Source organism: Salvelinus fontinalis, chromosome 10 (genome assembly GCF_029448725.1).
Source record: "Salvelinus fontinalis isolate EN_2023a chromosome 10, ASM2944872v1, whole genome shotgun sequence".
NCBI classification, from domain to species: Eukaryota; Metazoa; Chordata; class Actinopteri; order Salmoniformes; family Salmonidae; genus Salvelinus; species Salvelinus fontinalis.
Window position 1 is genome coordinate 12,526,239 of NC_074674.1, and position 72,089 is coordinate 12,598,327.

General features: G+C 42.1%; 2 long non-coding RNA genes and 1 pseudogene across 4 annotated transcripts; 1 reads left to right on the forward strand and 2 right to left on the reverse strand.

Annotated features, from left to right (window-relative positions):
• Positions 1-1,482: 1,482 nt before the first annotated feature.
• Positions 1,483-6,167, forward strand: LOC129863641 (uncharacterized). Of its 2 annotated transcripts, none has more exons than XR_008760990.1 (3): positions 1,483-1,980; positions 2,213-2,290; positions 4,397-6,167. It is a non-coding gene; the product is annotated as an uncharacterized LOC129863641 (long non-coding RNA). The 2 variants fall into 2 exon arrangements; XR_008760989.1 differs by lacking the exon at positions 4,397-6,167 and adding an exon at positions 2,811-3,014 and having other exon boundaries at positions 1,487-1,980.
• A 6,142-nt stretch (positions 6,168-12,309) lies between these two features.
• LOC129863213 (CCN family member 1-like) lies at positions 12,310-19,121 on the reverse strand (annotated as a pseudogene).
• A 9,683-nt stretch (positions 19,122-28,804) lies between these two features.
• On the reverse strand, positions 28,805-39,064 carry LOC129863642 (uncharacterized). 2 transcript variants are annotated; one of them, XR_008760992.1, is made up of 6 exons: positions 37,782-39,064; positions 36,365-36,464; positions 35,701-35,891; positions 34,592-35,430; positions 34,133-34,473; positions 28,805-34,035 (listed from the first exon to the last, which is right to left on the reverse strand). It is a non-coding gene; the product is annotated as an uncharacterized LOC129863642 (long non-coding RNA). The 2 variants fall into 2 exon arrangements; XR_008760991.1 differs by having other exon boundaries at positions 28,805-34,473.
• Between the last annotated feature and the right edge of the window lie 33,025 nt (positions 39,065-72,089).

Here is a 72,089-nt window from a genome sequence, read left to right on the forward strand (position 1 = left end):
AGGCCTACACTCAGTGGTGTAAAGTATTTAAGTAAAAATACTTGAAAGTACTACTTAAGTCGTTTTTGGGGGTATCTGTGCTTTACTTGACTATTTATATTTTTAGCAACTTTTACTTTTACTTCACTACATTCCTAAAGAAAATGATTTACTTTTTACTTCATACATTTTCCCTGACACCCAAAAGTACTTGTTACATTTTGAATGCTTATCAGGACAGGAAAATTGTCTAATTCACACACTTATCAAAAGAACAACCCTGGTCGTCCCTACAGCCTCTGATCTGGTGGACTCAATAAGCACATGCTTCGTTTGTAAATTATGTTTGAGTGTTGGGGCATGCCACTGGCTATCGTTAAATAAATAAAATGATTTGCTGTCTGGTTTGCTTTATACAGTATAAGGAATAAAACATGTATAGTTTTCCTTTTGATACTTAAGTATATTTCAGCAATTACATGTGCTTTTCATACTTAAGTATATTTAAAACTAAATACTTTTAGACTTTTACTCAAGTAGTATTTTACTGGGTGACTTTCACTCTTACTTGAGTCATTTTGGTGTATTTACCTTTAAGTATGAAAATTGGTTACTTTTTCTACCACTAACTTGGTTACGGGTGAGTACCCTTTACTTTCTTATTCTCGTGTTTAAATAATTTTCCCTCAATTGAACCTTTGTTTTATTGTGCCAATAAAAATAAAGACATTTCATGGATTAAGCTATCCAAACATTTGTGCAGACCAATTACCAGTTCATACATTAACTCAGGTTTAGCTCTATGAAGAGTCAATCATTTGTATTGGGCGACACCTTGTGGATTTATCTCATAAGTGCTCCTCCTAATACAGTAATCCAATGACATGTCAAATACTAAGCCAGCTCAATCACATAATCGAACTAACACTTCAAATAATAACAGTCCATTATCATTTTCATTCATCCAAATAGAAGTTCAATGGTCTGGGAGAATCAAACTACATTTGAAATATTTCTTCTTTCCAAAGCATATAAATAACACACAAACGTTTAAGCATATAGAAACAATAACTCATCGCACATGCATGTTTGTAGCCTCTTATCATCTTCTTGTCATTTTACGGTTGGTATACTTCCCACGCTACTCCATGCATTTGTTGTTGCTTTATCATTCCCAAGTATCTCCCACTGGCTCTGGGCTTCTGCATCTATCCCATCACTCAAATTTACAGGTAACTGTCAAAATACAGGAAATACAAATTAAATGAGGGATACAAGGTACATTGAAAGCAGGTGCTTCCACACAGATGTGGTTCCTGAGATAATAAAGCAATTAACATCCCATCATGGTTAGGGTCATGTTTAAAAATGCCCAGTTGCCCATTATTTTGGCTGCTATGGTTAAAAGAAGAGATTTCGGTGACTTTGAAAGAGGGGTCTGAAAGGAGCATAGGGGCTTTAAATGGTGTGTGTGTGTCTCAGTCACCAGATCTCAACCCGATAGAACGGCGCCTGAGAGAGCGGTTTGCTAGCCTCATACGAGCCATCCTGATCTCGGCAGGTTTACTATCTGTTTCGCTACATGGATATAATCTGGCCACGATCAGACTCAAAACGGTGGGGGAACCTCCCTTCCGTCCACCGTATGGCCAGACCAATCAGCATCCTCTGATAATCTGTGGGGGTGGTTAAATGGTTGAGGACAACGAAAATCAAAAATCATAACAACAATGACTGGAGGTTGCTGTTAACCGCTGCTGTAGCAGTATCATGTCAGAACGGAAGGGCATAACTTAATTGAAAGAACAGCAAATAGCTGCATTGAAGGCTTTTCTCGGCGGAGAAGATGATTTTCGTTCTTCTCCCGAATGGGTTTGCCAAGCACTTGATTTACCAGCTAGGTCCACTGGTAGACAAGAAAATGGGACGGTTCAATAACCCAATTCTCATTGTTGTGTCAACGTGGGTCGTTTTAATGGAGGTTCACATCACATACAAATGGTCAGTATAACTGCATAATTTGATATCAAACTAGTCCACGCTATGTTGAACATTAATGGGACTCCTAGCTAGCAGCATGCATTTGACCTCAAAGACAATATGCCTTGCTCTAACCTAACATTACAATGTTACGGACAGTATGGAAAGGATGATGACTTCTGTTTGCAAGTCCATAACTATTGTTGTACTTTCTAATCTAGACTCTGATGTTGCATCATTTTCTTTCAACCAGGGGAGAGGTCGCAAAAGGGGAGCCAGCCATCAGAGAGAGCTTTGCAGAGTTGGGGAAACTGATTCATAGCCGAAGAGGGTGAGTAAACATTGTCACTGAATAAAACCAGTGTCAATTCATGCCCTGGGCCCATATTCATAAAGTGTCTTAGAGTGTTGATCAAGGATCAAGTCCCACCTCTTTGTCTTTGTAACTTCCTAAATATGAGCCCTTGTAATTTTCACCTCCTTCTCAACCCTACCCTGTAGCGCTCAAATTCAAGAGGAAGCCTAACTAGCTGATTTCCCATCATTTAACAGGACAATATCTCTATGTCATGCTGGGTTGAGAGCTTCTAGGTCTGTGTGAGGGGCATGAAGGAACACAGTCAATGTGCATTTTGACCTGAAACGTGTTAGCTAAGATAATGGATAAAACAATTTTGTATATGCTTTGCACATACACCAGTAAAATATTTTGTTACATCTGGAAACACAGCAGTGTGTAATATTTTCAAAAACATCCAATATGATGCAGGTTTTCCTTTGAGAACTTTCTCAAACTTTAGGCTATAATAATGGCTATTACTAATGCATTGGTGCATGTATTTGTCTTTCAGGTACACCTGCGTTGGCACTGACAACATCCGTGCCTACATTGTCAACAACATCCAGTATTCCGATTGCAACATACAATTTTAGCTGAAGACTTTCTTGGTCTATAGTAATTAGTTAGTTAAATGACAGCTGAGAAATATGACTGTTGTTGTTTGTGTTGTTACTTGTCCAAACGTACCAGATTAAAACTCATAATTTTTGCTCAATACGGTTGGTGGTGTTTCAACTGTTAACATGATGGATTTTTTCAAATGAGGAATTAATCAAGAGGTATAAATTAAAGTTTGCTTTTAACTTTGTTACAGTAGACAACAGAACAATGATGCATGGAAAGTTATACAGATAAAGGCGGATAAAGTTGTACTGATAAATACAAAACTTAAATACAAATACAGATCAATAAGTTCCATTTACAGTGACAACAGTTGATTTGGCTTACCTCTGCTCCTTAACTCCCAATCACTGTCTACCTCAGGGGTCGGCAACCGTTTTTGTGTGGAGTGCCAATTTACCCTAACATTTCTAACGATCTGCCAGTTATGATTTTCATATGTGTCTATTGAATATCTAATTGCCCACAAACGGAAGAATTCCATATCTTGCTAAACAGAGGCGCTGTCCATTAGCACCAAGGGCTTGATCTTGGAACACAGATTCTCTTGGTGAATGATGCAATTAAGTGATAATGCTCGATAAGCCGGTTGTTTGGAGGATATATTGGTACGGATTACCAACATATTCAAATACTGATTGACATATTTTAACTAAATGTTAATTTATTCATACTATTTCATCCTTACAAGATATAGTCCTGACACAAATCTAGGGTTGCTACCCAAGCCGGCTGGTCGTTCGTTCTATCGGTTCGGTTTCTAGAGACGTGACCCAGTCGTTCAGTCTTTTTGTTCTGTATCTACGTTCGTTCTAAATGTTCCATTACCATACTGGCTGGCAGCGTTCTTATCCCTTGCTTGCTAGCTAGACAACAACGACTAACTTAGTCACATCCCCCCCCAAATAATAACAACAGTAGCTGCATTTGTTTTAATCTGTTTTCTAGTGAAATTTATTTGGGTACATCCATAACAATGAGCCGATGGCATAGAACATGTGCTCTCTCTTCAGCACACTGTTGTTCAGAGGAGCTAGCCAACAACACCGCTAACACAAGCACTTCAACCACTGAAGAGGTGAAGACTGCAAACTAGCTGCACTTTGTTTCGTTTGACCTTTTTTCCATTTGCATTTCTTTGTATATCTCCATTTAAAATTATGCCAGGTGATTGACGATTTCGACTGGCTGAGAAACGCTGCCTGCCTGTCTCTCGTCCCGACTCCCAACCTCTACATGTTCATTACTATGTCAACTGCATTTGTTTTCAGCAAACTTAACATGTGTAAATGTTTGTATGACCATAACATGATTCAACAACTGAGACATAAACTGAACAAGTTCCACAGACATGTGAGTAACAGAAATTGAATAATGTGTGTCCCTGAACAAAGGGGGGGTCCAGACGTGCTCAATGGGATTGAGATCCGGGCTCTTCGCTGGCCATGGCAGAACACTGATATTCCTGTCTTGCAGGAAATCACGCATAGAACGAGCAGTATGGATGAGCCTGCAGGAAGGGTACCACATGAGGGAGGAGGATGTCTTCCCTGTAACACACAGCATTGAGATTGCCTGCAATGACAACAAGCGCAGTCCAATGATGCTGTGACACACCGCCGCAGACCATGACGGACCCTCCACCTCCAAATTGATCCCGCTCCAGAGTACAGGCCTCATTCCTTCGACGATAAACGTGAATCCGACCATCACCCCTGGTGAGACAAAACTGCGACTCGTCAGTGAAGAGCACTTTTTGACAGTCCTGTCTGGTCCAGCGACGGTGGGTTTGTTCCCATAGGCGACATTGTTGCCGGTGATGTCTGGTGATGACCTGCCTTACAACAGGCCTACAAGCCCTCGGTCCAGCCTCTCTCAGCCTATTGCGGACAGTCTGAGCACTGATGGAGGGATTGTGCGTTCTTGGTGTAACTCGGGCAGTTATTGTTGCCATCCTGTACCTGTTCCGCAGGTGTAATGTTCGGATGTACCAATCCTGTGCAGGTGTTGTTACACGTGGTCTGCCACTGCGAAGATGATCAGCAGTCCGTCCCGTCTCCCTGTAGCGCTGTCTTAGGCGTCTCACAGTATGGACATTGCAATTTATTGCCCTGGTCACATCTGCAGTCCTCATGCCTCCTTGCAGCATGCCTAAGGCACGTTCACGCAGATGAGCAGGGACCCTGGGCATCTTTATTTGGTGTTTTCAGAGTCAGTAGAAAGACCTCTTTAGTGTCTTATGTTTTCATAACTGTGACCTTATTTGCCTACCGTCTGTAAGCTGTTAGTGTCTTAACGACTGTTCCACAGGTGCATGTTCATGAATTGGTTATGGTTCATTTAAACTGTGTTTAAACCCTTTTACAATGAAGATCTGTGAAGTTATTTGGATTTTTACGAATTATCTTTGAAAGACAGGGTCCTGAAAAAGAGGACGTTTCTTTTTTTGCTGAGTTTATATCCCAAATCATTGCAGGATAAAATAATATATAATTCAACAAACAGAAAAACGGTGGATTTTTCTCCATCCTCCCATTATTCAGAATATATAATTTTCATTGTCATGGGACACTTTGTTTGAGAGCTATTGACGATTGAATGCCAGAGAATTAAAAAAAACTTTAACCAGAAAAAAAGCGGTGGATTTTTCTCCATCCTCCCCTGATTCAGAATATATCATTTTCATAGTCATGGCATTGAGCAATAGCCCTGGTTCCCACAGACACAGTAGTATATGTTTTGTGCCTGGCTGAATCCTATGTCACAGCCACTGACAAAACACTTGTCTCGAATCCTTACATTGTAGCGCAGCAGGAGAGAAAGGTTTCACCACGGTAGCACATTGAGATCAATTTATAACCGTTAATATCAAATAATGTGATTTGAAACAAAAAAATACTTTCTGTTTGTCAAGATTAATATGAGATGAAAGGCGAGTGTGATCTTCATAGCAGTGGGGGCAGATGTTTTGATCAAGAGAGACCTTTAGAAAACATGTACATTTTCTCTAAAACCAGACATACAGATGCATTTTCAGTTACAGTATAAGGAAGGTGAAGTCTTATGGTTTTTGGTTAATGTTTTTTATAATTTGATTATACTATACGTCATTTCAAACCTTATTCATACAGTTTTGTTGAATAGGAAATAAATATTTCATATTTTTATCATATTTGTACTGTGTACTTGAGTTCGTGTCCTCAACAGTGTCTACACCTCAGCATTTTATTAAAAAAATATACCAGAATGGTGAGATTGTAACCTTTTTTGGAGTATGCAGCATTACTTGTTATTGTTTATGATCCTCTCATGATAAATTATTACTTTCGGGGATAACGTAGATTACACTTTAGATTAAATGCAGTTCCATTTTTTAGAAAGCATGTAAATCATTTCAAGTCTTATTCATACAGTTTTTTGTTGAATCGGAAATACGTCAAAACGTTTCATATTTTTAGCATATTTGTACTGTGTACTTAAGCTTGGGTCCTCAAAAGTGACTGCAACTCAGAATATTATATTTTAGATTACATGTAGTTACATTTTTAAAATCTCTACAGGATGTGGGTCCCCTGCGGGACGGTTGAGCTAATGTAGGCTAATGTGATTAGCATGAGGTGGTAAGTAAAAAGAACATTTCCCAAGACATAGACATATCTGATATTGGCAGAAAGCTTAAATTCTTGTTAATCGAACTGCACTGTCCAATTTACAGTAGCTATTACAGTGAAATAATACCATGCTATTGTTTGAGGAGTGTGCACAATTTTGAACTTGAAAAGTTATTAATAAATCAATTAGGCACATTTGATACAACATTTTGAACAGACATGCAATGGTTAATTGGATGAGTCTAAAACTTTGCACATACACTGCTGCCATCTAGTGGCCAAAATCTAAATTGCGCCTGTGCTAGAATAACACATTATTGCCTTTCTCTTGCATTTCAAAGATAATGGTACAAAAAAAGAATTGATGTTTTTTGCTTTGTATTATCTTTTACCAGATCTATTGTGTTATATTCTCGTAAATTAATTTCACATTTCCACAAACTTCAAAGTGTTTCCTTTCAAATGGAATCAAGAATATGCATATCCTTGCTTCAGGTCCGGAGCTACATACCCAAAATGACATGTGGGTATGTCATTTTAGGTGAAAAGAGGCAGATCCTTAAGAGGTTTTAAGCACAGTCTGCAGTCTCATGAGAAATGACGTGGTCTAAGGGGACATTAACATCTGTCTAAACTCCATTGCATGCAGAATTTTCACCAATCATAAGTCATGTTACATTACTAGTAGAACTAGTGTTTTATCTTTAGTCATGTTTTTGGTTGTCATAGATCTAAACCTCTTGGCTACACTATGTCCATGTTAACTCAAATCCCCTATACGTTCTTACCAATACGGTGTGAAGGTGCTTCCAATACCATATTGTTTTCTAATATTTCTTTCTCGGCCACTAGAGAACTTGGATGAGGCTGAACAAATGGAGGGGTGTCTTGAAGATAAGGATTGGAGACTGTTTATTGACCCAAGTGATGAGTCTGATTCCTCCAATGATGTGGGGCGGCAGGGTAGCCTAGTGGTAGAGCATTTTACTTGCTGTATTGTATTTACTTCGCCACCATGGCCTTTTTTTTGCCTTTACCTCCCTTATATCACCTCATTTGCTTACATTGTATATAGACTTATTTTTCTACTGTATTATTGACTGTATGTTTGTTTTACTCCATATGTAACTCTGTGTTGTTGTTTGTGTCTAACTGCTTTGCTTTATCTTGGCCTGGTCGCAATTGTGAATGAGAACTTGTTCTCAACTTGCCTACCTGGTTAAATAAAGGTTAAATAAATAAATAAATAAAACCGAAAGGTTGCAAGTTCGAATCCCCGAGCTGACAAGGTACAAATCTGTCGTTCTGCCCCTGAACAAGGCAGCTAACCCACTGTTCCTAGGCCGTCATTGAAAATAAGAATTTGTTCTTAACTGTCTTGCCTAGTTAAATAATGGTAAAATATAAAAAATGATGGTGCTAAGCCAACACTATTGACATCCAGCATTTATGTTTGCTTTCTGCCATATATTCTATTAATTACTGTTTCGGCAAGAAATGTAACACATGCTTAACAAGGAAGACTGATTACATGGGGAATTTGTCTGAATAAAGTCATTGTCATAGCAAACAACAGTATATTCCAAGTGCCAACTGTATTTCTAGAGTAAACTGAAACAGTTTTGGTATTTCTTTCTTATCGTTTCGGTCCTGCCGTACATACCTACACGTACACTACGGTCACAAGACGCAGGCCTCCTTACTGTCCCTAGAATTTCTAAGCAAACAGCTGGAGGCAGGGCTTTCCCCTATAGAGCTTCATTTTTATGGAATGGTCTGCCTATCCATGTGAGAGATGCAGACTCGGTCTCGACCTAAAGTCTTTATTGAAGACTCATGACTTCAGTAGGTCCGATGATTGAGTGTAGTCTGGCCCAGGGGTGTGAAGGTGAACGGAAAGGCACTGGAGCGACGAACCGCCCTTGCTGTCTCTGCCTGGCCGGTTCCCTTTCTCCACTGGGATTCTATGCCTCTAAACCTATTAAGGGGGCTGAGTCACTGGCTTACTGGTGCTTTTCCATGCGTCACTTGAGTGGGTTCAGTCACTGACGTGATATTCCTGTCTGGTTTGGCTGCTCCAGTTTCAACTGTTCTGCCTGCAGCTATGGAACCCTGACCTGTTCACTGGACGTCCTACCTTGTCCCGGACCTGCTGTTTTGGACTCTCTCTCTACCGCACCTGCTGTTTCTAACTCTGAAAAATTGGCTATGAAAAGGCAACTGACATTTACTCCTGAGGTGCTGTTCTGTTGCACCCTCTACAACCACTGTGATTATTATTATCTGACTCTGCTGGTCATCTATGAACATTTGAACATCTTGGCATGTTCTGTTATCTCCATCCGGCACAGCCAGAAGAGGACTGGCCACCCCTCAGAGCCTGGTTCTTCTCTAGGTTTCTTCCTAGGTTCTGGCCTTTCTATGGAGTTTTTCCTAGCCACCGTGCTTCTACACCTGCATTGCTTGCTGTTTGGGGTTTTAGGCTGGGTTTCTGTACAGCCCTTTGTGACATCGGCTGATGTAAGACGGGCTTTATAAATACATTTGATTGATTGATTATTTCATCAGTCATATCACGATCAAATTTGAACCATCTTTTGTTATTTTTTAATTAGTCTACTCTTGCTAGTCCCAAAATATGTTGCATGTCAGCAATGATGTTTTCAAAATATAGGACTTTCAAGATGCCAAGGGTAGCATGCCACATCATCATGTTGCTCAAAAAACAATTGTGCTATTGTGTGTGTTTTTTCGCATTATTTGTAATTTATTTTGTACATAATGTTTCTGCCACCATCTCTTATGACCGACTAGAGCTTCTGGATATCAGAACAGCGATTACTCACCTCGTACTGGACAAGGTTTAACAGATACATTCACATATGAAGACAAGCCTGACCTCTCCCCTCTCTGGGCCCCAAGTGACTTTTCCCTAGCTGAGAAGGGAAAAGTGCAACTGCCAACAGTATAGTCCAAAAGGAGACATTCTAATGGCAAGTATCTCACATAAGCATAATTTTGGCCCATTCCTCCTGACAGCTGGTGTAACTGAGTCAGGTTTGTAGGCCTCCTTGCTCGCTCACGCTTTTTCAGTTCTGCCAACAAATGTCCTATAGGATTGAGGTCAGTGCATTGTGATGGTCACTCTAATACCATGGCCATTTTGCCACAACTTTGGAAGTATGCTTTTGGGTCATTGTCCATTTGGATGACCCATTTGTGACCAAGCTTTAACTTCCTGACATGTCTTGAGATGCTTCAATATATCCACATCATTTCCTTCCCTCACGATGCCATCTATTTTGGGAAGTACACCAGTCCCTCCTGCAGCAAAGCACCCCCACAACATGATGCTGCCACCCCCGTGCTTCATGGTTGGGATGGTGTTCTTCGGCTTGCAAGCCTCCCCATTTATCCTCCAAACATCACAATGGTCCTTATATCCAAACAGTTCTATTTTTGTTTCATCAGACCAGAGGACATTTCTCTAAAAAGTACAATATTTTTCCCCATGTGCAGTTGCAAACCGTAGTCTTTCTTTTTCATGGCGGTTTTGGAGCAGTGGCTTCTTCCTTGCTGAGCGGCCTTTCAGGTTATGTCGATATAGGACTCGTTTTACTGTGGATATAGACACTTTTGTACCTGTTTCCTCCAGCATCTTCACAAGGTCTTTTCCTGTTGTTATGGGATTGATTTGCACTTTTCGCACCGAGGTACGTCCTTCTCTAGGAGACAGAAAGCGTCTACTTCCTGAGTGGTATGACAGCTGCGTGGTCCCATGGTGTTTATAATTGAGACCTATTGTTTCTACAGATGAATGTGGTACCTTCAGGCATTTGGAAATTGCTCCCAAGGATGAACCAGACTTTTTGAGGCCCACAATTTTCTTTCTGAGGTCTTGACTGATTTATTTTGATTTTCCCATGATGTCAAGCCAAGAGGCACTGAGTTTGAAGGTAGGCTTTGAAATACATCCACAGGTACACCTCCAATTGACTCAAATGATGTCAATTAGCCTATCAGAAGCTTCTAAAGCCATGACATAATTTCCTAGAATTTTCCAAGCTATTTAAAGGCACAGTCAACTTAGTGTATGTAAACTTCTGACCAACTCGAATTGTGATACAGTGAATTATAAGTTAAATAATCTGTCTGTAAACAATTGTTGGAAAATTGACTTGTGTCTTGCACAAAGTAGATGTCCTAACCGACTTGCCAAAACTATAGTTTATTAACAAGAAATATGTGGAGTGGTTGAAAAACGAGTTTTAATGACTCCAACCTAAGTGTATGTAAACTTCCAACTTCAACTGTTTATTGACAGGTGTGTGCCTTTCCAAATCATGTCCAATCAATTGCATTTATCAGAGGTGGACTCAATCATGTTGAAGAAACATCTCAACGATGATCAATTGAAACAGGATGCACCTAAGCTCAATTTCGAGTCTCATTGCAAAGGGTCTGAATAGTTTTTTAAATTAAATTTTTTAATTTAACTAGGCAGGTCAGTTAAGAACAAATTCCTATTAACAATGACGGCCTAGTGGGGAACAGTGGGTTAACTGCCTTGTTCAGGGGCAGAACGACAGATTTTTACCTTGTCAACTCAGGGATTCAATCCAGCCACCTTTTGGTTACTGGCCCTACGCTCTAACCACTAGGCTACCTACCGCCCCAAAGTTGTGTAAATTAGCTATTTCTTTATAAAAACATTTTTTTTTTTTTGCAAACATTTTTAAAAACCTATTTTCGCTTCGTCATGATGGGGTATTGTATGTAGATTGAGAAAAAAATTATTGAATCCTGTAACTTAACAAAATGTTCAGCTAGTTTAACTTAATGACAAATCAACAATGTCTAACTGTACAAAGTATGTAAATACATATTTACAAGTCATCAGTACAATAATAAATCATGAATAACTTACAAAGGCCCATTTTAAAGCATCTGTTATAAACCTACTGTTTCATATTTCCAAGTGTAAACCATGAACACCTGTGCATTTCAATTGTTGCCCATCAAATTTCATAGGTCCGTTGATAGTGTGCATCCTTGCACAAACGATCTCTATTGGCCACAGATATGTCACTTACTGAACAAAGGCATAAAAGACAAGTGAAAATGGTCAAAGGTTATAAAGATAACTTTGTCAGAAGGGAATGTTCATGCTACGTGAACATACAGCATGTCTCTCAGTGAGATTCCATACAGAAACATGCCTGTATAATATTTAGTCTAACTTTTCTCATCTTCCTTCGGTAGTCATGAGTACAAAGTCCCACAGTGTAAAATTCACCATTCCAATATAAAACACCATCACCCCGAACTGTCTTTAAAAGTCAGTCAGTCCATCGCTGAAGTTAGATGGAGGTGCTTTTTTTGGGGTGTGGAATTATTGGGAGGTACCACCCACTCCAGACAGTCAGGGAATGAGAGAGAGAAAGTGTCGGGTACACAAAAAGACAGCTGTAAGAGTAAAACAGTACATCATATCAGTGTCCTTCCCCCAGCTGATGGAGCCTTCAGTATGGGGCGAGGGCAGGAGTGAGGGCTGATGCAAAGGAACACGGACTGGAGGCAAAGCAAGGGTGAGTCCTTGGGTAAAGAGGCTTCCGCAGCGGTAAACCCCGGGGTTAGGGAACAGGAAAAGTTATTGGAATGAGGGAAGGCGCCTGAGATTAGGGCAAAGGTGAACCTTTGAGTCGAGTGCCGGGGTCAGGGAAAGGGCAATTTTTTGGGGAGAGAATGTTGGCAAGTGCTAGGGTTTAGGCGTAGGGCTCAGTGAGTGAATGTATGAATGTCGTTGGGGAGACTGAGGGAGCCTGGGGAGTCAAGCCCTCGACTTTGGCAGCTCTGACTGCAGCGGCAGCACTGGATCCACATGACACTGCTGGTAAAGTCCTGCCGGCCGCCGGGGCAGAGAAAGCGAAGGCACACTGTGCGCGTCAGAGAAGGAGTGCAGCAACGGCTGTCAGCACATGAGCCACAGGAACGAGGACGATACCGGCGCAAACGTGATCCGGACAGGCTTACGAGGGCATATTGTGCGTTGGCACTTCTTCCCTTTCTGTAGGAAGAAGGTCAGGATACATACACCCTACCATGAGGATAGCTGTGAATTACACATGGTACAATTACTACCTGTCTAGTGGTACATGTATTTGTTGTTCTAGGACTATTGTGTTTCTTGTCATTGAGAAAGTGTGTACGTTCATTCACACATTGTCCATGCCCTAACTTGAAAGAAGGGGTGGGGCCAAGATCACACTGCCGGATCTGGCACAGTCGTGTCTCTTTGACCAACCGACACTCGCATTGCTATTAGTTACTCGGTTGAAAATGCCCAACCCACAGGTGGCTGACGAAGGCGACCAGTCAGTGGTTTGCAGGAAGCAGGTTGAGGAAAATAAGGTATGGGAATGTGGGGAGGAGATCCACTCTGTAAGAAGAGAGGGCCAAACTTGGAGCATGAGGAACACCATTCTCATCTTAGTGATACAAAACATTACATATGTATAGTACATCAAAAAGTGGGCATCATTGTGTACCTTGATATGGGGCCTCAGCACTTGAGTCCCATGGAGTGGGAGCCATGAGCAGCTCATTGCTGTCCAGATCAGGGTACTGGGGTGGGAAGGGCGGTGGAGCATAGTCAACCTTTTTGGTTGTCATCGTCAAAGAGCCACTCCTCGCAGCAGCGGTCGGGCAACCTGGCCAGCCGGGGCCGGGAGCAGCGCCAGTCTGGCAAGGGTACCTGGCTGGGGGCACACGGGCATGCAGCCCACCACTCCGTCCATGCAGCTGCACTGGTGCTGGCAGCTGGGCTGGAAGTCCTCCCCGTGCTGGTAGACCCGATCATTCAGCTCACAGGGACGACCCATGGCCTCAGCTGGGACAGGAGCAATACAACAGAGGCACAAGGTTATAACGACGAGGCTAAATCATTGTTGTACAGTCATTGTTGTACAGTCATTGTAGTCTTAGCATTGTCAATAGAATTATCAGTGCCAATCAGACGGTGGATAGGAAATGTCAATTACAGCATAAATGTGTCTAGTCCCACCCTCCTTAACCCGGGGTCATGTCGATGTCGATGTCCATGCACTTACCTCGACACAGGCCTGTCTCTGGGTCACCTCCAAGCCCTAAGTGGCAGTGCAGGCCCTTGATGTGGTCGCATGGTTGGCTGGGGCTACAGTCCTGGTTGTACTGTTTGGTGCACACCTTACAGCAGCCACAGGAGTCGGTCACCCAGTTGACGCCCAGTGGGCATGAAGGCGGTGAGGCGGGGCCCGAGCACTGCTGCGGGCATCCACCCTGCACCTGGGAAACAAAGAGTGAGGATTGAGAGTTGGTGTGCGTGTGGGCACTGCAGGGCACTGAGGATGGGCATCCATTTGGTGTTAGAAGCCCCCGCAGAGGAGGGTTTGTGCAATGCCTGAGGAAATATCCGGAGTAGAACATTTTGGGGAATAAAGTGGATACCTTGAATAAATTAACCCAGATATTTAACCCCCGAAATACTACTAGAGCCCTCTTGGTTATTCACAAGTAAAACGCTTATTTTAAATAGCTGATTTGAGCTGCATATATTAAGCTAACACTGAGCAGGAATTCCTCTCCAAATGATCTGAATGTGTATCCTAGTATCCTAATCGTTTAAACTGAGTGTACAAAAAGAGGTCATATAATTTAGAACAATGCTTTCATCCATTCTGGCAGCCTGTTCTACACAAGCAGTGTCGATGTGTCACGTGGGGGAAATTCTGTTTTTTCATGTCACAATATATCATCAGTAAAAAAAAATTGCTTCAACTAATAAAGCGTACGTGATCGCCTTCCCATTGTATTGTTGTTTTGGTAAATGTTCCAACTTTTCCAAATTTTTTATCTTGAAATATTCGTTGAGTAAGGCAGCTCCAAAATTCAGCTGTTTCATTCTCGTTTGGTGCTTTCTGTGGTAGAGGGGCAGAAAAAGTACAGAGCGTAGGCATCTTTGATCTTCTCTGGTTGCGTGTGATTGGCTCAGGGTGCTGTCACTCATGAGGACACTGTAGCACCTGTTGGGAGAGCTAGCCAGAAAAAGCCCCTCTTCAGTGCTCCATTGATTGAAAGTAGAAGTGCCTGCCCAAGAAGGCTCATTGTCATTGGCCAAAGAAAAATCTATGTCTTATGCCTGGAAACTTTGATTGGACTGATATTTCAGAGTGGTGAGGAGGAACTCTGTGGGCCCTTCATGTCCGGAAGTAATTTAGACATTCATTGTAGCCATTGGCACTCTGTAGAGTTGGTATTTCCTCAAGTTTTCTTGTGTCAATTAACTTGTGGCATTCCTAGATTGCTCATTATACTAATGAAGTCCAATTTAATCACACGATAGTCAGTTTAAAAAAAGGTTAAGGGTACAAGACTGTACATATCTGGCTGTGTTGGCAAAATCACTACATATCCCATCGAGCCAAACGGGTATAGGATGCCCGTTGTCACATTTCCAAGACCAAATGTCCAGCTAACCCTACACCAATGATGCCGGTGGAACTCGAAACTGAACTTGGATCCACGTAAAATTAGCAACAATATCCTTCGCCACCGTTGTCTTATGCCACAACAGACAGCTCAAACCAGTCATGACTTTCAAACAAAACAATATGTGAATTTCTTTCGAGCAAATGACTTAGTTACATGATTGTATAACTAGCAAATGAGTTTTGAAACTGAGGGTGCAGTATTTATGAAGTTTGACAATGAGGATGAAAACTAGCATAGATCAGCTAGTTTAGCCAGGGAAAACCCAGGGATAACAAGCTTAGGACAGGATACAGCCTTCAGAAAGTATTCAGACCTCTTGACTTTTTCCACATTTTGTTAGGTTACAGCCTTATTCTAAAATGGATTACATAGTTTTTTAACTCATCAATCTACTCACAATTCCCCATAATGACAATGTAGATTATATAACTAACTATCTAACTATTCAGACCCTTTGCTATGAGACTCGAAATTGAGCTCAGGTGCATCCTGTTTCCATTGATGGTCCTTGAGATGTTTCTACAACTTGATTGGAGTCCACCTGTGGAAAAATAAATTGATTGGACATGATTTGGAAAGGCCTCACAGTTGATAAGGTATCTTTTTTTTAAATTTTTATTTAAAATGTTTTCGCATGGCCATTATTGGTTATTTTGTTGAGATTGAGGATTTTAAAACAGAAAAGTGGTGCATGCATATGTATTCACCCCCTTTGCTATGAAGCCCCTAAATAAGATCTGGTGCAACCAATTACCTTCAGAAGTCACATAATTAGTTAAATAAAGTCCACCTGTGTGCAATCTAAGTGTCACATGATCTGTCACATGATCTCAGTATATATACAGTGGGGCAAAAAAGTATTTAGTCAGCCACCAATTGTGCAAGTTCTCCCACTTAAAAAGATGAGAGAGGTATGTAATTTTCATCGTCATCATTTTGACCCCACGGGGTGAGATCTTGCGTGGAGCCCCAGATCGAGGGAGATTATCAGTGGTCTTGTATGTCTTCCATTTCCTAATAATTGCTCCCACAGTTGATTTCTTCAAACCAAGCTGCTTACCTATTGCAGATTCAGTCTTCCCAGCCTGGTGCAGGTCTACAATTTTGTTTCTGGTGTCCTTTGACAGCTCTTGGTCTTGGCCATAGTGGAGTTTGGAGTGTGACTGTTTGAGGTTGTGGACAGGTGTCTTTTATACTGATAACAAGTTCAAACAGGTGCCATTAATACAGGAAACGAGAGGAGGACAGAGGAGCCTCTTAAAGAAGAAGTTACAGGTCTGTGAGAGCCAGAAATCTTGCTTGTTTGTAGGTGACCAAATACTTATTTTCCACCATAATTTGCAAATAAATTCATAAAAAAATCCTACAATGTGATTTTCTGGATTTAAAAAAATAATTTTGTCTGTCATAGTTGAAGTGTACCTATGATGAAAATTACAGGCCTCTCTCATCTTTTTCAGTGGGAGAACTTGCACAATTGGTGGCTGACTAAATACTTTTTTGCCCCACTGTACACCTGTTCTAAAAGGCCACAGAGTTTACAACACCACAAAGCAAGGGGCACCACCAAGCAAGCGACCCTGAAGACCAAGGAGCTCTCCAAACAGGTCAGGGACAAAGTTGTGGAGAAGTACAGATCAGCGTTGGGTTATAGAAAAAAATATCAGAAACTTTGAACATCCCACGGAGCACCATTTAAATCCATTATTAAAAAAATTAAAGAATATGGCACCACAACAAACCTGCAAAGAGAGGGCCGCCCACCAAAATTCACAGACTAGGCAAGGAGGGCAACAAAGAGACCAAAGATAACCCTGAAGGAGCTGCAAAGCTCCACAGCGGAGATTTGAGTATCTGTCCATAGGACCACTTTAAGCCATACACTCCACCGAGCTGGGCTTTACAGAAGAGTGGCCAGAAAAAAGCCAAGAAAAAAATAAGCAAACATGTTTGGTGTTCACCAATGGGCATGTGGGAGACTCCCCAAACATATGGAATAAGATACTCTGGTCAGATGAGACTAAAATTGAGCTTTTTGTCCATCAAGGAAAACGCTATATCTGGCACAAACCCAACACCTCTCACCATCCCCATAGTGAAGCATGGTGGTGGCAGCATCATGCTGTAAGGATGTTTTTCCATCGGCAGGGACTGGGAAACTGGTCAGAATGATGGATGGCGCTAAATACACGGAGATTCTTGAGGGAAACCTGTTTCAGTCTTCTAGAGATTTGAGACTGGGATGAAGGTTCACCTTCCACCAGGAGAATGACCATAAGCATACTGCTAAAGCAACACTTTAATGGCCTAGTCAAAGCCCAGACCTCTACAAAGTATTGACTTTGGGGATGTGAATAGTTATGCACGTTTTTTTTGTCTTATTTCTTGTTTGTTTCACAATTAAAAATATGTTGCATCTTAAGTAGTAGGCATGCTCTTTAAATGAAATGAATCAAACCCCCAAAAAATTTATTTTAATTCCAGGTTGTAATGCAACAAAATAGGAAAAATGCCAAGGGAAGTGAATACTTTCGCAAGCGACTGTATCGCCTAGCAGATCATTTTCAAACCGCAATATGAAGAAAAAGTTAGAAATAAAACATCTCGGTTCCCATTAGTCACCTAAACTTTAAAATATGGCCATCCATTAAAATAAAGCAAGCTGGAAAAAAGATTTAAGTCGAGTGGTTGGTGGTGGATCATGTAGCAGTGGCTAACATCTGTTTTGAGGTAGGCTACATGTCTCATTGTTGATTTTTGATAGGAGACTGTAATACCCATGGAACCACATGTAGAAAAGAAGGGTTAGTTACAAATATATTTGATTGAACTGTAACTGTGCAATAGATGAAGCAAGTGCGTTATAAATAGCGTCATAAATGTTGCATATTGTTAACCTGGCCCCTTTGTAACAGGCAGGCAGACACATAGTATTGCAGACCGATTACGAGCTAGTTTACTCTATATAAACGTATGCTCGACTACCGTGGTCTTCCGTGCAATAAGAGCTAAAGCTATGGAAAGTAGTCATAAACTGATCATAACCCAAATGTTATAAGATCTGTATGTGTGGCTCAAAATTCATTTCTGGGATTTGTTATTAGTGCATTCAATGTGTATTTAGTGTAGTGGTTTCGATGCTTATGAGCTTTTGTTGATTGACTTTGCCAAACCAATATGCTCATGTTAAAAACGCCACTGGACTCAAGCAAACCTTGTTACGATAGTACACATTTCTGTTGATACCTTTAAAAGCATGATTGTCATACATCAGCCTGAAGCGACAGACACAGTGTAGAGCAGAGCTGCCCAACCCGGTTCCTGGAGAGCTACCCTCCTGAAGGTTTTCACTCCAACCCCAGTAGTAACCTACCTAATTCAGTTTATCAACCAGCTAATTATTAGAATCAGGTGGGCTAGATTAGGGTTGGCGAGAACCTTCAGGATGGTAGCTCTCCAGAAACAGGGTTGGCTAGGCCTTGTGTAGAGCACCAACCTCAAAGTATCAAACAAGCTCTAAATTGTACTCTTAAATTAAATTGACTCAATTATTAAATCAAAGATCCCTGTCTTATTTCAGTCAATAGATGCACAATTCTTTTTTTCTTTTTTTACATCCTTTTATAGACAGTGGCAACGCGGAATTTAACTAATTTAATTTAACCCACACATTTTATAGAGGGATGGCTTTAGGCGGAACACAACAGTATCGTACCACATGCATCTACGTTATGAACATGGTCTTTTGCCTGCTAATGCCTGCAAGCAGTGAAGAAAACGATATGACAACAATAACGTCTAATGTAACTGGCCCCTCTAACAGTACAACTGGCCCCAGCTTGGCCCCTCCCAGTTGAAATGGTCTAGAACCGCCACTGGAAGCATGTTGAACCTGATGATGTAACGACATGAGATATTAATTTGAATGGAGAGAGGTAAAGGCACAAACGCTTATAAAACACATATAAAAAACTTACCAACATGATGGTGCAAGTTAGGAACAACAGCGAGGAGATGCGTGCTTGCCGCATCATTTTCCATAAGGAAAACATGATTTTCATGGATGCCCGAAACATTTTTATACACAGTTCTCCCAATATGTCAGCTACGCTCTTCACACTTAGGATGAACAGTTCCGGAATACGCAGTGATCAAATAAATGTGAAGCAGAGGAGCTGTTCACTACTTAGAAATTGTATCTCTCTGTATCTTCTCATCCATTCAAAGGAGACATAGGTGAGCTCCGCTGTTTTTGTGTTTTCTGAGGAGAAAATCCAAGTCCAACTTGGTCCGTTTCTATGGAGATGGCAGTAGTCAGCACAGCTCAACTTGACTCAGGCACTTTGCAATATCATTGAGAGATTTTACAAGTGGCTCCCCCTTTTTATAAAGGCTGCCAGACGTTCCTGTGTGACGACATCACGAGCCCTCAGACTCTAGACAGGGCAGGTGGAGGAGGGCAGGGAGGGAGACGAGGGCTTGGACAAATTAAGTCAGAGGGTGTCAGGGTCAGACAAAGTTGAGGCAAAGACCGATGTGGGTGGGGGGTTGGGTGGTGGTGTTTTGGAAAGGAGGGCTGGGGGTTGTAAAGCAACAGGAAAATGGCCATATTGGGATGAGGATATCTCAAATCCCTTGTAATGCCTTTTCCAACCGAGGCTCCTTGTTTGTTTCTAGATGACAGGCTAAAATTACAGTGAAAGTGCTCTATTGTGGCAAAGTGTTGGCGAGTGGGCTGAAAGAGAGAAATACACTCGAAAGATCTGATATGACAGGCAATAAGTAAGGTGAAAACCTATCCAGTCCGTTTGTCTCACCGTAGACCCTCATAAATGTTCACCTATCAATGGCTACAAAGACATCGGAAATGAGGCCAAGTCTGTATGTACATTGACACACAGCTAGGCACGCACACACATTGCCCACACGCACGTCATTCCAAAACTCTTTCCCCCGACAAACACATTCCAAGAAAACAAAAGTTCCCTGGGGTTAAAGTCTGCTTGTCTACACAGAGCCAAAAGAACATCTCCATTTCCAAACCTACGGGGACGTTAAAAAAAACTGTCCCAAAAAAGTGTTTGTTTGACTTGAGCAGGAAGTCCTCACGTCGGTCGGAGCTTGGATAGTCACTCTTATGAAACACAGGAAAAGTAATTCGGCACATCTCACTCCAGAGAGTTTCTGGAGGGCCATGTTGGTTCCTCCGATAAATGCCTCCCACCGCGGCTGTAGACAGCCTGTCAGACTGGCTCCTCTCTCCAACAAAACCATTGGGACATCACACACACATGGTACATACAGTACCAGTCAAAAGTTTGGACACATCTACTCATTCAAGAGTTATTCTTAATTTTTTTATATTTTCTACATTGTAGAATAATAGTGAAGACATCAAACCTATGAAATAACACATATGGAATCATGTAGTAACCAAAAAAGTGTTTGATTTTAGATTCTTCAAAGTAGACAACTTTTGCCTTTGACAGCTTTGCACACTCTTGGCATTCTCTCAACCAGCTTTATGAGGTAATCACCTGTAATGCTTTTCCAACAGTATTGAAGGAATTCCCACATATGCTGAGCACTTGTTGGCTGCTTTTCCTTCACTCTGCGGTCCAACTCATCCTAAACCATCTCAATTGGGTTGAGGTCAGGTGATTGTGGAGGCCAGGTCATCTGATGCAACACTCCATCACTCTCCTTCTTGGTCAAATAGCCCTTACACAGCCTGGAGATGTGTTTGGTCATTGTCCAGTTGAAAAACAAATGATAGTCCCACTAAGCGCAAACCAGATGGGATGGCGTATCGCTGCAGAATGCTGTGGTAGGGATGCTGGTTAAAAACTTCTTATGGCTGCAGGGGCAGTATTGAGTAGCTTGGATGAAAAGGTGCCCAGAGGTGCCCAGAGTAAACTGCCTGCTCCTCAGTCCCAGTTGCTAATATATGCATATTACTATTAGTATTGCATAGAAAACACTCTGAAGTTTCTAAAACTGTTTGAATGATGTATGTGAGTATAACAGAACTCATATGGCAGGCAAAAACCTGAGAAAAAAAATCCAACCAGGAAGTGGGAAATCTGAGGTTTGTAGGTTTTCAACTCATCGCCTATCGAATACACAGTGGGATATGGGTCAGTTTGCACTTCCTACGGCTTCCACTAGATGTCAACAGTCTGTAGAACCTTGTCAGATGCTTCTACTGTGAAGTGGGGCCGAAGGAGACGGGAATGAGTAAGGTCTATCATGAGCTGACCATGCTCTGACCATGCGCGTTCACATGAGAGTGAGCTCTGTTCCATCGCACTTCTGAAGACAATGGAATTCTCCGGTTGGAACATTATTGAAGATTTATCTTAAAAACATCCTAGAGATTGATTCAATACATCGTTTGACATTTTTCTACTGACTGTTACGGAACTTTTTTGACATTTCGTCTGCTTTTAGTGAACGCGCTTCCTGACTTTGGATTTGTTAACCAAACACGCTAACAAAAATAGCTATTTGGACATAAATGATGAACATTACCAAACAAAACAAAAATTTCTTCTGGAAGTCCTGGGAGTGCATTCCGACAAAGATCAGCAAAGGTAAGTGAAGATGTATAATGCTATTTATGAGTTTTGTTGACAGCACAATTTGGCGGGTAACTGTATGGCTTCCTTTTGTGGCTGAACGCTGTTCTCAGATGATTGAATATTGTGCTTTTGCCGTAAAGCTTTTTTGAAATCTGACACAGCGGTTGCATTAAGAACAAGTGTATCTTTAATTCTATGTAAAACATGTATCTTTCATCATAGTTTATGATGAGTATTTCTGTTATTTGATGTGGCTCTGCAATTTCTCTGGATATTTTGGAGGCATTTCTGAACATGGCGCCAATGTAAACTGAGGTTTTTGGATATAAATATGAACTTTATCGAACAAAACATATATGTATTGTGTAACATGAAGTCCTATGAGTGTCATCTGATGAAGATCATCAAAGGTTAGTGATTAATTTTATCTCTATTTCTGCTTTTGCGACTCCTGTCTTTAGCTCGAAAAGTGGCTGTGTTTTTCTGTGATTTTGCGGTGACCTAACATAATCGTTTGTGGTGCTTTCGCTGTAAAGCCTTTTTGAAATCGGACACTGTGGTGGGATTAACAAGAAGTGTATCTTTAAAATGGTGTGAAAAACTTGTTTGCTTGAGGAATTTTAATTATGAGATTTCGTTTGTTTGAATTTGGCTCCCTGCACTTTCACTGGCTGTTGTCATATCGATCCCGTTAACGGGATTGCTGCCATAAGAAGTTTTTAAGTGTGCCTTGAATTCTAAATAAATCACAGACAATGTCAACATCAAAGCACCATCACACCTCCATGGTGGGAACCACACGTGTGGAGTTCACCCGGTCACCTACTCTGCGGCTCACAAAGACATGTTGGTTGGAACAAAAAATCTCAAATTTGGACTCATCAGACCAAAGGACAGATTTCCACTGGTCTAATGTCCATTGCTCGTGTTTCTTGGCTCAAGCAAGTCTCTTCTTCTTATTGATGTCCTTTGGTAGTGGTTTCTTTGCAGTATTTCGACCATGAAGGCCTGATTCATGCAGTCTCATCTGAACAGTTGATGTTGAGATGTGTCTGTTATTTGAACTCTGAAGTATTTATTTGGGCTACATTCTGAGGTGCAGTTACCTCTAATGAACTTATCCTCTGCAGCAGAGGTAACTCTGGGTATTCCTTTCCTGTGGCGGTTCCCAGTTTCATCAGAGCGCTTGAGGGGTTTTGCGACTGCACTTGATGAAACTTTCTTAGCACTTGAAATTTTCCGGATTGACTGACCTTCATGTCTTAAAGTAATGGACTGTCGTTTCTCTTTGCTTATTTGAGCTGTTCTTGCCATAATATGGACTTGGTCTTTTACCAAGTAGGGCTATCTTCTGTATACCACCCCTACCTTGTCAAAACACAACTGATTGGCTCAAACGCATTAAGAAGGAAATACATTCCACAAATTAACTTTTAACAGGGCAAAACTGCTAATTAAAATGCATTCCAGGTGACTACCTCATGAAGCTGGTTGAGAGAATGCCAAGAGTGTGCAAAGCTGTCATCAAGGGAAAGGGTGGCTACTTTGAATCTCAAATATAAAATATATTTTGATTTGTTTCTTTATTGGTTACTACATGATTCCATATGTGTTATTTCATAGTTTTGATGTCTTCACTATTATTCTAGAATGTAGAAAATAGTAAAAATGAAGAAGAATCCTTGAATGAATTGGTGTTTCCAAACTTTTGACCGGTACTGTATCTCCAGCTCGGGCCAGTGAGGTGCTCAGCCTGGGATTTACATTTACATTTAAGTCATTTAGCAGACGCTCTTATCCAGAGCGACTTACAAGTACATACATTCATACTTTTTTTTTTTTTTTTTTTTTTTTTTTTTTGTACTGGCCCCCCGTGGGATCAAGTCTCAAATTATGAGAGAGGAGTCCTCACGCTCAGTGAGAATGAGCGCCTCCGTTACAAAAAAGGATAAACGTGTAGTGTACATGCATTGACCAAATTAGGCCACAATTTAAGCTATTTGAGTTTATTATACCGTTGTAGTACAGTACCTGTCAAAAGTTTGGGTACACATATTCATTCAAGGACTTTTCTTTATTTTTTACTATTTTCTACATTATAAAATAATAGTGAAGACATCAAAACTTTTAAATAATACAAATGGAATCATGTAGTAACCAAAAGAGTGTTAATTAGCCATCCTTTGCCTTGATGACTGCTTTGCACACTCTTGGCATTTTGTACATAATGTTGCCGCTACCGTCTCTAATGATCAAAAATAACTTCTAGACATCAGGACTCCGATTACTCACCACGGACTAGCAGAGTCCTCTTTTTCCCTTCACGACTCTGGCAAGCTCGACGAAGTATACACTGCTTCCTCGGGAACAGGCCCCGATCCCTGTGATCTGTGTGGAGGTGGAGAAAGAGGGGCCGAAGATCGGGCTACCTTCTGAGAATTCGTAGGCGATCGCATAAACCCCCACTTCCCTCCATTCTGCTAGCAAGCATGCACTCTTTGGACAATAAAATTGACGATTTACGCGGAAGATTAAACTACTAAGAGGATATTAAAAACTGTAACATCTTACGCTTCACGGAGTAGTGGCTGAACGACGACAACATCAACATACAGCTGGCTGGTTATAAGATGTACCGGCAGGATAGAACAGCGGCGTCTGGTTAGACAAGGGGCTATGTATTTTTGTAAAAACAGCTGGTGCATGATATCTAAGGAAGGAACGAGCTATTGCTCGCCTGAGGTAGAGCATCTCATTATAAGCTGTATTCTATTTAGCTGTTATCATAACACCACAGACTGAGACTGGCACTAAAACAGCATTGAAGAAGCTGTTTTCCGCCATACGTAAACAAGAAAACGCTCACCCAGACGCCGCACTCCTAGTTGCCGGGTACTTTAATGTAGGGAAACTTTAATCCATTTTACCAAATTACTATCAGCATGTTAAATGTGCAACCAGAGGAAAATGAACTCTGGTCCACCTATACTCCACACACAGAGATGCATGCAAAGCTCTCTCTTGCCCTCCATTTGGCAAATCTGACCATAATTCTATCCTCCTGATTCCTGCTTACAAGCAAAAATTAAAGCAGGAAGCACCAGTGACTAGATCAATAAAAAAGTGGTCGGATGAAGCAGATGCTAAGCTACAAGACTATTTTGCTAGCACAGACCGGAATATGTTCAGGGATTCCTCCCATGGCATTAAGGAGTACACCACATCACTCTAACCTCTAACCCGGAACCTTATAAGAAATCTCTCTATGCCCTCCGATGAACCATCAAACAGGCAAAGCGTTAATACAGGTCGAAGATCGAATCGTACTACACCGGCTCTGACGCTCGTCGGATGTGGCAGGGCTTGCAAACCATTAGACTACAAAGGGAAGCACAGCCGAGAGCTGCCCAGTGACACGAGCCTACCAGACGAGCTAAACTACTTCTATGCTCGGTTCGAGGCAAATAACACTGAAACATGCATGAGAGCATCAGCTTTCCCGGAAGACTGTGTGATATTGCTCTCTGCAGTCAATGATGTGAGTATTAAACAGGTCAACATTCACAAGACCGCAGGGCCAGATGCATTACCACAACGTGTACTGCGAGCATGCGCTGACCAACTGGCAAGTGTCTTCACTGACATTTTCAACCTCTCCCTGTCCGAGTCTATAATACCAACATGTTTTAAGCAGACCACCATAGTCCCTGTTCCCAAGAACACTCAGGTAACCTGCCTAAACGACTACCGACTGACGTCTGTTGCCATGAAGTGCTTTGAAAGGCTGGTCATGGCTCACATCAACACAATTACCCCAGAAACCCTATACCCACTCCAATTTTCAAACCCCCCCAACAAATCCACAGATGATGCAATCTCCATTGCACTCCACGCTGCCCTTTCCCACCTGGACAAAAGGAACACCTATGTGAGAATGCTATTCATTGACTACAGCTCAGCGGACCAAACACCTCCCTCTGCTACTGGATCCTGGACTTCCTGACGGGCCTCCCCCAGGTGGTAAAGGTAGGTAACAACACATCCGCCACGCTGATCCTCAACACAGTGACCCCTCAGGGGTGGGTGCTCAGTCCCTTTCTGTACTCCCTGTTCACTCATGACTGCACGGCCAGGCACGACTCCAACACCATCATTAAATTTACCGATGACACAACAGTGGTAGGCTTGATCACCGACAACGACGAGACAGCCTATAGGAAGGAGGTCAGAGACCTGGCCACGTGGTGCCAGGACAACAAACTCTCTCTCAAAGTGATCAGGAGATGATTGTGGACTACAGGAAAAGGACAGAGTACACCCCCGTTCTCATCAACGGGGCTGCAGTGGAGAAGGTTGAGAGCTTCAAGTTCCTTGGTGTCCACATCACCAACAAACTAACATGGTCCAAGCACACCAAGACAGTTGTGAAGAGGGCACGACAAAACCTATCCCCCCTCAGGAGACTTAAAAGATTTGGCATGGGTCTTCAGATCCTCAAAAGGTTCTACAGCTGCACCATTGAGAGCATCCTGACTGGTTGCATCACTGCCTGGCATGGCTACTGCTCGGCCTCCGACCGACAAGGTAATACAGAGGGTAGTGCGAACGGCCCAGTACATCACTGGGGCCAAGCTTCCTGCCATCCAGGACCTCTATACCAGGCGGTGTCAGAGGAAGGCCCTGAAAATTGTCAAAGACTCCAGCCACCCTAGTCATAGACTGTTCTCTCTGCTACCGCACGGCAAGAGGTACCGGAGCTCCCAGTCTAGGTCCAAGAGGCTTCTAAACAGTTTCTACCCCCAAGCCATAAGACTCCTGAACATCTAGTCAAATGGCTACCCAGACTATTTGATGTTCCACCCCCCACCCCCATCTTTACACCACTGCTACTTTCTGTTGTCATCTATGCATAGTCATTTTAATAACTCTACCTACATGTACAGGTAACCCGATACAGAGTAACAGCTAGTCCAGGTCAGCAGGGTAACAGCTAGTCCAGGTCAGCAGTCATCTAGTCCACCAGCCGACTCTCTCTCTGTCAAAGCAGGAGCGGACGAAACAACCGCTTGTTTTAATTGGCTGATCTTTGTCCATCACCATCTAGCATAACCCATGGAACCTCCCCCTTACATTGGGGACGTCAAAGTGCGAGCAGTGCAAGTGATTTAAGCAAGGAAGTGAGTTTGAGAAAATCTTAAAGTGTGCATCTTACAAATAGTTTTCACAAAATGTATATGCCACAACTCAATCAATTGGGCTTCCCAAAATAATATGTCCAATGTGAAAGATCATTTATTTTGATTGGTGATTTTCGCCATTTTTCAAAGTCCCATCTAATACAGCTGTAGCAAGCGGACTCCCTTTGCCGCCTCGATTCAAACCACATCCCATTCAAGTCCCACTTGGTTGCACAGGTCTTGCCTGACTCTGTGCTCCAGAAATGCGAGCCTGGGGACGAGGTTAGGTCAGCAGGGGTTGAGTCTGTACATTACCATGCTCTTCATTAGCCTCACAGCTGAGAGATGAACATGAGGGTTTAGATCACACACACCTGTGTGTGTGTGTGTGCTTGTGTAGACCTCTTTTTGAGCTTGCATACTAGTGTGTTCATGTGTGTGGGTGTGTCTATGTACAGTGCCTTCAGAATGATTCATACCCCTTGACATATTCCACATTTTGTGTCACAGCCTGATTTCAAAATGTATTGAATCTTTTTTTCTCCCCCAATTACACACAATACCACCTAAAGACCAATTGAAATCATGTTTTTCGACATTTTTGCAAATGTATTGAAATACAGAAAACCTCATTTGCATAAGCATTCACAGCCCTGAGTCAAGCCATGTAAAAATCAACTTCGTCAGCGAATGCAGCTGTGGATCTTTCTGGGTAAGTCTCTAAGAGCTTTGCACACCTGGATTGTACAATATTTGCACATTCTTTTTAAAATTCTTCAATTTCTGTCAAGTTGGCTGTTGACCATGGCTAGACAGCCATGTTCAATTTTTGCCATTGATTTTCGAGCCGATTTAAGTAAACACCGTAACTAGGCCACTCAGGAACATTCAATGTTGTCTTGGTTCATTTGTAAACATTTCGAAAAACATAAATCCACTTTGACATGGAGGTATTGTGTGTAGGCCAGTGACACAATCTCAATTTACTCCATTTTAAATTCACGCTGTAACAACAACATTTAGAAAAATTCAAGGGCACTGTATACAGTGAAGGCACTGTATTTGTGGATGAAGGTTGCAGCAGACGAAAGACCAAATTTGTTTCCTAGGAAACAATTTAACACCCTCAACATTTTATCCCAACCACTTGTTTTCTATCTAAATGTTCCAACCCTACAAAAAACTGTTTTACATCACAATGCCAAGTTATACAAGAACAAAAACAGATGGGTGGGAAATTACCATGGAAACCACTGACTGACAAGCCAGACATAGTCTGGTCAGTCGTATTACCAGACAGAGGATGTGCAGATTTTATTGTGACAGGCACAAGAATCCCCCTCCCCAAAATAAACAAAAAACACCTTCGAAGCGAATTATCACCAGCGATTTCAACACTGTTTGCAAGATGGAGTGAGGACCAACAAACTGACTTAAACCAGTTAGTAAACAGTTATGTTTGGGATGTAGAAAAGAGGGCTGTTCAGTCTCACCGATGCTCCAAACCTTGGTTTGAGTGGCGCTCTTCATGTGTGGATAAGGTACTGGGCCCTCTATGTGCAGCATTGGTGACAGAGAGACTATTTGTGGCGTGGAAAGTCTCAGGACAGTCCGGTCTCTTTGCAGGGGGGTGGCTAATTGAGGAACTCATGAAGACACAATAACAAGTTGGGAATTGTGAGGCATTCAGTCTTTCACAGTCAGCCCTATCAACGGGATGGGGGAGACACTTCTTCCAGCCCGATCAATCTCGGAGTCCCTCTCCCTGAACACAGCGGGTGTGTGTGTGTGTTAAAGTGGCACAGACATCTGCTATGTTTAGGGAGAGGGACTCTTGAGATTGATCGGGATGGAGGAAGTGAGCAGACGTGTCCCCCCGTGACTCTGTTATGGCCGACTATGAAGGACCGAAGGCGACACATTTCCCAACTTGTTTGTGTGCCTTCATGAGTTCTTCATTTAGCCTTACTTCAGAGAAGAAAATACATTCTGGGACAAGGAAAGAATGGAAACAGCCTCACTGCAAGCTCCAAAATGAACTCCTCAAATATGTACCTTCATTGCTTCACCTTCGATTTCTAAACACCCTGACGGGTCTTGCGTCAATAACGGTACCTCTTTGATATTGTTCAGAGGCATACTGACCTGGAAAATATGTGATGCTACCGCCAAGACAACCGACCAACTGTTTCTCCACCTGATGAATCAAAATTGGAGGGTTTTCAGGGGTTGCTTAAAATACCATCGTTAGATACACCTTAAGAATATTACAAAAGCTCTGACGCACTGTGAGCAATGCTCCATCTGAATGTAGCTGATGTCCTGACCAAAAAACTATTGTTCGAGAGAAGTGAGTGTGCTTTCTCAAGTGTTGATCCCTTTTTTCCGATGTGGAGTCTGGGATGGGTCTCTGGCCTAATCGAAGACTCATCAGGAACTCAGAATGTGTGTGAACGTGCGTATACCTGTGTATGCAGGTTTGGGTAGGGTACTTTCTAAATGTAATCCGTTAGTTACCTGTCAAATTGTAATCAGTAATGTAACGTTTGGAGTACCCAAACTCAGTAACGTAATCTGACTTTAAATTACTTTTAGATTACTTTCCCCTTAAGAGGCATTAGAATAAGACAAAAATGTATGTTACCAATTGAACGACATCTATTGCAGGATAAATCAATGTTAACGTTTACATAGCTGGCCATATATGGATGTTACATTTTACTTTATGAGTTGGTTATGTAGGCTGCTTCTAACCCATCCCTTTCTACTACATGCAATAATACGATTAAATTATATCTTTACATTAAAAACCAAAGTCTATCAGAATTCCAGTCATTCCAATAAATGTTATACCCCTTGATCTTCAAGAATAGTAAATATGGAAGTATAGATTAGCCAAATTGTTTTACCTGAGCACAACCCCAAAACTAAAGACTTATTAGCCAGCCCTACTGTTGTTTATGATTTTGTTGTCATGGAGGACTGATTGTGCCCATTGATTAGAGTTGGAAAATAAATGCTGCAATCATGGAATGGCATGCTTTGAGCACTACTGAAAAGTGCTATTTACATGTGAAAAATGAATGTCATATGCTGCATTTGCTATAGGCCTATTGTTTACTTTTTTGTTGGTGACACTTTGATATATTGATAATATGCAGCTGTTTAAAGGGCAAATCCACAGATGAAACAATAACAAAACGGACGCCCCGCCTCTGTTTTGGTAAAAAGCTGAGGGATGTGCCTGGAGAAATGTAACCACTCTCAGATGAATAGACAGCGCTGTGGATGCAATGACTGACCATCCATGATGTAAACATTTTATGTTTTAACCATGTTATGAGGCTACATTTACATTTACATTTACAGAAAAACAAGCTTATATTTCTGGTTCTCATGAAGTGTGACAGTTGAACTACCCTCATGAGGCATTTAAAAGTTATATTTGTCAAGAATCAATGTATGTGTGTATGTATGCATACATATACATTTATACACACATTATATATATATATTACATACATAGTGTGTGTATATATATATATATATATAAACTCAGCAAATAATAAAACGTCCTCTCACTGTCAACTGCGTTTATTTTCAGCAAACTTAACGTGTAAATATTTGTATGAACATAAGATTCAACAACTGAGACATAAACTGAACAAGTTCCACAGACATGTGAGTAACAGAAATTGAATAATGTGTCCCTGAATAAAGGGGGGGATCAAAATCAAAAGTAACAGTCAGTATCTGGTGTGGCCACCAGCTGCATTAAGTAAGTCTTCTCCTCATGGACTGCACCAGATTTCCAGTTCTTGCTGTGAGCTGTTATCCCACTCTTCCACCAAGGCACCTGCAAGTTCCCAGAGATTAATGGGGGGAATGGCCCTAGCTCTCACCCTCCAATCTAAGAGGTCCCAGACGTGCTCAATGGGATTGAGATCCGGGTCCTTCACTGGCCATGGCAGAACACTGACATTCCTGTCTTGCAGGAAATCACGCACAGAATGAGCAGTATGGCTGGTGGCATTGTCATGCTGGAGGGTCATGTCAGGATGAGCCTGCAGGAAGGTACCACATGAGGGAGGAGGATGTCTTCCCTGTAACGCACAGCATTGAGATTGCCTGCAATGACAACAAGCTCAGTCCGATGATGCTGTGACACATCGCCCCAGACCATGATGGACCCTCCACCTCCAAATCGATCCCCCTCCAGAGTACAGGCCTCGGTGTAACGCTCATTCCTTCGACGATAAACACGAATCCGACCATCACCCCTGGTGAGACAAAACTGCGACTCGTCAGTGAAGAGCACTTTTTGCCAGTCCTATCTGGTCCAGTGACGGTGGGTTTGTGCCCATAGGCGACATTGTTGCTGGTGATGTTTGGTAAGGACTTGCCTTATAATGTAACGCCAGGAGAATGATGGGTGTAGAGTCAGGCGCAGAGAGAGCAGAAGTTTACGGGAACAAAACGCTTTAATGTCCACAGTGAAAACAGGAACAGGTACAAAAGGGGTGACGCCAAAACACTGGCGCAAACACAACCCACAGACCAACTGTTTAAAATAAACTGGACAGCGAAAAACCCACAATCAAATAATCCACTCCTGACGTAACATGAACACACAATAAGCCCGCACAAACACTAGCGGGCGAAACTAACCTAAATAGTACACCTCCCAAAAGCCCAACAAGAAACAGGTGAAAACAATTAGACAGACATAAACGAAAAGGAAAAAGGGATCGGTGGCAGCTAGTAGACCGGCGACGACGACCGCCGAGCGCCACCCGAACGGGAAGGGGAGTCACCTTCGGTAGTATTCGTGACATATAACTGGATTAGAAGCCCTCAGTCCAGCCTCTCTCAGCCTATTGCAGACAGTCTGAGCACTGATGGAGGGATTGTTTGTTCCTGGTGTAACTTGTGCAGTTGCTGTTGCCATCTTGTACTTTTCCCGCAGGTGTGATGTTCGGATGTACCGATCCTGTGCAGGTGTTGTTACACGTGGTCTGTCACTGCGAGGATGATCAGCTGTCCGTCCTGTCTCCCTGTAGCGCTGTGCTGTCTTAGGCGTCTCACTATACGAACATTGCAATTTATTTCCCTGGCCACATCTGCAGTCCTCATGCCTCCTTGCAGCATGCCTAAGGCACGTTCACAGAGATTAGCAGGGACCTTGGCAATCTTTCTTTTGGTGTTTTTCAGAGTCAGTAGAAAGACCTCTTTAGTGTCTTATGTTTTCATAACTGTGACCTTAATTGCCTACCGTCTGTAAGCTGTTAGTGTCTTAACGACCGTTCCACAGGTGCATGTTCATTAATTGTTTATGGTTCATTGAACAAACATGGGAAACAGTGTTAAAACCCTTTACAATGAAGATCTGTGAAGTTAAGAATTATCTTTTTTTGCTGAGTTTATATACAGTACATACACACACACACATATACATACATACACACACATATACAGTTGAAGTCGGAAGTTAACATACACCTTAGCCAAATACATTTAAACCCATTTGGCGACGAATATGAAGCGAGGGCCAGCCAACGAGACCATACAGGTTGCAGTGGTGGGTAGTATATGAGGCTTTGGTGACAAAACGGATGCAGTCTGAGTGTTGGAGGCTATTTTGTAAATGACGTCGCCAAAGTCAAGGATTGGTAGGATAGTCAGTTTTACGAGGGTATGTTTGTCAGCATGAGTGAAGGATGCTTTGTTGCGAAATAGGAAGCCGATTCTAGATTTAATTTTGGATTGGAGATGCTTAATTTGAGTCTGGAAGGAGAGTTTACAGTCTAACCAGACACCTAGGTATTTGTAGTTGTCCACATATTCTAAATCAGAACCGTCCAGAGTAGTGATGCTGGAAGGGCGGGCAGGTACGGGCAGCGATCGGTTGAAGAGCATGCACTTATTTTTACTAGCATTTAAAAGCAGTTGGAGGCCACGGAAGGAGAGTTGTATGGCGTTGAAGCTCGTTTGAAGGTGTGTAATCGCTGTTCTGATATCCAGAAGCTCTTTTCGGTCATAAGAGACAGTAGCAGCAACATTATGTACAAAATAAGTTACAATGTGAAAACACACAGAAAATAGCACAGTTGTTTTAGATCCCATAAAACGGCAGCCATCCTCTCCGGCGCCATTTTTTTAAACTTGCTAAGTAAAGACAAACTAATAGTGTAATTATAAAACGCTTGTGGATTCATATAAAGAAGCGGAAACAGCTTCTTTGGCATCAACATTGTTGCATGACCATGCAGACTGAACGTAAGTGTCTTGTGGTCGAGCAATAACAAACGCACTCCTTGAGTGACAGGGGGCGGGGCTAGATCTGTGTGAAAAGGGGCGACCAGTAAACTATACAAATTTAGGTTACAAACGGCGTATCACATTTAAAAAACCAAACATTCTGTGTCCTAGGCAAGGAACAATCTGGGATTTATTTGACAATGGGAGTGAACTGGAGGGAAGGAGAGGGCTGGTTAGAGGGGATGTCCCTACTCCTTTTTCTTAGCCTGGACAAGTGTCCCCTTGCGTTGTTTTGCACCATGCTTGAGCCTTGCCCTCTTCTCATCTTCAGCTGCCGCCCACTTGCTCTCCTGAGCACTTCCAGATGGCTGACAGCCATAACCGAGACGTCGTCTTCAGTCTTCCAGCAGACTCTGTTGCCGCTAGGTCTTGTCTACTGTCCCTGCTGACCTGATGTTTCTGCAAAGCCTTCGGTCCACCTCCCCAAACCTTGCATCCTCCCATTTAAAAATCTCCACGGCTGCCTTCTGCCTGGACTCCAGGGTGTACTTCACAGTCTGTATTGCATTGAACGTTGAGATGTTCATGTTGGTGCTTCTTGAATCAATGGTTTCGTTCATTAAGCTAAACAAAGACTCAACCCTGGTACAATGAAAAACAGAGAGGGAACCTTTCGCCACATTACCCAGGGCTGGATACTTCAGTATCTGGGCCAATACATGAGCCCAGCACTCCACCATGTCATCTACCTCCGTGAAACTGGCCAGGCATGGATCGATGTTAGCTGGTGAGAGGTAGCCCAACATTGCGCTCAGCTTCTTCAACTTGATCGCTGCCTGCGAGTGGCCCCTCAAAACCAGCTCCAGAGCAGACAGTGACCTCAGTGTGTAACTTTTCAAGGGCAACTTCTTCTGTATGTAAAGTTACTTGGTGACCTGTTCCATGAAAGACTTCAGCAGCTGAAATATAGACACCACAAAACTGACAATTACTTCATGTTTTGAAACCATGACAAAAAAAGATATCGTATTAAATGTAATTTAAATTGCAGGGTACATGATTGGGATTCCTGGTTCTGAATCCATTTGTTTCCCACTCTGGCAGACAGCAGCATCTTCTCCTGAAGTACCATCTCTACCATAGTCTTGGGTGATTCTTAAGTGATATTCAGCTTTGACGAAGCAAGACAGAAAATGTTGGAACATTTCAAGCTGCTTGTCGTGGAGCTTAAGTACCAACATCTGGCTACCATGTGAATGTAAAAAAAACTGTTGTGAAACCATGACTTATCCCTTCAGGATGGCCAGTACACCCATGTAAATTCTGAGTTGTAGTGCCCTCATGCTACAACTTCCTGGTCACTTTTTTCTTTCTGTCTTTCCCTTGCTGTGTCATGCCTGTGGAAACAGAATCAGTAATTTAAGTGTCAATAAGGTACATTTTGCTCATCGCTGGTAACCAGGATGTAAACAAACTCAATACTAAGCTTAACATAGAACTAGTGATGACCTTCACCTTTTCTGTTGAGGTCCTGGTGCAAAGACTTGATCCGCGCTTGTGCCTTCTCGCTCACGTGGTGGTCTTTATAAATGGGTTCAAGTGGGTCCTTGTACAGCTCCTGGTCTTCGTTGCTCAGGAACCCATAGTACAGGGCCTTGTAAGCCGGCAGCATTCTGTGTGTCGAAATGCTGACATGTGGACAGCCAGCGATGGGGCACAAACCTCTGAGAATTGGAGGTAGGGATTTTCAGGTACTAGCATATCTCCTTGATGTACATCACTTGACAAAAAGAAAGACCGTGAAATTATGTATTTCCATACACTGCCCCTAAAAGTTTGTAAAAAATAAATCAATACTTTTTATAGCCTTCATTGTTCTTTATCATTTAAGGTAGGATTGCACAGAAACAAGATATTCAGTATTCAGATGAATAAAATGAATGTCCATTTCATACATTGAGTGAAGTAAATACCAAACGTTCAAATACACTTGTTTTTACTTGACCTGGAGACCACTGATGATCAGTGTGCAGATCATTGAAAAGCTGCTCACGGTGATGGTCGAAGGGATCTGCAAAATTCTTTGCCGCATTGTGGATGTGATGACAGGAGTCTCCATCAATGTCGAGCAGGTTTGGACAGTGCATCTGACAGATCCTTGTCTCGAGGCCAGTCTTTCTACCTCTCATGGCGCTAATCCATCATCATACTCTCCATATTTTTCCATGGGATGTTGTTATGGTCGAAGAAGTCGGAGAGCGCCCTCTCCAAGCTGACGGCATTCACCTTGATGACCTCCAGGGACTCCAAGTGGTCCACCACCACCTTCCTTGTGTCATCATGGTAGTAGCTTACTAGCATGGAGAGGACATTCAAATAAAATCAGGGTTTATTTGTCAAATGCACAGTAAACATATGTTGACTGGACAATGAAATGCTTGTTCCTTGAGCTTTCTCTTCAACAATATAAGGTAAGAGAATATTAAAACAATATAAAAGTAGTGCAAATAGAGTAGAGACTATAGAATGGCAAATATATATAAGAAAGCAATAATTAAATATGAGAACAACCTTGTTGCTGTTAGATGTGCTCTCATCCAAGTTCAAAGAAAAGGGAAACCTACTCAGGTTTGAGAAGGTCCTTTTGGAGAAGATCCGTACTAGGCCATGGACCATCTTGGAGGATGCCACTGTTGTTGAGAGCTTCATCCTCTCCAAAGCCATCTTGTCAATGGCAAGACTTTGCGCTAGCTCAACAATTACTGGAGCAAATGAAGGGGAGGGAATGCTCTGCTAGGACACCAAGGACCATAGCCTAGAAGACACAAATTATGAAATTAACTAAAAGTAGGCAGACTACATCTTTTTTAAATCTTGTTTAAATTGCTCAACAGTGTTTATTTTACCTATACTAACAGTTTGCCTGACATGTGCTATGCTGACTTCTCAAATAGTGATGCTGCTGACCTAACACACCTACCACTGCATTTGCTATGCGGTCTATAGTGGGCACGGGAAGCTGAGCCTGTTGATCCCTAATCTTCTCTGGCCCCTGGTGGAATGGTGCTGGTGGTGTCTCCCTGAGCAGTATCTGAGCTACACTGCACGTTGTTATTACATTGTACACTTTCTGCCTTTGTACATCTGTTCTACAATGTGCCAGCAGAGCATTAGACCCTTTGTTGGCATAATTTCTCTCTTTCAGGCAGAGAGTACACCTGGCATAGCCCTTTTTATCCACCTTATTGAACAAGTGAGAAATAGGGAAAGTTCCCTTTACCTCTTTACCTCTATAAAGGAATCCAGCTTAGGCCCAGCTCCAGCTAAACTTGATCCCTGAATCCACTTGTTAACAAGCAACCCCTCATTTACACCTAATTCTCTCATTCTGAAAATGAACCACATAGAGGGAAAACATTAGTTCATAGATATTAGTTAGTTCGTTAGCTAGCTAGCTAATTAGTTAACGTTTCACACAGAGTCAGAGTTTGGTGAGCAACTAACGTTATAGCTTGAGGAACGACAAGGAGTCATATACAAGTTAATACTATAGCTAACTGGTTCCTCGAGCTAACGCTGCTAATGTTAGCTCACTTGATGTTGTAACGTTAGCAAGCTAGCTGTCTGACTTTGTTAGCCAGCTAATTTGCACACCAAAAAATTATTTGATTAGCTAGCTAACGTAAACTTACGTAAACTCGTACATCGCCTTGGTCCGTACAATTGCCCTTATTTCAGCGCCCCAAAAACGTAATATTTCCAGATCAACTGTAATGTCAATACCATTGTAAAGCACAATTTCTCCCCTTTCCAACAGAATCAATTACATGACCTAAACACTGCCCGTTTCTGCATAATTCAAGCAGGCAATGAGCCCCGTCGGTTCTTTTTAAAAATGGCGTGTGGGGAAGCGAAACTAATGCGTGATAGTGAGAAGGACAGATGTCGTGTGGGAAAATTGCTTTTTTCACTCGATCTGTCCAACTTATCACCTTATCGCCTCTAAAATGTAAATAAAACACTATAAAGAGTTTATATAATGTGTCATTACATACCTATTTGAAGGTTTGTGTCGAATTTGAATCAGGTTTTTAGGGCGGTGCTAAAGTGATCTTAGAAGTAAACAGCGGCTTTGAGAATGACGATCGCATGCAATGATGATGAAAAAAATGACTAGGTATCCCCCCTTACCACCGTCACTGTCCATTTCTTGTTTTTAAACGAAGAGAGAAGTGCTACACCTGGTGGAGAGAGATTGTAAGACAGAAATAGTTGCTTTATGCGTGCTGTACGTTATGACATGACAGGTCAAGATGTAACGGAGGGTCAGTTTTTTCAACTTTTCTCCAATACTATAGAGCCATTACTATGTCGATCAACGCTTGAATAGAAACCTAGTTCACACCCCCGATTTTGAAGTCAACACAGTCGCTACAGTCCCATTAGTTTTCTTTGTAGCCTCATTTGAATGTCGCGGTTACGCACATTTGTACGGAATGGGGTGAGTTTACGTTAGTTAGCTAATCGTGCTCAACATTTCTGTGGCTAGCTAACAAATAATACGATCCAGCTAGCAATAATTATTGTTCCACCACACTTGGTCCCTCACCTCAAACTTTCCAAATGCCAGTTTTTCGGTTACAGCTTATGAAGTATGCTTCATCACCTTCTCACCTCCGTCTCAGTCATCAGACTTCTCACCTACCTCTTCATTGTCGCTCAGGGGGACACACTGCTGCTGTAACTGCCAAACTGCTTTTCCACTCCCCGCTGTCTTTCCAGAATGGGTGCTGATGCTGTAACTAGCAAGTTGGTTGTCTCTACTCTTCTCTTCTCTCTGCAGTCGTGTGCTGCATTCAAGATGGCACATTTTTGCTTCATCCCTGTAGTTAGCTACTGCCATCAGTTGTTGTGTTATCATATTTGGCTATTCCACCATTTGCATACTGGCATTTGAATATAGCACAGGAATAGGCAATCCAGACACACTGTGGACATTTAAATGTAGGTGTAGATGCATGATTCCATGATCAGAACTCTATGATCAGAATAGAAAAGCTGCATGAACTGTCAAGTGTAGACATGACTCTGTCTCTTAGCTAATGATGCAAGTGTGGGTTCAGTCTTCGGTCTGTTGTGTGTAGAATATCCTAGCCTATTCAAGGCACTGATGTCTTCAGGCCAGTCTTGTGAGTACAGGGTAGCCTACTCTTCGCTTTTGCCTCATATTAATTAGTAGGCTACCAGTAGCCTGTATGAATTACGCTTTTCAGACATAGGCTACGGTATTTAGTTTCTCTGTCTGTTAGGGTAGGCTACACTGCATTTTCTAAAAATGCCCACACAAAACCTTCTCTGCTGATATGAAAGGACATTTACTTGTCCGTAAGGAATGCAGTTTCTGAAGCGGGACTAAAATCCGTCACTAGGCAACCAGAACTGTCAATCAAATCATCTCTAGCTGCTGCTCGCAGGCAGCACAACTCTCTCCTAAAAAATTACTGTCAAGTTTTTTAAACACCGTGACTTACCAAGACATTTATTTAGTAGAAATAAAACACTTCTAGCTAGCAATATCATCAAAAACGCCATAAAAAACAACACACAGCAGCACGTCAATCTGAAAAGGTACAGACCTGATGCGGCACTATTTTGAATTGTCTGAAAAGTTATCAGTTGTCACTATCGACATGTTACTGTATCTGCATTCGATGTCTGTAAAGGGTTGCGGTAGATACTGTATACCCTCATTGCCCGGCCCTAGCGGTCATACATAACAGAAAACAGACTTTTTTTAAATGGCTGTTTAAACGTTAAGCAAAATGTTCCATTTGTCGCATCCCTAATATTGAATCGATATTGGCTTATAGAGCAAAAACTATTCTAGGTGCTGCATTAAAAGTATTGTAGGAAATACTCAGTAGGGTCTGTAGAATGTACAGAATATATGTTGTCATTTCATGGAGCTCTGAATAAGACGGGAGAACTGTAGACCTTTTACTCCGCCCATTACATTGGTCAGAATACAAAATCAGTGTATAAGCATTACGTATGCCGTAGTAGTGCGAGAAGGCAAATCACTGGGGAAGCCAACCCCCCCCCATGTACAGACAGCTACATGACCTAGAGCATGGTCAAGCAAGTTAATGTTTCCGATTGTTTTAGAACCACAGGGTTACCGCAAGTCAAAGAAAACAGGAGCTGCCTTCACTATTCCAGCACCATTTCAACATCATCAAACACAGTGAAACTTAAAGATATCAAAAACAATTTAGTCCACTCATCGTAAGCTAAATATGAGGTGGCTGTCCATGGTTCTGATTTCTCTGTGTGCGTGTGTGCGTTCGTGCAAGTAGAAAAAACATGTTGACTCAACCTACTTGTAGAGAAACGCCAATGCCATCCCCCTCTCTTTCATGTTGACGAAACGGTCTGTCACTCTGTCATACAGTACACGCTTTTATTTTTTGTTGTCCTAGGCTACCTGGCAAATATGCTTGCTCACTAGCCTAACTTCCATTCATGGGCAACCTTAGTTAGTTAACATTAGCCTTCTACATTTAGCTACATGTTGAACTTCCATCCTCTCAGGCAAGGGGCACAACAATGTATGAATTAATGGTTGGATCAGAATTGCCATTATAATCATTATAATCAAACCACACGTACAAATCCCGATTTCTATCAATGGCTAATTTATGAAAGTGACAATTTTAGCTAGCTGGCTAGCTAGCCACCAGAGGACAACAACACAACGAGATGCAGCAATTCAAGTTTTTCTGTCAATGACGTATGCTCTCAATGGGATTTGATAGGAATGACACCAAATCCAAACTGGCTTCCCTTGACACTTTTGGTGCGCCAGGACCATTCACAGTTGAGCTCGCTCAGTTTAGCTCATTGCTGATTGGCAAATGTTTTATACTTTTGTTATCAAGGGAGGCCAGATGCTCGCTGGCTTCCCTTGCCTTCAATGCTATGGGCGGCAACAATGTCATACTCATTTGGACCAGATAGCATCAGATAGATGGCCTACATGTAGAGAGAGAGAGGGGCCTTGTTTCACTCGCTCGGATGCTTTATCCTGTGAGATACATTCAGCCTTTTGTGAATTGGAGGAAAACTATGAAACACAGCGAGACTAAAGATACAAAAAACATTTCTTATACGGAAGCAAATGGAACGAAACAGGGACAAACATACCTGAAGTTGTGGAAATTCTTGTTTGCAACTGTTGGACTAATGATTACACACTAGATCAGCTAGATGCAGGCAAGATTGTGCAAGGTGGTATTGAATGTGTCAATGTCTGTCACCTTGCTTACTCAAATTTCTCTCAAACTGTGGAACCTACCCTGTAAACTTTCATTCATAGGCTAGGTTGTAGCAACCTAATGATTGGTATAGGGAAAATTTCAATATCATGTAGTAGTCTAAACCTATCGATGTTACATTGAGCTGGGTAAATGGAATATGAATGACAGTCATCCCCTATGCTGTAATATAAATAAGGCCATGCTCATAACATAAACAATGGTCCTCCCTCATCTTAAGTGGCATCGACTGCCACTGATCTGTGCATGGGATATTTAGATATCAGCAGCACAAGATACAAAATGACTGATCATAAATCGTGGTGTAACTACCAATTCACTTTTTCAAAATTCAAACAATTCAATACTTGTATGGGTACAGGCATAGTCTTACAGGCATAACCTGTGAGAATGGGCGGTTACTTGGACTTAAATAAAGCTTCTGGTCTGCCTGCACCTGGATGGATAAAGGTGCAGACTCGCCAGACACCAGTTGAGTAGAAGCAGTTTAAGGGGGAGCAGAATGGTGACAGATCAGCTGATGTGATATAAACCATTGATGTGATGTGGGTACAATCATATACCAAAGATGGCACAATGTGGACCTCGGTAGCCGAGGAACACGGAGAAGGCCGTTCCCGCGCTGTTATTAGTTCCAGCGTCCAAGTACATTATCTATATATAGAAAGATACAAGTCATAAAGAGAAGAAATTGCAAGGCACTTATTCGGGTGGCTTCGTGACAAGACAACCCTTGCATGCAAAGAGCACCCACCACATAACTTTGTCTAACGTTAGAAGCTTGCTAGACAGTCTATTAGATGCTACAATCCAACCACACATTTGTGCAGACAACAGTCATGATGTGGATATCTAGCACAGGTTAACTTTCTTGAGAGTCCATCGACTTCCCCAAAAATTACCAGGTTGTACCTACAAAACAAACAAAAACACAAATAATTGAACAATACATTTCAAAAACAGGCGAACATGTTCACTATGTACTAGAAACTGGTATATAATAACTACAATAACTATACCTAATCAGTTTATGATTGGTATCTATATGTACTAAGGAGAGGGGGCCTCATACAGAATCACTGCGTCGAACCACACACCTGAGTTGTGTAATGTGGGACTGGATCCCAACTGCATCCACAAGATGCATAGAGGCTTTCATCCACAGCCAGCCCACTCATTAGGCAGGATTAGGCAGCCGGCTTGACGGAGGCAGCATTTTCTGACCAAGACGCACCTCTGACAGCAACACATAAAACCTCACATAATTCTGCTCAAAAACAATAACAGTTTCTCTCAACCAGCGGCATATGGGCTTTTTAGGTGAGCGCTGATGAGCAGTGCCCACTTTGTCAAAGGCAGGGGTGCAAAATATATTTACTTGTTCATTCCCAGCGTGCCTCTCCAGGGTAATATTGGAGAAACACATCTCTGCAGCGCTCCACCAACTTTCCGTCCAAAAAATTATCTTACATAAATCATGTAGCAGATATAGGAAATGGTAGAAAGAGTATGGGACCTTTTCTGTAGCCTACAGGCTGGAGATAAAATGTATATTGTAATGAGACAGATACTTCTTACATCATGCAGGTTTCTCTGATCAAATAGCCTAACCTAAATGGTGTCCATCAAAGAAAAACTGTGCCGTCATGTTAACAAACAACATATCCTAAAAACAGGACCGGTCAAAGTAAAATGGACAATCCCAAATGTTGTCCAGGAGTTTCACCCCATTGTCATGATCAGTGGTTTCAAGTTTGTATCTGTACATTTTTGACAAGCTGATCATAGTGAAAAAGATAATACTTCTGCATTTCCTGTTATGTAAAGACATTGCAAATAGGCTCGCAATAACTCCTGATAAAGTTCTATAGCTGATATTAGTCACAGGAATCAGGACTAATAAAGCTAATGTGATTGCCTGTTTTACAAATGGTGGGCCTACCACAGGGCCTACCACATGATGGGGCTATCACATGGATGGGCATTCATAAAATTCCATTGTGGGCGACATGGTACGCTACACCCCAGTTAGCACAAGCCGATGTCTTTTGGACGTCTTTTTTTGGTGCAGTTCCGAACCGTTCCTTCCCGTTCTGCTTAATGGGACTATTCTAGTTTTACGGGTGGCGGCATTTTTTGGTCTCGCCTACGGCGGCAGAATGGCAAAGTCCTACCCTGCTTTCATCCTTCACCACTGGACATAGAGGCCCAACGACACCAACTGTCCTCAGACCATGTGATCGGACAGCATAAAGCATCTGAGTCTTGACAGTTGTCACAATGTTGTCCTGCTCTTGATCAGTAATGTTGCTGTATGACCCCCTGACAGATAAACCATATTCCTCCAATCCTTCAGAATATGGTAAACTTGGAAACTCCCATGCATTGCAAAGTGTCTGCAACTGGCAGATGTGCATCAAGTCTTCAGCTTTTCCCTAAAAATTCCAAGTTTAGGGACACCATTGACCCCAACAACTTCCTCCAGATCAACAGTTGGCATGGGGCGTGCTTCAACTTCAGTTTTACCAGATTGAAAAAATCTCTTAGTGCATCTGTGATTACTGTGGGAGATCAACCTGATCAGCAAGATTTTCAATGAGGATGAGCTAATGACTGTACAGGAATTTTAGGTAATCTAAGTCCAGAGGTAACTGGTTGATGACTTGTTGCAGTCTTGACAGCTGTCACGTTCTTGACCTGTTTTCTGTTGTTTTTGTATGTTTAGTTGGTCAGGGCGTGAGTTGGGGTGGGTAGTCTATGTGATGTGTTTCTGTGTTGGGTTAATGTGTTGCCTGATATGGTTCTCAATTAGAGGCAGGTGTTTGACGTTTCCTCTGATTGAGAACCATATTAAGGTAGGCTGTTCTCACTGTTTGTTGGTGGGTGATGTGTTCCTGTGTCTGTGTATACCACACGGGACTGTTTCGTTTGTTCGTTCGTTTTAGGTAGCCTGTTCCTGTTCGTGCGTTCTTCGTGTCTATTGTAAGTTCGTAAGTTCAGGTCTGTCTACGTCGTTTTGTTGTTTTGTATTTTCCTAGTGTTTTGTCAGTGTTTCGTCTGTTATAATAAATCAGTATGTATTCATCACCCGCTGCGCCTTGGTCCGTTCATTCACCACAAGACGACCGTTACAACAGCAACTTCTCCATAAATTGATGTTTCAGAATGTCCCGTTGGTAAATTCAGATATGCTTGGTCTAACTAAAAATAATCCACCATTGAAGCATATGCCATGGTCATAATCTGTCATAGTCAATCCACTTGATGAGCAGGATGAAATTATTCGATTCATTTAAAGATCATAAATATAGTTGTTTTGATGATGAGATGATGAGCCCTATCCAATAGTCAGTAATTCTTGCTCATTGACTAAAGCACAAATATTACATCTGGGTTGTCATAATTTGCAGGTCAGACTGCTGTGACAGTACTAGCTAGCTAGTGACCCAGTGGCTGTGTCCGTTTAAAAACGTCAGTCACTTGTGAATACGAACTCTGAATGGAACAATGGATGGAGATTCTAACGTTTAGGTTGCGAGAGCGTTGTGCAATATGCCACTTCTTTTACAATATACAAAAATCTGTGCAATTCCAATCATTAGTACTAAGCCAAACCAGCGGGTTTCGGAATTTTAACGAACTCATCTGTTGTTGTGGATTGTAGTCTGCCATTTTCGAACTTTGGAAAATTGTTGTGGCTAAAGTAGATGAGCTTGGCACTCGTCTCGCACCACGGCAAAAATGTATTTGATTGGTCGAATAAACGAGGCAGTCTAATGTAGCCAATGTTTTTTGGCAAATACACTGGTTCCCTGATTGGCTGAGCAGGGTTGGTACATCTATAACGCCAAAAAAGAATTGTATGTGTGTAGACAAGTAGTTGAGCGCAAAGAGAAACAGCTCTGCCCGTGTACTCAAATAGGTTTTGGCAATTCTCCTGTCTGAATGTGTATAATTTTTAATTTGTGCATGCATTGAAACATTGTGTGTTTGAAGGTGAACACCTACTGACATGCAAAAATTGTTTTCCTCTCACGATTTAGAGGATACAAGTTTGCAAAGTTATTTGTACATCGCATGAGTTCGAAAATACTGCCAAAGTACTGCCAAATGTCTGAGAATGCGACATTGACATGTGCAGGTGTACAGATGCAATTATCAGAGGTGGGACCAAGTCACTATTATTCGAGTCACATGCAAGTCTCAAGTCACAAGGTTCGAGTCTCAAGTCGAGGCCCGAGTTGAATGGGTAGAGTCAAGTTCCTAGTCATGCATTCTAAGAGCAAGTCAAGTTGAGTCGAGTGTTTTCATGTCAAGTCTCAAGTCGAGACCTTGGTTCCACCTGACTTTTTTTTAATGAGTTAGTCACATAGAATAGATTTTAAGATGGTTCTTCATATGTCAGTGAAGTTAATATTAAGTTTAAAAAATCTGTATCAACCCATTTGAATTTGTAGCAATAAGGTTCTATCTGCAGTCCAATCACCAGCCTGAACAAATACAGACGGATCAATCAGACCTACGTCTTTGCCATCTCCCTCTAAGCATGGTCTAGTCTAGTATTTTCTAACATCTGTGGCATTGGCTCACAGGCAAACAGGCAAGGGAATAAAACAAATATTGCTAGAAACTATTTCTTGAATTCTAAATATCAGACATTTGAAAACTCTAATTTTGACCGTCATAATATCTCTTATGGCAGTAAGAGCACTACAAGCACTAATTATGGTTAATTTAGACAGAGATTCGTATCTAGTTATGGTAAGGGGTGAAATAATTATAGCCAGTTATAATTGTAACGGTTTAGCAGATTATAAAAAAAGAAGATCAGTCTTTACGTGGCTTAAAGAAAAGGAATATAACATATATACTGTTTACAGGAAACTCACTCTACATCCTTAGATGAAGTTGCGTGGAAATGGGAATGGGGTGGTGAAATAATTTTCTGTCATGGACAAAGAACTCAAAAGGTGTGATGATATTAACTACCTCAATGGACCGTAAAGGAAATCACTCCACAAACTATCATCACCGTGCCCTTAAGGAAATCATAAATATTATGGACACATTAGAAATAGTGGATATTTGGAGACTAAAAAACCCCGGCCTAGTGAGATATACATGGAGGAGACTTAATCAAGCTAGTCGTCTTGACTACTTTCTGGTCTCTTTCTCTGTTACATCGAAAGTTTTAATAGGAGACAGAATGAGATCGGATCATCATCTAATTGGCCTTCACATAACTCTAATAGAATTTCCATGTGGACGGGGATATTGGAATGTAATCAAAGTTTGCTGGAGGACAACTTATTTTTAACTAAGACAAAATAATTTATAACTGAATTTTTCCAGTATAATATAGGTACAGCAAATTCCCTTATTGTTTGGGATACCTTGAAATGTACCTTCAGAGGTCATTGAATTCAATATTCATCAATAATAAAAAATCAGTTTCTGGCTAAAGAGAGAAGACTAACAAGGTAAATCCATGAACTAATAGTACAGGTAGATAGCAATAAAAATGATACTACAGAGATACAAAATAAGAGGAAAAACAAAAAGAGCTTGAGGAACTTATTCAAGAACGATCCAATGTAATTTATTACAAAAATAAAGCAAACTGGATGGAATATGGAGAATAATGCACAAAATTATTCCTGAATCTCCAACACAGGAACGCTAACAAAAATAATTTGAAGAAACTCCTTACTGAAGACGGAGCCATCTATCATTCTCCGAATTATATTTTAAAAGAGGAAGCTAAATATTTTAAGCAGATGTTCTTTTTCCGTCTCATCCTCTCCCACTGAATGAAGATTACGGTACTGTCTTGGGTTGTTTGGACTTTGATAGTTCGTTGGTGATGTGGACACCAAGGAACTTGAAACTCTCAACCCGCTCCACTACAGCACCGTTGATGTTAATTGGGGCCTGTTCGGCCCGCCTTTTCCTGTAGTCCACAATCAGCTCCTTTGTCTTGCTCACATTGAGGAAAGATTGTTGCCCTGGCACCACACTGCCAGTTCTCTGACCTCCTCCCTATAGGCCGTCTCATCGTTGTCGTGATCAGGCCTACCACGGTTGTGTCGTCAGTAAACTTAATGATAGTGTTGGAGTCGTGTTTGGCCACGCAGTCATGGGTGAACAGGGAGTACAGGAGGGGACTAAGTACACACCCCTGAGGGGCCCCAGTGTTGAGAATCAGCGTGGCAAACATGTTGTTGCCTACCCTTACCATCTGGGGACGGCCCATCAGGAAGTCCAAGATCCAGTTGCAGAGGGAGGTGTTTAGTCCCAGGGTCCTTAGCTTAATGATGAGCTTTGTGGGCCCTATGGTGTTGAACTCTGAGCTGTAGTCAATGAACAGCATTCTCACATAGGTGTTCCTTTTGTCCAGATGGGAAAGGGCAGTGTGGAGTTCGATTGAGATTGCATCATCTGTGGATCTGTTGGTGTGGTATGCGAATTGGAGTGGGTCTAGGGTATCTGGGAGGACGCTGTTGATGTGAGCCATGACCAGCCTTTCAAAGCACTTCATGGCTACCGACGTGAATGATACGGGGAGGTAATCATTTAGGCAGGTTACCTACGCTTCCTTGGGCACAGGCATTATGGTTGTCTGCTTGACATGTAGGTATTACATTCTCAGCCAGGGAGAGGTTGAAAATGTCAGTGTAGGCACTTGTTTGTTGGCCGGCGTGTGCTTGGAGTCCTGGTAATCCATCTGGCCCCGCGACTTTGTGAATGTTGATCTGTTTAAAGTTCTTGCTCACATTGGCTACCGAGAGCGTTATCACACTGTCATCCAGAACAGCTGGTGCTCTTGTGCATGCTTCAGTGTTGCTTGCCTCGAAGCGAGCATTAAAGGCATTTAACTTGTCTGATAGAATCGCGTCACTGGACAGCTCACGTCTGGGTTTCCATTTGTAGTCCGTAATAGTTTTAAAGCCCTGCCACATCAGACGAGCATCAGAGCCGGTGTAGTAGGATTCAATCTTAATTCTTAATCTTTAAACGGGGTATGGTAGTAGGTGCCATGCGTACCGATTTATGTGTCAAAACTGGAGTTTTTCATGCTCAACAAGTTTTTCATGCTCAACAAGAATGGTCCACCACCCAAAGGACATCTAGCCAACTAGACGCAAATGTGGGACGCATTGGAGTCAACATGGGACAACATTCCTACGGAATGCTTTCGACACCTCGTAAAGGTGAGGGACATTTTCAGATCGTTCAACATGCATCAGAGGGCGAGAAAGCGTACTTTGATATTGTCATGTGGACATATAACAAAACCTTTTTTTCCCAAACTGAATGTTATTCACGAACGTGCCTGTTTTCACAAAAGAGTGCAGCGGCATGGTAAAAGGCAGAGACATTTATCAGAGCACTTTACAAGCTCTCAGGGCATTGTGACTTTGGTGTGAGTAGAGATGAGCATTTTTGAGACCTCATTGTAGTTGGCATACTGGATAAAGGACTGTCTCGCAAACTGCAGTTAATGGCAGATCTCACATTGGCAACTACTATACAGACATTTCGTCATTCAGAGAAGGTTAGAATGCAAGTAAGCCAGCAGGGAGAAGCTGTGTGGCTGTGCAGGAGATTGCACAGGGGCATAATAAAGAATGCAAAAATGGCACACGAAATGCAATGCGAACAGAGATTCAAGGGACACGGAGCGTGCAGAAGGAAAATGCAGCCAGTGTGGGAAAATGCAACATAAAAAGCAGGAAAGGTGTCCAGCTTTCAAGTCGATATGCAACCAGTGTCAGAAAACAGGACATTGGAAAAGAATGTCACACAAAATGAGTTAGTGTTACAGAAAGGGATGACCAGATGATATTTCTTGGGATCCGTTAGCAATGCTGATAGGAGTGATGACCAATGGACAGTGCAATTTCTCATTGGTGCAATACCTGTGAAATAAAAGGTTTGACACTGGAGCAGATGCTGGTGAAAATACAACTGAAAGAGAACACACAGCCATATGCAGTGCACATAGCACACAGGGTCCCAATGCCACTGATGCAGAAGGTGAAAGAGAAGGTGTCACAGCCAACAGATTGGTGTGCACCCATGGTGCCTGTCCTGAAGATAAAATGTTAGTGTGTGTATGTGTGGGTTTGAAAAATCTTAATGAAGCGTGAAAAGGGAACGGTTCATCATACCCACCTCTGAAGAGATAATCGCAAAGCTGAGCGGAGCCAAAGTATTCTCATCATTGGATGTGGCAAGTGTGTTCTGGCAAATACCCCTACAGAGCGACAGCAGAAAGTTGGCAGCCTTCATTACCCCTTTTTGGCAGGTACTGTTTCCGCTGCCTGTCGTTTAGAATCTCGAGCGCGGAGACAATGCAAGGTCTAGAGGGATTTACCATTTTTCTTTATGATATTTTGGTACTGTATATGCAAATACCATGGAGGAGCACAACGAGCGACTAAAGAGGGTCCTGCAGAAGATCGAGTCAATCGGACTAAAGTTGAACAGAGAAAAGTGTGTCCTCAGGCAAACACAATTACACTTCCTGGAACACCTCAACCATATAGGAGTCAGGTCTGATCAAGAGAAAGTGGAGGCCATCAGGCAGCTTTCCCAACCAGATAACATGCAGGAGCTGAACAGAGCTCTTGGGATGGTTAACTACCTAGGGAATTATACCCCCAACCTTTCCACCACTGCATGATCTCCTGAAGTCAAAGATGGCGTGGACATGGGATCACGCACAGCAGGCAGCGTTCCAGCCCCTCAAAGAGCTTCTGACGACTTCCCCAGTCCTGACGTTCTATGACAGCAACAGAACTATCTGATCACATCAGACTACTACTCAAGGTTCATAGAGACATGACATACAGTATGCCTACAACCTCAAGCACACGTCTTCCTAAAGCTGAAACGGACCTTGGTAAGGTACGGCATTAGAGATGAGATCATTAGTGACAATGGGCCCCGATTATCGAGTTCCGAGTTCCAGGAAATGGCAAAGCAGCTTGACTATAAGCACATTACCTCCAGCCCCCACAACCCTCAGTGTAATGGTCACACAGAAAGGGCAGTGCAGACCGAATTCTGAAGCAGAAAGACCCTCTGGTTACTCTCATGTGCTACAGGTCAACCCCGTGCACAACAACAGGAGCGAGCCCAGCCGAGATCCTCATGGGTAGAAGAATCCGAACGACACTCCCGACCTTGGAGAGAAACCTGCAACTGAAGTTGCCCAACAAAAAACACATCAAGGTAAAGAGGAAACAAACCTTCTACTACAACCAACGTCGAGACCTTTACAGTTGCTACTACTGGGAGATCTTGCTCTCCAAGCTCTATCACCAAAAGGAGTGGACGCCACCTGCAGTGGTAAGAGGTGAAAGAACCACACCCAGGTCTTACATCATCGAGACGCAGAAGGGAGGAACACTACGACACAACCGTTGCCACCTCCAAGCAGTGCCTACCCCAACAAAAGGCACTACGCCTGCCTCCCCTGAAAGAAGAGAAAGCAGTCTACTGCCAGACGATGCTCAACAAGAGACTGTTTCACCTACTTCAAGTGACACCAGGCTGCCGTCAAGGACGGTTACTTACCAGGTCTGGTTGTCAGACCGTACCTGTAAAGAACAACTATGAATACAAAGAGACATTGAAAAAACATTGAAACGCTTCATTGTTCTTTCAAAACCTGTACAGTAACATTATTTCGGTGTATCGCTATTGTGAATTACGGTTGTTTTCATGGTGGTTACATGAAGTTGTAGACGTAGATGGTGCTACCCCTACAGAGTGCTGTGACTATATGTATTATGGCTTTATCTAAAATGATGACTTTAATGTTTCACTATAAATACATAAAAATTCACTGAGGATGGTCCTTCCCTTCCTCCTCTGAGGAGCCTCCACTGGTTCCTACAATAATGTTCTCTTAACGTTGCAATAAGGTTATGACCTAATATTGAACTCATGAACCTTTTAGAACTGTTCTGGCAATGTTGTGGCTGTAGAACATAACTGTGGCCTTCCTAGTTTCCATTTGACGTACAATGTCATGTCAATATTCTATGAAGCAATTTTGTGAAACCAACAAGGCTAGCGAAATTAAATCCACAACCTGCAAGATTTCCTGCTGTTCAATGATCATTTCAGTTAGTAATATATGCACATTGATTCTTGAAGAATATAACTTATGAATGCCTTATGAACATAGTACAACTGTCTTATCCTATCATAACCCAGGATCTACAGTACATTTACATGAAGTAGTTTGTAAGGATGGTATATTAATACTGCACAAAAAGTGTTTATTTTCCATGTTATTTGATCAAGAAAAATATTTAATTTCATGTGGATGTTTTGTGTCTTTGCCCATGACTTTGCACTTTTTGATATGAATGTTTGAGGACAGGGTTTTGTTCTTTCTGGATTCCATTAGAATGACAATAGCAGAGCAAAGGGACAGGGCAACAACTCTTACAATCCCAACTATTGAATCCTGCAAGATACTGTTCTTAATTATACAACTACCAGAGATGCTGAAAACATGTTTTTGCCCCCGGTACAGACATCTATATTGGTCCGCTAGTCAAGGCCTAGTGCACCACCTTGTGAGAAAAAATATACATATATTTTTTTACCCTCAGCACCCCTACTTCCCACGGCTATGACCAGGGAGGAGTTATTTTGAGAACACAATGTCATGAAGTAGCCCAGGGTCTACTATAGGGCTATACTTTGAGAGCATAGACAATAACAACCTATCCATTCTTTAAGGCTACCACTAGATGGCAATGTTGTGCTGTATGCAGTCTGTATGCTCTGCATTGCCTTAGTGTAGTCTGTCAGAGCCGAATCTACTGTTAGTGCATTGAATGTAACATTTGGAACTCACAACTGGTCACAATTAGTCAAACTGGCTTGTCACACTGAAAAAGAAGAAGGACTGAATAATTTATTGTGGACATCTAAAAATCACTTTAGTCTACGACTGAAAATGTAGACTAAATTCAGACTGTAACACAACAAAATGTGGAAAAGTCAAGGGGTGTTATTACTTTTTGAAGGCACAGTACACACATCTCTGTGTCAAGTAGGTTTTAAGAATATTTTCACTGATTTTAGAGAGAGACCGACTTTTTTAGAGTATTTTTTACAAAGTGTGTCGATTTGCATGCATTTGGTGAGTGAAACTTCCCACAAAAAGGTAGAAAAGTCTACAAACAAGTTAAGAAGTATGTTTTTTTGTTATCTGGCATGCTGCAATCATTTTAAATGTTCAACCTTTTTACAACAAAAAAATGTGCCCACAGAATAATCATTAGATGGCATACATAGGCCTACACCATCAGAAGTTTCCCATAGTTCATTGAGTTTATATTAATCTTTCTTGTTCTGGTTAATGACAAATGAAAGTGGTGCTCTGCACCTAGGCAGCTGTAGGGCTATTGTGAAAAAGTCACCGGTGAGGGGAAAAACAAATGAGGAGTTTCATTCCAAAATGCTTTATATCCATTTTCAGAAATGTTGGTAAATTAGCTTGTATTGTTTAAATAAATTATTAAAGAGATAGTGAAAAAACACAATCTAATCATGGCATGGGGTTGTTCAATGACAAATATACTGTACACTACCGGTCAAAAGTTTTACAACACCTACTCATTCAAGAGTTTTTCTTTATTTTTTACTATTTTCTACATTGTAGAATAATAGTGAATGCATCAAAACTATGAAATAACACATATGGAATCATGTAGTAACCAAAAAAGTGTTCAAAAAAATCTAAATATATTTTATATTTGAGATTCTTCAAATAGCCACCCTTTGCCTTGAAGACAGCTTTGCACACTGTTGGCATTCTCTCAACCAGCTTCACCTGGAATGCTTTTACAACAGTCTTGAAGGAGTTCCCACATATGCTGTACACTTGTTGGCTGCTTTTCCTTCACTCTGCGGTCCGACTCTTCCCAAACCATCTCAATTTGGTTGAGGTCGGGGGATTGTGGAGGCTGGTTGAGAAAATGCCAAGAGTGTGCAAAGCTGTCATCAAGGCAAAGGGTGGTTACTATTTGTTTAACACTTTTTTTGGTTACTACATGATTCTCTATGTGTTATTTCATAGTGTTGATGTCTTCACTATTATTCCACAATGTAGAAAATAGTACAAATAAGAAAAACCCTTGAATGAGTAGGTGTGTCCAAACTTTGGACTGGTACTGTAAGTATTCACAGCCCTTTGCAATGACGCTCAATATTTTGCCCAGGTGCTTTCAATTTCCTTTGATCATCCTTGAGATTTCACTACTTCTTGATTGGAGTCCACCTGTGGCTAAATAATTTATTTGGACGTGATTTAGACATGGGGCCATGCATTATTATCCGATGGTGGCGGATGAATGGCACGACAATGGGCCTCAGGATCTCATTACGGAATCTCTGTGCATTTAAATTGCCATCGATAAAATGCAATTGTGTTCTTTGTCCGTAGCATATGCCTGCCCATACCATAACCCCACCACCACCACCATGGAGCACTCTGTCCACAATGTTGACATCAGCAAACTGCTCGCACGCACGACGGCGTACACGCTGTCTGCCATCTGCCCGGTACAATTGAAACCGTGATTCATCCGTGAAGAGCACACTTCTCACAACGTGCCAGTGGCCATCGAAGGTGAGCATTTGCCCGCTGAAGTAGATTATGCGCCGAACTGCAGTCAGGTCAAGACCCTGGTGAGGATGACGAGCACGCAGATGAGCTGCCCTGAGACAGTTTCTGACAGTTTTTGCTGATTTCTTTTTCGGTTGTACAAACCCACAGTTATCCGGGTTGCTGGTCTCAGACAATCCCGCAGGTGAAGAATCTGGATGTGGAGGTCCTGGGCTGTCGTGGTTACACGTGGTCTGCGGTTTTCAGGCCGGTTGGAAATACTGCCAAATTCTCTAAAACGACGTTGGAGTCGGCATATGATAGAAAAATGAACATGACATTTTCTGGCAACAGCTCTGGTGGACATCCCTGCACTCAGCATGCCAATTGCACATTCCCTCAAATCTTTGGCATTGTGTTGTGTGACAAAACTGCACATGTTAGAATGGCCTTTTATTATCCACAGCACAAGGTGCATCTGTGTAATGGTCATGCTGTTTAATCAGCTTCTTGATATGCCACACCTGTCAGATGGATGGATTATCTTGGCAAAGGAGAAATGCTCACTAACAGGGATGTATTTGAGAGAAATAAGCTTTTTGTGCATATGGAAGAAAAAAATATATATATTTAACCAGGCAAGTCAGTTAACACATTCTTATTTACAATGACAGCCTAGGAACAGTGGGTTAACTACCCTGATCAGGGGCAGAACGACATATTTTTACCTTGTCAGGTCAGGGATTCGATGTAGCCATCTTTCGGTTACTGGCCCAGTGCTCTAACCACTAGGCTACCTGCTGCCCCAAACTTTTCTGTGATCTTTTATTTCAGCAACACATTTTTTATTTAATTTTTATTTAACCTTCATTTAACCAGGCATGGGAACAACACTTTATGTTGCGATTATATTTTTGTTCAGTATATAAATATCCCATGTTTTTGTTCTCTCACCTACCCCAGTCCCATTATCATTTATATCGGTAATGCAACAGATATTTGTTTTTGTTTTATTGCAACATCACACATGTTTATGTCTTCTATGGGGGTGCTGCCGTATTTGCCATTTCACCACAGAGGCTGGGCCACACCCCCAGCACCCATACTTCCGGTGTGTGTGTGTGTGTGTGTGTGTGTGTGTGTGTGTGTGTGTGTGTGTGTGTGTGTGTGTGTGTGTGTGTGTGTATATGTGTTTGCTCCCAGATGTGTGTACTCAACAGGAGTTTCATTCCAAAATGCTATATCCACCAATTTTTCTGTTATTTTTTCATCAGAAATGATTGCTCAGGGGTACCTTCGTGTGTGTACAATATTACCGTTCTCAGATCTTTTATCAATAGATTTTGTATTAAATGGGATTTGATGCAAAACTAGAATGGAATGTTCATATTCCTTATACTTGACTGTGATATGTTGTCTCACCTAGCTTTCTTTTAAGATGTATGCACTAAGTAAGTAGCTCTGAAGAAGAACATCTGCTAAATGACTAATGTCAAGTCTAATATATTTTACATACAGATCTCATATTACTGTATTGATTCATTATTTATATTATTATTTTTATATTAATATTAATGTCACAAATGTATCATTTCTACAATTCTGTATTAAATATGCACTTATTTATTACATTTGACTGTGTAAAACCTAGCAGTACTACTTATTCCTCTTAGAGTGAGGCGGATATACAGCGTTTTGCAGCAAAACATGATTATTTGTCTCTCTGAACGACCCCATTCCATGATTAAATGGTGAAAAAACACACCAATCTCTTTTATAAGTTATTTAAACAATAAAATCAAATTGAGCAACATTTCACAAAATGTTTGAATGGCGTTTTGGAATGAAACTCTTCAACTATGCCTGCCCAGCCAGTAGAAATGTATTGCTGTGTGTGTGTGCTGTAAGAGCATGCGTGTGTGGAGGGGGGAGTGTATGCACTCCTCATATGACAAAAGAGGACGAGTATGGGGTCACCTACATAATTAAAAAAATTGTTCTGGCCCAATGCTCTTAACCACTAGGCTAAGTGCCGCTATCCCTTGATCATGTGGCGTACTTACATTATGATTTTATAGTATACTCTACATACTATACTACACACTGTGGTATCCTTCAATCACGTAGTTTACTTTACAATTGTGTAGTATCCTGGAGAATACTATGCACTGTAGTATCCCTCGACCGTGCAATGCTTACTATGGACTGTTGCAGTATACAGGAGAATTCTATGCCACACACTGTACTATCCCTCGATTGTGTAGTGCTTACTATAATATTGAGTAGTATACTGTAGAATACCATAGTACATACTGTAGTATCACCCTCGACCCTTTAGTGCTTACTATATCATTTTGTGGTATACTGTGGAATACAAAACATTAAAAACACCTTCCTAATATTGATCCCTTGTTGATGTCACTTGTTAAATCCACTTCAGTCAGTGTAGATGAAGGGGAGGAGACGGGTTAAAGAAGGATTTTTAAGCCTCGAGACAATTTAGACATGGATTGTGTATGTGTGCCATTTAGAGGGTGAATGGGCAAGACAAAATATTTCAGTGCCTTTGAATGGGTATGGTAGTAGATGCCAGGCACACCAGTTTCAGTGCGTCAAGAACTGCAAGGCTGATGGGTTTTTCACGCTCAACAGTTTTCCATGTGTATAAATAATAACATCCACCCAACTTGACACAACTGTGGGAAGCATTGGAGTCAACATGGGCCAGCATCCCTGTCGAACGCTTTTGACACCTTGTAGAGTCCATGCCCTGACGAATTGAGGTTGTTCTGAGGGCAAAAGGGGGTGCAACTCATTATTAGGAAAGTGTTCCTAATGTTTTGTGCACTCAGTGTATCAAGAACAAGCAACATGTATTAAAGCTTAGAGAATTAGGTTTGCTGGTTTGACAGATAAATAACACACATTAGGAAGACTACTCTAAAATGACTTCTTATATCTGTTACTTTCACGAGATGGATTTCTGAAATGCAGGGCATTCACAGAGATTTCAGCTGACCAAGTTCACAAGATGACCCAAAACAGTGACAAACAATCCTGTAATTCTGATGGTATAAAAGAAAGAACAGTTAACCACTGCATTTACGCAAACAATATATTTTAGAAATACAATATTACTCCGCTTTAAGACTGTCACCTTATTGGAGGGTGCTGCCAATGGACTACCTGGATCTCAAACCAGCAAGCCTATCCAAACAAACTGAAAACAAAAAGGACATTTATTTCAGTGGCTTTACATAATGAACGCCTTGAATGTTGCCACGTGAATAAACTCACTGATGGTCAAACTCCACACATACCATTGAGAACAATTGACCACACCCTAAACATTTCTCCAAGACAACATGGTCACAAAATGGTTGCTCACAGAAATAAACCAACAGCAACACCATACAGCCTAACCACACAAAAGGACCTTCCCAGAACAACGCTCTCGTCTGAACATGACCACGGGGTGCTTTTATAACATTTCCTGCATGTCCTCCCCTAATAAGGGAGCACAGGGGATCACTGACCAAAAAATGTGGTTCCTAGCCTGTCAAACAGCATTCTACAGCCACGAGATTGTAACTGATTGAAGTTCAGGTGAGGGTTATGGCGAGGCCCATCCAACTGGTCGTTCCTTTTAGCTTTACCAGTATAAAATCAGATAAACGATAATACATACTACAGTCATTTCCAGAAAAACACTGTACCGTTCGGTTTCTACAGATGTAGAAATGACGTCATGATGTCTTATGGTCTGACATACACAGCTGTAGCTCTGCCACCTTTCACCTGAGTGGCGCAGCAGTCTAAGGCCCTGCATCTCAGTGCAAGACGTGTCACTGTAGTCCCTGGTTCAAATCCAGGCTGCATCACATCCGGCTGTGATTGGGAGTCCTATAGGGCCATGCAGAATTGGCCCAGCGTAATTCAGGTTTGACAGGGGTAGGCCGTCATTGTAAATAAGAATTTGTTCTTAAACTGACTTGCCTAGTTAAATAAAGGTTAAATAACAAAATAAATACAAATAGAAGATGCGGAAGTAGGACATCATTGGATGCGGTGGATTGAGAAGCATCCAATGCAAAATAACAGATGTCTCTAGCTTAAACTGATCGATTGTAATGGGGATTTTTGATTTATTATGCTACTCAGATTGACGCACCGGTGCGTCAAACGACTCTACGTTAAACAGTAATAGTCTAGTAGATGTGCTACTTTAGTTAACCCCAGTCAGCAAGTGTTACTACAATATACTACAGACATGTCCAGAAAAACACTACATCAAACACTACAGTAATGTACGCAAAAACTCTACAGTAAATACGACAGTATACCACAGGAGTAGAGGATATTTGATGTGTGTGTGTGAGTCTCAGGTCTTCCGGCGCGTGTCTGGGCAGGTCTGCAGTGCCTTGCCGCTTGTTTGATCTGCAGCATTACCATGGGATTACATCATGTTTGAGGTTGGGGGGGGGGGGGCACCTGGCCTTGGTGCTGTGGTATGGGAATAACAGGTAAGGAATGTGAGACAGGAGAGGAGAGAGGGGGATTTGTAGTAGTTCGCTTGGTGGAGGGGAAAGATATGAATGGAACAATGTCTGTGTGTGTCTGTTTGAGGGGTGGGTGCGTGACTTTAGTTTAGTTTATTAGGATCCTCATTAGCTACTTGCACATCCAGCAACTACTCTTTGTGGGGTCCACATAAAACGTACAAATACATGACAAAGTACAGAACAGTAATAGACAAGAAGAACATAAGATATTATATGAAATTCAAAATGAAAAAGTTATGAAGTTATACACCGACTATAAAAAATGTCAGGAACACCTTCCTAAAATTGAGTTGCTGTCACGCCCTGGCCTTAGTATTCTTTGTTTTCTTTATTATTTTAGTTAGGTCAGGGTGTGACATGGGGAATGTATGTGTTTTTGTATTGTCTAGGGGTTTTGTATGGTAAAGGGGTCAGTGTCTTGTCTTGGTGTTTGTATGTCTATGGCTGCCTAGATTGGTTCTCAATTAGAGGCAGCTGTGGTTAATTGTCTCTAATTGAGAGCCATATTTAGGGCAGTCATAGGCATTGGGGTTTTGTGGGTAATTGTCTATGTTGAACGTTTGTTGCTTGTCTATGCACTTACGTCATTTAGCTTCACGGTCGTTTGTTGTTTTGTTTAGTTTGTATTCAGTGTTCGTTTCGTGTTTTCCGTTCTCTAAATAAAAGAGAATGTATTTTGCACACGCTGCGCCTTGGTCCTCTCTCTCACCCATAGACGATCGTGACAGTTGCACCCCCCCTTTTGTCCTCAGAACAGCCTCGATTCGTCAGGGTATGGACTCTACGAGGGGTTGATGGCCCATGTTGACTTCAGTGCTTCCCACAGTTGTGTCAAGTTGGCTGGTGGACAATTTTTGATACATGTGAAAAACCAAGCAGCGTTGCCATTCTTTACATAAACCGATGCGCTTGGCACCCACTACCATACCCCTTTCAAAAGGCACTTCAATATTTTGTCCTGCCCATTCACCCTCTGAATGGCACACATACACAATCCATGTTTCAATTGTCTCAAGGCATAACCTGTCTCCTCCGCTTCATATACAGTCCACTGATTGACATCAATAAGGGATCACAGCTTTCACCTGGATTCACCTTTTCAGTCTATGTCATGGAAAGAGCAGGTGTTCTTAATGTTTTGCACACCCACTTGGATTGACACCAAGGGTGCATTAGTAAATTCAGAATAACCTGAAGTGTGCGCTCTGAACGCTCCGAGAGTGAAACGTTCTGAATTTACTGAAGGACAATCTGACAAAGCTCTGAGTTTACAAATGCCCAGAGAGCATTCTGGCACTCCAGAGTGAATTTACCAACACACCCCAAGAGACAACAAAAATACATACTAGTCATATAAAGTGCCAGTCAAAGTTTGGACACACTTACTCATTCAAGGGTTTTTCTTTATTTTTTACTATTTTCTACATTGTAGGATAATATTGAATCCATCTATGATATAACACATATGGAATCATGTAGTAACCCAAAAAGTGCCTCGGCCGGCCCGTCAGGCCCTCCCAGGTGGGACGCCGGGTGGCGCCCCTAGAGAGGGGGGGGACTGTCACGCCTGCTCCCGCTCCCCCTCTCTGGCGCTCATGCGCGCCAGTCTGCCCATCATTACGCACACCTGTCACCACTTTGTTGATTGTCCCATCTATATCTGTTTGTGCCTCAGTTTGTTCCCTGTGTCAGCATTATTGTCGTTGTGATTTCCCCTGTCCAGACGCTGTCCTTGTTTGGTTCTTGTCTGTTGTTTATTAACCTGTTGGGGATGGGGGCGCTGTTTAGACTATTTATGCTAATGTGGCTAATTTTTTAAACGGCTTCCCACAAAATCCTTGATCGTACAATATGCATATTATTATTATTATTGGATAGAAAACAGTCTATAGTTTCTATAGGAGTTGAAATTTTGTCTCTAAGTGGAACAGAGCCCATTCTACAGCAATTTCCCTGACATGGAGTCAGATTTGAGAAACGTTGGCCACTTTTCTGAAGTCATTTAAACGGGCACTGTCGTTGCTATGACTATACGGACACTTCTTACGTCTTCCCCTGGATGCCTTTACGTGATGACGATTCCAACGGGCTCGATTGCTCGTTCACAGGCCCTACAAATGAAAAAAACCTTTAGCTAGCAAGTCTTTTCTTGCTGCGTAACGCGCGTGGAAGACACCGACCCTCTCCTGTTCCAAGCGTTAGTTTAGCCTGTTATATTTCTCCGGTCATCTTTTCACTCGTTATAGGAGTTACAAACATCACAAAGTAGTTAATTTAAAGCGTTTTATAGCAATTTATATCCGTTTAGTGCGATTTTGGGACATTTATTTTTGCAACGATGTGAAAAGTTGGTCACGCTTTTCAGTTCATCCCGAACGTAGTTGACATTTCCACATGGCAAGAGGACAGCTTTCCACCAAAAGACGATTTCTCCCAAGAAAGGATCCTTTGCCCAAGATACTGATGGAAGAACAGCTCAAGGTAGGACATTTTTATTATGATAAATCGTGTTTCTGTCGAAACATTTTAGTGGCTTAGGATGCCATGTTTTTTGACGTAGCTTCGCTTGGCGCAAACTGTATTGAAAAGTAAGGATAAATTAAAAAATGTAATAACGCAATTGTATTAAGAATTAAATTGTCTATCAATCCCTGTCCACCCTATATTTTTTAGTCACGTTTATGAGTATTTATGTATAAGAGTAGATCACTGTCTAAGTGGCGCAAGGACGTTTTCTTTACCAGCTTGTCTACATTTCACATTGTCTAACCATGATTTTGGTGGCTAAATATAAACATTTTCGATCAAACTGTATATGCATGTTGTAATGTGATGTTACAGGAGTGTCATCGGAAGAATTCTGAGAAGGTTAGTGAAAAAATTAATATCTTTTGGCGATGTTGACTTTTATCGCTCACTTTGGCTAGAATCAATGCTGGGCTGCTAATTGCTATGTGCTAAGCTAATATAACGATTTATTGTGTTTTCGCTGTAAGACACTTAGAAAATCTGAAATATTGTCTGTATTCACAGGATCTGTGTCTTTCGATTCGTGTATGCTGTGTATTTTTACGAAATGTTTGATGATTAGTAGTTAGGTAAACACGTTGCTCATTGTAATTATTCTAGTCCATTTGTGATGGTGGGTGCAATTGTAAACTATGCCATATACCTGAAATATGCACTTTTTTCTAACAAAACCTATCCCATACCATAAATATGTTATCAGACTGTCATCTAATGAGTTTTTTTGTTGGTTAGGGGCTATAAATATCTTAGTTTAGCCGAATTGGTGATGGCTACTGGTGTTGGTGGACAAATAAAAGATGGTGGAATATGCTAATGTGTTTTTTAGGTAATAGATGTACATCTTTACATATTGTGTCTTCCCTGTAAAACATTTTAAAAATCGGAAATGTTGACTGGATTCATAAGATCTGTGTCTTTCATTAGCTGTATTGGACTTTAATGTGTGAAAGTTAAATATTTTAAAAAAATATTTTTTTTGAATTTCGCGGCACTGGTTTTTCAGTGGGGGGGGGGGGGGGAGTGCCGCTAGCGCCACGCTGATCCTAGACAGGTTAATTGTTCACTCCCAGTACTTGCTTTTCATCTCCCAGCTTCTGTCCTTACAATTTGGGGAATTTGTCCCATTCTTCTCTGCAGATCCTCTCAAGCTTTGTCGGATTGGACTGGGAGCATCGCTGCACAGCTATTTTCAGGTCTCTCTAGAGATGTTCGATTGGGTTCAAGTCTGGGCTATGGGTGAGCCACTCAATGTCACGGCCGTTAAAAGAAGAGGACCAAGGTGCAGTAAGCGTGCATTTTCCTTTTATTAATACAAATGACGCCGAATAAAACAATAAAAACTACAAAACAAACCGTGAAGCTGAAGGCTATGTGCCCTAAACAAAGTCAACTTCCCACAAACACAGGTGGAAAAAAGGGCTTCCCAAGTATGGTTCTCAATCAGAGACAACGATAGACAGCTGCCTCTGATTGAGAACCACACCCGGCCAAACACAAAGAAAATAGAAAACATAGAAATAAAGAAACTAGAATGCCCACCCTAGTCACACCCTGGCCTAACCAAAATAGAGAATAAAAGCCTCTCTATGGCCAGGGCGTGACACTCAAGATCATTCAGAGACTTGTCCCGAAGCCACTCCTGCGTTTTCTTGGCTGTGTGCTTAGGGTTGTTGTCCTGTTGCAAGGTGAACCTTCGACCCAGTCTGAGGTCCTGAGTTCTTTGGAGCAGGTTTTCTTCAAGGATCTCTCAGTACTTTGCTACGTTTATCTTTCCCTTGATCCTGACTAGTCTCCCAGCCCCTGCCATGGAAAAACATTGCCACAGCATGATGCTACCACTGTCATGCTTCACCGTAGGAATGGTGCCAGGTTTTCTTCCAGACGTGACTCTTGGCATTCAAGACAAATTATTTAATCTTGGTTTCATCAGACCAGAGAATCTTGTTTCTCATGGTCTGAGAGTCCTTTAGATGCCTTTTGGCAAACTCCAAGCAGGCTGTCATGTGCCTTTTATTGAGGAGTTGCTTCCGTCTGGCCACTCCACCATACATTTCTGATTGGTGAAGTGCTGCAGTGATGGTTGTCCTTCTGGAAGGTTCTCCCATCTCCACAGTGGAACTCTGGCGCTCTGTCAGAGTGGTCCTCAGGTTCTTGGTCACCTCCCTGACCAAGGCCCTTCTCCCCTGATACTGGCTGGGCAGCCAGCTCTAGGAAGAGTCTTAGCGGTTCCAAACTTCTTTCATTTAAAAATGATGGAGGACACTGTGTTTGCGTGTGTGTGTTTGTCTGCATGTGCAAATGTGTGTGCTCGCAAGCGCGTGTGCGCGTGTTCGTGTACATGTGTGTGCATGTGTGCATACAACTGTACGTGTCCAACTGTCACATAAGAAATGTGTCTTCTGCTCTGCTCTTAAGACTTTTAAATGAGTTGCATTGGATTTCATTTAGTGCTATTTCTAACGGTTCGGTTATACATGTTACATCTAGAGGAAACATTTGCTTTCTATGTGAGGAAGTCAATCTGCTTTGTTTTACCCTACTGAGCCCAGCCTTAGTTGCGTGTGTGTGTGTACGACCGGTGTCTGGTCCAGTTTGTGTTTGTCTGTGTGTTTACAGGATTAAATAAGACAGACAGTGTTACACCATCTCCAACCCCACCCTCAAACCAGCGTGCTTGTCTAACCCATTTCTCTCTCACATACACACTCCTTCTCTGTCTCTTGCTCTCTCTCTCCGTCTGTCTCTCATGTTTTGTTCTTACACTCTCACTCTGTGTCTCTATAAATATATACAGCTCTCACTCTAAAGTTCAGTAGGCATATAGTTCACGCTTACTTGAATTGAAATTGATCAATGTTTATAGAATGGATCATGTATTTTGTCTATACATATTTAGTTTGTAATTTGTTTAGCTCTGTGTTATTGCCAGGAGGACAATCTAAAGTTAGTTTATAGTTTAGGTCAGATTTACAGTCAGGGTCTACTGAATTACAGATGACCTTTTTACGTTTTAGTCATTTAGCAGTTGCTCTTAACCAGAGGGACTTGCATTCATCTTAAGATAACTAGGTGAGACAACCACATATCACAGTCGTAGTAAGTACATTTTTACTCAATAAAGAAGTTGTGCACATTTTTATTTATTTTTTCATTTAAAATACTCTTTATTAATGAGGTTAGGGTTTCAGATGTTTTCGTAAGATGGGCTGTCCTGGCTTCAGGGGGAAGTTGGTTCCACCATTGGGGTACCAGGACAGAGAAGGGCTTGGACTGTGCTGAGCGGGAGGTAGGGGTGGGAGGGCCAAGAGACCAGAGGTGGCAGAACGGAGTGCTCTGGTTGGGTTGTAGGGTTTGAGTATAGCCTGAAGGTAGGGAGGGGCAGTTCCTCTTGCTGCTCCGTAGGTGAGCGCCCAGGTCTTGTCGTTTAGTGTGTCAGTTTCAAGTTTTAATTTTAATGTCAAATGCCTATCTTTCAAACTGAAAACCTAACAATGCAATAATCAATAACAATGTATTACTGGGGGAAAAAAACATGAGAAATAAGAATAGGAAATATGAAATATATAATGAAGTAAGTACGTAAGTAAGCGCACTATACAGTGGAAATATTTAAAAAGTCCGTTCTAATACCACATTAACATGTGAAGGGATACTGGAGTGATGGAGGTAGATATATATAGGGGTAAGGGGACTAGGCAACAGGATATACGATAAACAGAGTAGCAGCAGCTTGCATGTGCGTGGGTGTGTGGGTGTGTAGAGTCAGTGTAAATGTATGTGCATATTGTATGTGAGTGAGCAAATGATGGAGTGAGTGTTTGTGTGTTGGAGTGACAGTGGGTGTGAGTGTGTAGGGCCCTGCGAATGTGCATGGAGAATGTGCAAAGATTGAAATAAAGGGTCAATAAAGAAACAAGGTTAACTCAGATAGTCCGTGTAGCTATTTGGTTAGCTATTTATCAGTTGTATTTCTCGGGATTAGAAGCTGTTCAAGAGCCAGTTGGTGTCAGACGTGATGCACCGGTACCTCTTGCCATGCGGCAGCAGAGAAAATAGTCTATGGCTTGGGTGGTTGGAGAATTTGATGATTTTTTTCACACCGCCTGATATAAAGGTTTTGGATGGCAGGGAGCTTGGCCCCATTGACATACTGGACGGTCCGCACAACCCTCTGCAGCGCCATGCGATCGAGGGCGGTGCTATTGCAGTACCAAGCAGTGACGCAGTCAGTCAATATGCTCTCAATGGTGCAGCTGTTGGACCTTTTGAGGATTTCAGGGACCATGCTAAACTTTTTCGACCTCCCGAGGGGGAAGAGGCATAATCGCGCCTTCTTCACGACTGTGCATTTGTGGACCATTTCACGTCTTTAGTGATTTGGACACTGTCTACCTGCTCCACTGCCGCCCCGTTGATGTGGATGGCGGCGTGCCCCGTTTCTTGTAGTCCACCATCAGCTCCTTGGTCTTGCAGACATTGAGGGAGACGTTGTTGCTCCGGCACCACACTACTAGGTGTGCTTGTTCAGGGTTACAATAAAAATGTGTACTGTTGGGTGTAGTTGATGCGAGCATCAACTGGAAGCAAGTGGAGTGTACCGAGGAGCGGGGTGACATGGGAGAACTTGGGAAGGTTTGACACCAGACGAGTTGCAGTGTTCTGGATAAGTTGCAAGGGTTTTGTTGGCACAAGCGGGGAGCCCAGCCCACAGACACTTGCAGTAGTCCAGTAGTTTTATGGCTTTCTACCAATTTGACAACAGTCAGTTCTGTTCAAACCAAGAGATGTTAAAAAATAAGTCTGTAGAAACTAAACAAATAATGTTTTATGGCTTTCTACCAATTTGACAACAGTCAGTTCTGTTCAAACCAAGAGATGTTAAAAAATAAGTCTGTAGAAACTAAACAGTAACAGCATCAATCAAACAAAAAATATATATTACAAATTATGTTTGCAATAACTTATTTCACATGCAATAAAAAAAATAGGAACAAAAACAAGTATCAGAGATTTTGACGAGTGCCTGGATTAGGACCTGCGCCGTTTTCTGTGTGAGGAAAGGTCGTACTCTACGGATTTTGTAGAGCATGAACCTGCAGGAACGAGTCACTGGTTTGATGTTTGCAGAGAACGACAGGGTGTTTACCAGGGTCCCGCCAAGGTTGTTTGCACTCTGGGAGGGGGACGCGGTGGAGTTGTCAACCTTGATGTAGAGGACATTCAGAAATGTGCTGCTTTATGTTGGATCTCTCTCTCTCTCTGTCTCTCTCTCTCTCTCACTCTCGCTCTCTCTCTCTCTCTCTCTCTCTCTCTCTCTCTCTCTCTCTCTCTCTCTCTCTCTCTCTCTCTCTCTCTCTCTCTCATATTTATATATATGTGTTTTCTAGGTCACAGTGGAGGACTGGGAACCAAATTAGGCTCTGAAATTTCAGCCACACCGGCCCACTATTGCTGTACCACACCGGAAACAGCACCCTCCCACAGCCGCCCGTCCTCTCCCATCCCAGCCTTATGACAATAACACTACAAACACCTTGTGATTACTGGACGCAAACTGGTTGAATCAATGTTATTTAAATGTCATTTGCCAACGTATTGTGAAAAATACATTGGATTCCTCAAAACTGAGGATGAAATTTCAATAACAGGATTATGTCATCATGGTAACCACATTTCAACACAGACAAACCTTGTATAAAATATGTTGAATTTGTACCTTTAGAACAATGTCAGATCTTCACTATTATATCCACTATCAGCAAAAAAGTATTTAGTCAGCCACCAATTGTGCAAGTTCTGCCACTTAAAAAGATGAGAGGCCTGTAATTTTCATCATAGGTACACTTCAACTATGACAGACAAAATGAGAAAAGAAAATCCAGAAAATCACATTGTAGGATTTTTAATGAATTTATTTGCAAATTATGGTGGAAAATAAGTATTTGGTCAATAACAAAAGTTTCTCAATACTTTGTTATATACCCTTTGTTGGCAATGACAGAGGTCAAACGTTTTCTGTAAGTCTTCACAAGGTTTTCACACACTGTTGCTGGTAGCCTCGTACTGGAGAATTGATATCTCTACAGCTACTCTTTGGTCTCCTATCCAGAGACTTAACCAAGTCCTGCTGAGCTATGATAGTGATCACTGACTATTGCCAATGTGAATCATGAGAATGATTATTGAGAGATTTCCAGTTAAAAACTAAATAGATTCACTGTTGCTATTGAAGTCTTTCCAATGGGTAGGTTTAACAGGGCAACATAAATGTGACCATACTTCATCACTCATATGTCATCAATTATTCTATTTAGTCTTTTATAAAGCATATTTTTATATTTAAAAAAAAGTTGACTGAGAACACATTCTAAATTAAAGCAACGACCTGGGGAAAAGTTACAGGGGAGAGGAGGGGGGGATGAATGAGCCAATTGTAAACTTTTGCAAAGTAATCAACAGGAATTGTTTCAATTCAACCCAGAATTCAACAAAAAATCCTCTCCAAGGCCTAGGGTTTCAAGCTTTGGATGATTTCAACTTCAAATGATATTTAGTGATAATGAAATGTGTTTTGTTCAAATCCAAATCACATTTTATTTGTCAGATGCGCCGAATACCTTACAGTGAAAAGCTTACTTACAAGCCCTTAACCAAAAATGCAGTTTTAAGAAAAATATGTGTTAAGTAAAAAATAGCCTTTTGGAAATAGACTTGGCGCTCCGGTATCTGACACCGCCTGGTATAGAGGTCCTGGATGGCAGGAAGCTTGGCCCCAGTGATGTACTGGGCCATACGCACTACCTTCTGTAGTGCCTTGCGGTTGGAGGCCGAGCAGTTGCCATAGCAGGCAGTGATGCAACCAGTCAGGATGCTCTCGATTGTGCAGCTGTAGAAATTTTTCAGGATCTGAGGACCAATGCCAAATCTTTTCAGTCTCCTGCCGGGTAATAGGTTTTATCGTGCCCTCTTCACGACTGTCTTGGTGTGCTTGGACCATGATAGTTTGTTGGTGATGTGGACCCCAAGGAACTTGAAGCTCTCTACCTGCTCCACTATAGCCCCATTGATGAGAATGGGGGTGTGCTTGGTCCTCTTTTTCCTGTAGTCCACAATCATCTCCTTTTTCTTGATCACCTTGAGGGAGAGGTTGTTGTCCTGACACCAGACGGCCAGGTCTCTGATCTCCTCCCTATAGGCTGACTCATCGTTGTCGGTGATCAGGCCTACCACCGTCGTGTCATCAGCAAACTTAATGAAGGTTTTGGAGTCGTGCCTGGCCACGCAGTCATGAGTGAACAGGGAGTACAGGAAGGGACTGAGCACGCACCCCTGAGAGGCCCCCGTGTTGAGGATCAACGTGGCAGACGTGTTGTTAACTACCTTTACCAACTGGAGGCTGACCGCCGGGAATTCCAAGATCCAGTTGTTGAGGGAGATGTTTTGTCCCAGGGTCCTTAGCTTAGTAATGAGCTTTGAGGGGACTATGGTGTTGAATGCTGAGCTGTAGTCAATGAATAGCATTCTCACATAGGTGTTCCTTTTGTCCAGGTGGGAAAGGGCAGTGTAGAGTGCAATAGAGATTGCATCATCTGTGGATCTGTTGGGGCGGTCGGCAAATTGGAGTGGGTCTAGGGTTTCTAGGATGATATAAGCCATGACCAGCCTTTCAAAGCACTTCATGGCTACAGGTCGGTGGTCATTTGTTATTTACTTCTTTTTTTTTGCCAGGTGGTCAGCGCATGCTCAGAGTATACATCCCGGTAATCCATCTGGCCCTGCGGCCTTGTGAATGTTGATCTGTTTAAAGGTCTTACATCGGCTACGGAGAGCATGATCACACAGTCGTCCGGAACAGCTGATGCTCACATGCATGTTTCAGTGTTACTTGCCTCAAAGCTAGCATAGAAGTAATTTAGCTCGTCTGGTAGGCTCGTGTCACTGGGCAGCTCGCGGCTGTGCTTCCCTTTGTAGTCTATTATAGTTTGCAAGCCCTGCCACATCTGACTAGCATCGGAGCCGGTGTAGTACGATTCGATCTTAGTCCTGTATTGACGCTTTGCCTGTTTGATGGTTCGTCTGAGGTATTAGCGGGATTTCTTATAAGCTCCTTGGAAGCGGCAGCTCTAATCTTTATCTCAGTGCGGATGTTGCCTGTAATCCATGGCTTCTGGTTGGGGTATGTACGTACAGTCACTGTGGGGTCATCGATGCACTTATTGATGAAGCCAATGACTGATGTGGTGTACTCCTCATTGCCATTGGAAGAATCGCGGAACATATTCCAGTCTGTTCTAGCAAAACAGTCTTGTAGCTTAGCATCTGCCTCATCTGACCACTTTTTTATTGACCGAATCAATGGTGCTTCCTGCTTTAGTTTTTGCTTGTAATCAAGAATCAGGAGGATAGAATTATGGTCTGATTGGCCAAATGTAGGGCAAGGGAGAGCTTTGTACAGTACGCGTCTCTGTGTGTGGAGTAAAGGTGCTCTAGAGTTTTTTTCCCATCTGGTTGCACATTCAACATGCTGGTAGAAATGAGGTAGAACGGATTTAGACTTCCCTGGATTAAAGTTCCCGGCCACTCCTTCCTTCATCCTCAATATCTCTGTCTCTTTCTCCTGCAAATGACGGAGATGAGGGCCTCGTCGGGTGTCTGGATTAAATCCCTCTCGTCTCGTATGCGTACATTCTCTTTATTATAAGAATGAACACTGAACAAAACTAACAAAACAACAAAACGAACCGTGAAGCTATACAAAGAGTGCTGAACAGACAACTACACATAGACAAGAACCCACAAAAGCAAAAGGGAAAATGGCAACCTAAATATGATCCCCAATCAGAGACAACGATAAACAGCTGCCTCTGATTGGGAACCAATTCAGGCCACCATAGACCTACATATACCTAGACATACCAACACCCCTAGATATACAAAAAACCCTAGACAATACAAAAACAAGCATACCCACCCTCGTCACACCCTGACCTAACCAAAATAATAAAGAAAACATAGATAACTAAGGTCAGGGCGTGACATCCCCTTTAATTGTTCACCTAGAGAGAGAGGACTGGTTGTCGAGCGATGTTTCTGTACGCTACTGCAATGGCAGAGTTTGCAAAACAAAACCCCACCCGATTGAAACAAGTAATAATCACGATAGCCTATCATTCTGCCAGGTAGACATACTTTGTAGTTAACAGTTATTTGAGAATGTTTTTGGGAAAGCCATTCTATTTAGTCTTAAGACATTTGCAGTATCATTAGTAGCCTTTTTCTAACTGACAACACCAAGTGATAGATAAACATGTGTGCCTGCACACACACACGCGTGCACACACACACACACACACACACACACACACACACACACACACACACACACACACACACACACACACACACACACACACACACACACACACACACACACACACACACACACACACACACACACACACACACACACACACACACACACACAAAGACCCATGCTGTTGCTTCTTCAGAAAGTTGCAGGAAATATAAATCACTAATGAATTATTTACAAGTCGTGCTAATTAATGAATTATAATAAATTCAGTAGGCCTACATTTTGCTAATACATTTTCTAGCCTAACTCGGCAACATCGATTGTAATTCAGTGCCTGATATGTCCCTCCCCCCACCCTAAGGATTCATCAGGCCTATTATTAATTAACATATGCAGGCAAAACATCAGGGAACGGAGTATACATAGCATATGTCAGTGTGTGTCTCTCTGTTTTCTACCTCGAATGCATTGTCTTACTGCGGTTGAACTGTCTGTGCGTCGAGAATCCCGTTCTTGGTCCTCATCATCCATTCATTTGGTACCCCACATTTGGCTGCACCGGCCTCGAAAGCTTTATTTGTTGTTGTTCTCCGCACCACCTTTTCATTTTTTACTAGTCATTGCGTCAACTTCAGTAGGAACAGACTGGCTAACTAATGGCACGTTTGACTTTGAATTTAACTGGGCTGGCCCATCCTGTTTGGGGGGGGGTCGCTCCCCACTGCATCGGCCCAATAGAGAAACATGATTATGTCAACCGAGAAAGAGGTATAGCCTAGGCTACTATAAAAAATATTATGGGGCTACCCCAAATAAATAATATATTTTTTGTTCAGTGTCGATCAGCCCATCCTCCTAAAAAATGGTCCAGCCCAATTGGCATCTGCCAGATTTGCCTGATGGCTTGAGCAAGTGCTCGACTCTCCTGTCTGCTCTAATCTTCCTAGCACACTCTGATTACAGCCCAAACAATGAGAGGGAAGGGGAGAGATGGAGAGCGAGGAGAGGTGCGGAGAGAGAGAGAGAGGAGAAGGATGGAGAGAAACAGAGAGAGAGAGAAGAGAGGGATGGAGAGAGCGCACGAGAGAGAGAGAGACAGAGACGGTCAGGGTGAGAATGGTGGACAAGAGGAGGAGACAGGATCATGGAGAGAGAAATCAAGTGAAGGAGAAGACGGAGAGAGTGGGAGACAAGAAAAGGAGACAGGGAGACAGAGGGGACAAAATAGGGGTGGGGAAGGGAGAGAGAGAAAAAGGAGACTAGGTCGCTACAGAGAGAGTCCTAATGTGGGTTTCAATTCCCAGTTATTGGGTGTAGGACTGGACCCTTTGAGCATTAAATGCATAGAACTTCACTTACAAGGATCTCATGTTTTTTTGTAATGTATTTTTAAGTAGAGCTCAGTGGCGGCTGGTCCGTGTAGGAAGCCTCTCTTGTATTTTCTTACAATCCAAATAGTGACAATGGGGGCAAACATGCTAGTATTTTTTCATTGTCATCTTTCTCTCCCTAACAGGCCAACAAGATGTTCAACCCGATGACTGTATAAATGAATGGACAAAGCCATCGATCACGTGACACCATTCGTTCCTATGTGAAGACTCAACAGCGCATTGAAACCAAATGAGGTTGGTTAAGATGTAGTCCCATGGAGACATAACACACGCAGTTTGAGCTACTCCAGGAAGTGATGTTGCAGGCTAGCTCAATGCTGCCCCCTCTCATTGAGTAACTTAGGTTGAAGGCCGACCAGGGGTACTGCAGGCTGCCATTAGCAACTAAATTATTAATAACTTCTTCTGTGTGTGATTTCAAAATAATCGGTGCAAGGACATACATCTGGTGTATTAGAAGTAATTAAATCATGATTGTCTTCAAATATTTTTTTATTTACAGGTAGATTGAGCACGAAGATTGCAATTTTCCATTCACTGTAATGGGGAATCCTGTCTTCTAACAATGCCGGCAGTACTTCGGTCGGCCTTGAACTTCCATGGCATCATTGAGAAGGGGCAGTCATTATCCCCTGGTTCAACCTAGGTTGACTTACCAGAGTTAAATGGTCGAACATACATAAACCAAAATATTCACGTATCATTCCTCAATAGCATTCTTTAAATGTTTTATTGTCATGTTATCATGGAACCCATAGAACCATCAGAACCGTAGGCTGCCTGTTATCCACGTGGAACTGGAAGTAGGGAATTCACTACATCAAATATTGTCACTTTCCCGACATAAAGGTCTGTATTCACAATTTTGAGTGACCTTTGGACTGTATGTAATCTCTGAATGACACCAATGCACCCAATACAAACAATCTCCTGAAATTGTGTGCTCGTCAACAGAATGCAATGTGCTACGCCTGAGTTTACCTCCCAAAGTCAGTGTAAGGTTAAAGTCAATGGATTGTTCAAAGTCATGAAGATGACTGACTGTGTAAAGGCCATAAAAGGAAAGGAGGGAGGGAGCGAGAGATAGAGAGGGAGAGAGCGCGAGCGAGAGAGACAGAGAGAAGGGGGGCTAAGATAAAGTAGAGAGGAGTGGTGGAAAGATAGACCCCAGAGTAAGGATATGCAGAGGAAAACAGAGTGAAAGAGAATATGAAAGAGCTAAACCTGGGACTGGACTGGCATTGGAG